General features: G+C 35.2%; 1 long non-coding RNA gene across 2 annotated transcripts; it reads right to left on the bottom strand.

Moving 5' to 3' along the window:
* Nucleotides 1-43,626: 43,626 nt before the first annotated feature.
* LOC136302087 (uncharacterized) lies at nucleotides 43,627-45,026 on the bottom strand. Of its 2 annotated transcripts, none has more exons than XR_010724001.1 (4): nucleotides 44,948-45,026; nucleotides 44,290-44,444; nucleotides 44,102-44,218; nucleotides 43,627-43,865 (listed from the first exon to the last, which is right to left on the bottom strand). It is a non-coding gene; the product is annotated as an uncharacterized lncRNA (long non-coding RNA). The 2 variants fall into 2 exon arrangements; XR_010724000.1 differs by having other exon boundaries at nucleotides 44,102-44,195.
* Between the last annotated feature and the right edge of the window lie 27,063 nt (nucleotides 45,027-72,089).

Below are 72,089 nucleotides of genomic sequence, written 5' to 3'. Positions count from 1 at the left end.
ATTATCTGTTTGAAATTGAAATATGCAATATAATATATATTCTTGCCTCTATTTGTCTCTCTGAAGTAATAAGACCATTAGACAAAACACTGTAATAGAAGAAGTGAGGTTTAGGTTCCTTAACTCAATTAGTTAAGCAGCTGGACAATAAGAGGGGGATGTAGTAGAGATAAAAAGTTCAGATAAAATTCCTGTTTGATAAGTATTGTCATAGATTTCTTCTTCTCAGCATTTTTTCTTCATTATACATTTGGATAGAAAGTTTCCATGACACTTTCCTTTATAAACAGTTCTTTACATTGGCAAGTGATTGGAAGAAAACTACTTGAAAAAAATGCTGTGTAGTTTTATTTTAATATAATGTTTAAATTTGACTTTTTAATTACTCTCCACTGTTTACATGAATATTGTCATTTAAAATACATGAGAACTCCAAAGCGGTATCTTGAAATCAAATACAATATATCTATATAATATTTTTTTCTAAAATATAGTGATTTATTTATTTTAAAAGTTAATACACAATTCACCTGTTTTCTAAATCTTCAGTATACATAGGCATTTATTTGTATGGTACAATCTTTCCAGTTATTCTTCTTATTAAATCAAATCAGACACTGGGAAAATTGAAAGTAGGGAATGGTCATTATTCAAACATATGATCCATTTTTCCTTTCTTTAAAATCTGAGTCTATTTGATCTCAGTAAAATCATTCTGAATTATTATGGAATGAGGTATCAGATTGATTTTGAAAATCAGGAAATTTTAAGATAAGGAACTTTAAGCAAGATGGTGCTTTTTATTTAATTCTTTGCAAAGTGTTTGAAGGCTCCTATAAATGCAAGAAGAAGGCTTCCTAAGTTTTAGCGCATCTTACTGATGCAGATACTGGAATCTGATTGTCTTCATCAATACCCACTCTCTTTTATATCTAGTTGAGAAAACTTAGTTGGTGATCTCTTAGGCAGAAGCAAATTACTGCTTTATGATATCCTTTGAGGCTTTGTGTGGCTGTTCGTTTATAACTATGTACTTTCTTAAGCGAAGATTTTGTAGGGTCTTAACTTACAGATTTCTATCCCACTTAAATTTTGTAGGCATAGAATAAAAAAAAGTAAAAACCTGATAAAAAACTATCTTTACATAATGCATAAAAAGAATTTATAAAATTAATATCATTGGACAAAAAAATAAGTATTAGTATTGCTTTACATTGATTTTCTTGTATGATAAATATCAAGGGAAAATTTTAATAAGATTATAGTTAATTGTAAGTTACTTCATCTTTTATTAATATATATGCTCTCTATAGATATACTTAGTACATGTATTTATAGATAGATAAATAGATAGATAGATAGATAGATAGATACACTTAATATCTTTAAATTATATAATGGTAAGTTACTTAATAGTAACTTAAAATATTTGAATATATTATAAGTGTGTAAGCCAGAAGTTTGAAAATGTTTTGAGAAGATATTTCCTTATCACTTCAGATAGAAATGAACTGCTAACACCCTAAAATAAACTTAAAAGCCAGTAAATAAAGATTAGAAATAAACACTGATTATTCATTACAAGACAAAATTTAAAACTAGAGAGTTTTACAATTCATGATTATGTCTTAACTTTTATGGATAATTCATTCTTATTATGAAAAATAATAGACCATAATATTTTTTATTATATTATCCTTTGAAAATATCTTAAGCTACCTAGTTCTCTTACAATGTTGAAGAGTGACATATGGTAAAACTTTAGAAAAAATATTTTAGATTCCAAAGAAGTTACTCTGCAGTTACTTCTACAGAACACTGCACAGACCAGAGATATAACAAATTTTATTTAAAAATTATATTCAACATTAACTATTTTACTGAAAGAAATGTAAATGCTCTTCTTTCAGAAAATAAGCTAACACAGGTACAGGCTTGAGGGCAAAATGATCATGTAGGGAAAGAATGGTCCGACATGTCCCTATCACTTGCTAATCTCTGCATCTTCATTGGAGGCATTTGGCACAAGACCATCCAGATCTGCTGAAAATCATGTCGGACTTCAGAGCAAAGAATATATTTCAGCTTTTAAAGCCTTTTTACAACGTCATTTTCACCCTTCTACCCTCAAATAAAATCTTTGTGTAATGGGATATATCAAAATAATTCCTCTCTTCTACCGTATTCAGTGCTAGCTGTCTTTTGCCTTTTAAAGCCAAAAAGATGTCATTGTCATCGTGAGTTAGATCCAGTCAGATGTTGTGAACTGTAGTGGTTTCTTGTGCATGAGCAAGCAATGTACATTAGAAAGATTTTCAAGCTTGTTGAATATCAGAATTGCAGACATTATTAGCTTTTATATACTTCTGCAAAAAATAGTGAAGTTGAGATACTCAGTTTAAGGAAAAACAGCTCTATATTGGTCTGAATATGTTCCTAACATGGTACCAAATTGAGATTTAGAGCCTCAAATCACAAGTTCTTTCTTATACATTTACTTCTTAGAGGAGGCTACAGATGAAGAATGTTTACACATTTAAAAAAATTATTTAAGAAATCATGGTGAAAAATTCCACTGATATTATTACATACAAGGGTGGCACTTCTGATTGTCATCCCTGACTATCAGTTTGCCATGGTTTGGGAAAGACTACATCCCTTTTTCTCTTTCTTTTCTTTCACTGCAAAGCAACTTGGTCTCTTTTTTTGATATTGCTTTGATGTAAACTTGCCAGTTCTTCTGGCTCAGCATTTCTGTTTTCTGAATAAAAATGTAAGAAAAGCTACAATACATTTACTTTTTTATGGTAAGCTGACCTACGAAAATTTTAAGTTGAATAAATGAAGCTAAATTAACTGGAAATTTGCTGATTTTTAACAAAGGTTTCATGGAAAGTGTGTCATCAGAAAGATTAAAGGAGATAAAGCACAGGAAACATAAATCATGTAGTAAAGATAGGAAAGGAAAATGAAAGCTAATGAAATTTTGAAATTACAAATTGAGGTTGACTTTTGATCTATGTTCAGTTTATTCTCTCAATGCAAATTTTTAATTCTGTTCAGGGGAAATAGGACTTAGGACTTTTCCATTTATAACTTTCAAGTAGAGCACTGATCACTCTCAGTTGCCTTTTAAAAATCCATTATTTTGATTGGCACATAAAGAATGGCGTTTAGCCAGAATGTCCCTTTCTGTGAATGTTTGGTATATTCTTCCTCCTGTCTTTGAAATCCTGTAGACTGAGATTAGTGTGATGACAAATCATCCATACAGTGACTCAGCAGTTCAAGGATTGTCTCTTCTTCTGTCAGAGTCTGTATATCAAAGATCAGGAGATAATTTCATGTACCAGCAGCACAGGGCATTCAGCCTCACTGATCACAAAATCCTTCCTTCCTTCCTTCCTTCCTTCCTTCCTTCCTTCCTTCCTTCCTTCCTTCCTTCCTTCCTTCCTTCCTTCCTTCCTTCCTTCCTTCCTTCCTTCCTTCCTTCCTTCCTTCCTTCCTTCCTTCCTTCCTTCCTTCCTTCCTTCCTTCCTTCCTTCCTTCCTTCCTTCCTTCCTTCCTTCCTTCCTTCCTTCCTTCCTTCCTTCCCTGGGGTGGAATATTAGCAAGCAGACAGGGTATTCAGCCCTTCTGCAGAGCAGAAACTTTAGTGATGTGTGGGCATCCATAGAAAATTATTTTAAAAATAAATCTGCTTCCAAAAAGAAGAAACGATAGTGCGATGTTATGTTGAAAAACTTTAAAAATTTAACTATGGATTCTTAGCTGGATAGCTACAAATCGTTCTCTGGGGTTCAAAGCCTTACTTTCTTTATGTCCTTGTTAAAAGGGAAAAGAGTCTCTATTAGGCACTGAAAAGGTACAGAAATGGATCATTATGATCCAGAATAAGAACTGTTTTTTTCCTGTCTCGGCTCTAAAACTATCATCAGAAAGCATGGACAGAAATCTAAAATACTATGCCTCGTCTCTTTATTAGAGTACTATTATTCATTCCAAAAAGTCATTCTTTCATTTTTTGCAAGCTGTTGTGTTTTTCATTAAATTTATGCATTGGGTCAAATTGTGGAAATCTCATAACTCTGTAGTTAGTCTTCCATTAAGAGAGATACTAAAAGTCACAAATAACTTTTTTTTTTTAATATTGTCAAAATTAGTATATGTAGAAGCAGGCTTTTTCAATTGACATTAATCAAATGAAAATTTTTCACGTGATGAACTTTCCTTAAGAAAAAATTGTTTTATGGAAGGCTTGCTAAAACTGAAAATAGCTTTCTGTTTGTGAGTTTTTAATTGTCAGTGGATACTTAAAATGAATAAAATAAACGTGACAGGAAATGAAAACTGTAAAAGGGTATGTGAATTAGTTTTAAGCTCTTACTTAGGAATTAGTTTCCTGACTTATTTTAGGGTGATAACTATTGCTCCTTCTGATATGAGTCAGAAATAGCCATCATTTTCTCCGCATCTGGTGGCTCTCAAACCTTTAAAAAAATGTATTCTAGCTTCTCCCTTTCTATCTGCACATGTAAAGATGAAATAGCTTTCATTAAAAGTTAGACGACTGTACATTCAGAAGTGTTCCACTGGAAATGTGGGCTTTCACTTCCACAGATATCTTTATTCCCTTTATAACATTTTAGCAAAAATGCACCATGCTTTTTTAGGTTGCCCATATTTTATTTTCTATCCAGCAAGAAAATGTGATCTTCTCATTAAGTTGTAATTAGCAAGAGATCATGTGCAAGAAGCATTATCTAAGTATCACCTTAAATGTTTAAGGAAAGCATAAATAAAGCTCCTTCTTATATTGCAACAGAACCATTTTTTTTCCCAAGATCTGATGAAGTACTGTTTAGCCTGACTGTTGATATTAACCTGAAGGCCAAACCCATCAGTGCTCAAAGCCATGAAAAACCTGCAGAAGCTGGTACCCTCCTTACAGACAGCAAAGTTCAGTTGCATCTCATCACATTCCAATTTGCGTGTGTTTTGAGGCACTTGCAAGGGCAAGTGGAAGACAGGGTGGCAGGCTACTTATGCAAATCTTGAGCCTGTTCTCTGGAACCAGACATATGAGAATAGCTGCAGTTTGAGTAAAGCTGTGGTCAAAGAGAGAGAGGGGAGATTTAATTCGACTGAGGTTTAAGTAAATATCAAAGATATAGTAGTATTAGGAGCATTTATCAAAGATGGCAGGCTGTGAGAGGTGCATTTAATATTGTCCGAAAATTAAAACTTGATTTATTGATTCAGTGTGTAGAAGAACTCAGGGATTTCCACAGTCTGGAACTCAAAAACAGTGCTTTGGGCATTTTCTCACCATGTGTGACTTATTGAAGCAACAGAAGGAAGGATTTGTGCCATTGCCTGGTGCTGTTTCTACTCTGCAAGAATCATAAAGAAGTAGGGATGTCTGGTCATGTACTGCCTCAGTACAGAGCAACATGTTCAACTCCCATGCCTACTGTTCAAGTTGTCAGTTCCCACAGCTTTTGATAAACCCCTGTGTCAAGGCCCAGAACATCTGGTATAATTTCAACAAATGGCAAAGTTAAAAATGGAATAGCAGGTTAGTCTTTTAAGTTCCTCCTTCTTAGATGTGTCTTTGTTTCTGCCACTCCATCACTTTCAGTTTTCTTGCCATCACGGCAAGATGACAGCTCTCTGTGATGGCATTGGCATGTTCATACTCTTTATGACAGTTGTTAACAAAATACAGCCTATCAGAAAAAGATAGCTTAATTTTGCAGATTTTTGGCTTTTTGTCCTTCTTTTCATTCCACTTACCTAATCTCACACAGAATTTCCTCTGAAGTTTTGAGCAGTCTTAAGGTCACTAGAAAGTCCATTAGCCCACCACAGCTGCCAGAAATAGATATTGGCTATGTTAATTACATTTCAGGCACACACAGAGCCATCCCAGCTCAATCAATTTATTAAGATATTGTGGCACGGTGGGCTCAGTTGCCATGCGGTGCTGTAAGAGAGTGGTTTGCAAACCCTGGAGGTGAGTCTGCAAGCAAGATGAGAGCAAGGGTCCCAGTGGCTTTGTTCAAGAAATGTCCCTTCAATCAGTGTCACAGAGAGCAGCAGCAGGTGAGTCAATATGCCAGGAGGCTGCCTGGAGAACTCTGTGACACTATGGCCCCATCTCTGTCTGGAAGTCTTTACAAATGCTTTACACAGCTTCCTTTATCTGTGCATGATGAACATTTGCAGTCTTCTGCACATAATTTAACAGAATTACTTTCCTGAGAGGAAAAGACTCTCACTAGGTATCAAATCCCATTTCATTAAATTAAACCCCGTCTAAAATGCCTTTCCTCCTCACTTGGCCATCCTAGATTTACCTTTTTATTTTACACTGAAGATCATTGGTAGAAACCAGGCTTACTAAGACTGTCAACGACATAAGAGTATGGTTTTGTTTATCCCAATAATTACTCTTAGTTTGGTCTGTTCAGGGAGGGGATTTGGAGCCATTGCAGCATGATGGATATAAACTATTTTAATTGTTTAATCTTAATCAAATTATAGTACTATTATCAAATATTAGAACGATATTATAGAGAGGCCCAATGTGAAAAGTAACATTGAATTTGAAGGTTTTTTATTCTGTTGTATTTGAGCCAGGATAAAGTAGATCAAATTTTTATAGTTATTCTGTAGCTGTTGCTTTTTTCTTGGTTTGGGGTTTTGGGGTTTTTTGGGGGGTGGTTTTTTTTTGGTTGGTTGGGTATTTTTTATTCTTGTTGGTTTCCCCTAAATGAATAAGATAAATTATGGTTATACTTGCAGATGGCCTCAAGAAGATTTGCTAAGCTATAACCTGTTATTTCAGAACTCACATCACTCTGGTGTTAGGGTTTTTTTCTCCTTTTTTTCAAATTAATTTAATAACCGTGAAGAAAAGCAAACTAATTGCAATTATTCCCCACAACATTACCTAAATTTAGAGAATGCAATTAACTATGGCATACACATCAACACACTTAATTCTGTAAAACACTTATCTTAGGCAGAAATTTGCCATTACTAATTATAAAAACGTAATCTGCAAGAAATAACTAATAAGAAAAAAATGAACAAGCAAATTGTATTAAAAAGTTGAAGGAATACTGCAGAACTGAATTAGAGGTAGGAAAAATGGGGATTATAACCTTAAGAAACATGCTCAGTGATGCATCTGTTTTATTTTATATGGCATGAGTTGGTCTGTAGTTGATTCAATCCAATCTGCTTATCAGAAAATATTAGAAATTTGCAATTCTGCCTCTGCTGCTGGAAATAAATTGTGTTTAAGATTTTCACATCATGGAATATATTCATCTAATGTTCAAATAAACTTTCAATCTCTCTTACCATATGTGTAATATGCTGCTGCTCAGAGCCAGGATCTCAACTCCTTTCCACATATTTGGTTTTTTGTTCATATAGACTAGAGCATACAGCTGCAGTGTAAGTAACACTAATTCCAAGCCTGTTGTTGCCATTTACCTGCAGTATAAGGCAGAGATGGCCACCTCTCCTCTCTCTATTGCTAGTTTCATTTAAAAGCTCCAGAAAATCACTAGACTTTCCCAATGAAGGTAGAGAGAACTATTTTTGCAAAGTGCATAACTCTTGCCATACATAACATTGACTTGCTGTGGCCGAGCCTCCAGACTGGATTTTCTTCTCCTTGTAGAGATTTCCTCTGCTCCCTTGCCTCTACACAAACTTCATCTTAACACTTTAACTTATGAACTCTGTGGAACAGAAGGGCATATAGTTTTATAATTTTTAAAATGGACAATTATCAGGCTCTAAGAAAAACTTGTTTGTTCCCATTCACATACATTTCATACCAAACTGCTGATGCATGGTTTTGTTGAAGTGGTTCCATTCTTTGACACTAATAAATTTGTTGCACTTTACATAATATGATATTCAGAAAATTTCAGAGGAAAAGGAGGTTCTTTCATTTTGAAAACACTGACACACTGTTGTGCTACCAGTATCAACATCTTTTTTTGCCTTTTTTATTTATTAATTTTTTTATTGTTATTTTTACACCCAAAATTTTATTCTCAAGCCTTTTGTAGAGCCCTGGATTCTCCACTTCCTGTATATACAAATCCTCTGTATCTTGTTGAGCTCCATCTACTTCCTTGATTTTTGCAATTTTCATCAGTGTGGAATATCCTGCAATACTTCCACTTACAAATGAATTTTAGAAATAAGTATCTAATTGTGATTGAAAATCTATGTAATTCCTCTAATAATTTAAATGTTTTTCTGGTTTTATTTTTCCCATATTTCTCTGACTTGTGAAACTTACTTTGCAGGTATAGAATTGGTGACCCTGGCATCAGATTTTTCTGACACTGGCAACTAGATATAATTGATATACATTAAAAAGAAAGGTGCTTTGCTAGTATCCACTGCCAACCTGCTGTGCTAGGATAAATATTGTATGAAAGTTTTATGCTCTATGTACAGGCAGTAAGTACAGCGCCTTATCAGAAATATAAAGAGAGGCATTATGATTGGGTCTTGATCCTGGTTCTTTCTATGTTTTGACTGATCAAAGGTTATGTTAGACAATAAACAGTACTAAAACAATAAAAGTACTTTTGGTAGTGTTAATTGCAGTATTTTAGGGTGCTGACATTTAATGTATTTATTATTAGTTTCATAGTTGTCATTTTGTGGAGGAGACAAATTGTTCTTTCTAGCAATCATGACCTTAAATTTAAGTGTCTTATATTTTACGTTTGCCCCCCAAAAAAATTGAACTTTTTCTGATATTTTGCTGCTATAAGTGTGGCGAGGCCAAGTGTAAAAAAAAAATCATTTTATATATTTATTTAAATATGATACCTTTAATCTCAAAAATTCTTTTGTGACATCAAACACTACCAGAAGAAATAGGAGTTGAGGGAGATGCTTCTAGTTGTTTAGATATCAGCTGCCCTTGAAAGCTTCCCCTTCCTCTTTTAAGTGAGGTACTAGATTTTGCTGCTATTTTGATCATAACAAGAGGCAGGTATGATATTAAATGCTGTTGTCTGGATATTTATATCTGCTTATAAATTTAGAACAGCTTTTATAACTGCAGGGTCAGGATGCCTGCTAAATTTTGTGATGCTGAGATGCATTGGTCTGTTCTGTTATGGAAGAACCGTGAAACATTGCTGCAAAGCATTTTTGCTGACAAAGCACAAGTTGCAGCACTCACACTGTAAAAGTGAATTCTTTCAGCCTGTGAATGTCAGTGGCTATTTTCAAGGACACAAATTATCTTCTGGGAAATCTGAGTAATTTATATGAAATATTAAATTGTGATGTGGGTCCAGTTAGGTGCTGCTTATTCAAGAAAAAATCTGAACAAATATTAGCATATCTGTGAGACTATCAGAATAGTAAGTTATATAGTTATCATACCTCATATAAGAAATTAGAAATAAGAAATATTGTAATATAGTTGGTGGCCAGGACTAAAATCAGACAACACTGTGAAAAGCACTGTAATCTAGTTTGAAACAGTGCCCTGATTTGGCACTTCAGCATTACCTTCCCAATATACTGGGAAAACTTACAGGTTGCTTACATGTCAATTGGGAGCTCCTAGCCTCAGTAAAGAGGCATTAATCCTTTCTTGCCTGTGCATCCCGTGTTTGCCTGCTTTCTGCATCTGAAAAGATACTCAGAGGGGTTTTTAATTTCCATTTTTAATCTCCATTTTTAATTTTTTCTCATTTTATCATTTTCTCATACCATCCTAATTTCTGGTACATTCATTGTCTTCATCTTAAGGTCTTGTGTCTTCTGTTGTTTTGTCATTTGCTTTTTTTTGGGGGGGTGAGGAGGCTGGTTTTGCATTATCTCTTTTTTTCCAAATAAATTTCACTGCAATTCATTTCTGCACAGTAGAAAAATTAGGCGGGTACTGTCAAGTTGCCATCGGTGACAGAATATCAATCTTGGACTTAACTTGATATGGAATTGTTTGCTGTGGGAATAGGAAACATCATTAGTTTTCTCCAGTAAAGTCTTTAAATGAAAAATTTATAAGTGAATACTACGTTTTTAAAAATCTGAATTTTCCTACAACAGATTTCAAGTTGAATGTATTCCAAGATCCCTGATCATTAGCTGAATGTCTGAGCCATGGATCTGTGGAACAGCCTTTATGTTTTTTATCTCATTATAGTTTTCCATTTAGGAGGTGTGGGTGTCCATTCACTGAATCTGTGTTATTACATAAAAGATTCTTTCCTTTTCCTGCTGTTTAACCTAATCATACCACTTCAAGATATCAGTCCACTCTCCTGAGGTTGCTTTGTAGGCTGTGTGTGTGCAGACTCAAGGTAAGATATATAATCTTCTCCTTGTGTTTGCTGGGCAAAAGAAAACAGTAATTGATGTAAACAGCCTATGTTTACCCTGAGCTCTCTGTTGCTTGCAGTTCTGAAAGAGAAGAGCACTGCATGGAGGTGAAGCACTGCAGTACAGAGGAATAGTCAATCTGCCCCTTTAAATAAACTTATTTCTGCCAATACATAAACTCAGAGATCTAGAAGGGGCCTTGAGGTCATCTACTGCACTCCCCTGCTCCACGGTTGCATCTCCTACTGCAAGGAGTTACTCCAAGGAGATGCCTCATTTATCTTGTTCCTAAATGCCTCCTGGGGACAGAGTGCACATAGACCTCTAACACTGCTCATAAACTTTACAGTTTTTCACTAATTTCTAACCTGAAGATCCCAAGTGGAAATTAACGTCCTTGCAAATTCTCCCATTCACCTGGATTACAGGTAACAGGTTGTCCTTACCAATTTATTCATTTATGAAAAATAAATATTTAAAATTGCATTAACTTTGAGTGTCTAGGGCAAAAAGTACAGAAAATTCCCAAAATGTAAAGCTGCTCACAAAAGTTTACTTTAAAAGGGAAACTTCTTTCACAATTTCTTTTCTATGGTATTTCTTCTGAGGAAGTGCTGCAAAGCAACCCAAAAGGGGAATGTGCAAGTAATTATTTTTGTAATTGTAATTGAGATACAAATTTTGGTGTCCCCTGTCCCAAAACAGTCCCATAAGCAGTTTGAGAGAGATTTCTCCACTACTTTCAACTGAAAATTGGCTTGACTTTTCTTGTGTTAATATGCTTGCTGCATATAGCATCAAGAAAGTTAGAAAGTTGTCTATGACATTGTACCTTGACCAAGAAATCAACAGCTAATGGAAAATTTATTAAATTCAACTAAACAGATGGCTTCCTGGAGCCAGTAATGACATAAATGTCTCGGTCGCGTTATGTCTTTAAATATTGCGTGTCCTAGAGTCTCTTAATTCCTTACAGTAATTAATGAGACCCTGATTATACATAATGGCTAGTAAAATGAATGTGGATAATATTACTTTAATCAAGTTTATATCTAGAGAGCCTCTATTTTCTTGCTATACTTAGTGTTTGGGTTTTTTCCTGTTGAACATTTGGACAGACTTTCAGAGGATATTGTAAAAGATTAGACTGTAAGACACTTACTTGTGAAGATGTGCCAAATACATTAACATTTTGGACAGCATTAAGTATATTAAATATCTCTACTCATTACAAATTACAGAACTGTGTATTTCCAAGAAAGAATAGCAAAGTAAAGAGGAAAAGACCCAACTTTCTGTTGAGCACCAGATGTAGTTAGCCAGAGGAGGAGCTGGTGTTCTTTTCAGTTGTTACAAAGACTGCAATGAAACAATTCCTTTTCATGGGGAACTGGTTAGGTCATGATACAATTCAAATGTGATTACACATTACATCCCAAACTTAAAAAGCACAAAATAATCTTGAATTATTTGACAGATTGAATAATGCAGGTTTTTGTGAGGTTTCTGAGTGCCTAAAGAAGGCAGTCTCACAGCTACATTTATAAGGGGGCTTTTTTTCCCCCAGGTAATTTGAATTGTAAATCAGAGCATGCTCAAGCTACAGACTATTTAATGAAAGCTCCAAATCCTAATCTTTTAGGATTAGCCCAGTTTTGAGTGTGTTGTACAATACATTCAGGGGTGGTTCTCAGCTCTTGCAACATCAGCCTCTAATATTTCAAGGAAATCTATACGCTTACAGAAGCAAAGCCAATTTGGGCATCTTCCAAGGTGGCAGAACCTTCATATGACAGTTAAACAATATTTCACAGAGCAGGAGCAGATTATTATCAGTTACCCAAGATTAGTAATGGAAAACTCTAATGGTAGAGTAACATCAGGCTGTTAAAATATACATGCAAGCATGTTACCTTCCCACAGAGTTTCTGTTCCATTCTCTTTGTTTCCTCATGTACTATCTTTTTATTTGCCTGATAGTCTGACTTTTATCACATTTTATTCAAGTAAAATTTTCATTGCCTTAAGTGACTTTGGAGGGCAAAGACAGCAGATTTTACATTCAAATGTTAGACCTCAGAATTGCAAAGTAATTGCAGGTGAGGCTGATTCTTATGTATCATTTCTGAATAAATCCTGTTCAAATTTTAGGAAATTGAGATATATTAATTTTCTAATATGAAATTAAATTTTTGCTTTTTCTGGTGAGGAAGGAGGGGGATTTTTTTCCCATGGTATGCATTTTAAATCTATTTAGGATTTATCACATTTCTGTTATTACACATGTAATTAAAAAAAAAAAAAAAGGAATTTCAGGCACAAAGTAATATTTTTATTTTTCACTAAGAAAGAAACAACTCACCACAGCCTTCATCAGTAATGATGCCATTGAAAAATGTCGTATAAACCTGGCAATAACCTGTTCTTACCACAGATCTACTTAATTGCTTCTGCATTTATAATAGACACAACAGATGATTAATGCTTGGTGTACTGAGGAGCAATCTTTGGGAATTACTTAAATAACTTTTGTATAATACCTTAGGCCATAATTATAAAGGTTTATGTAACTTGCAAATGATGCAAATCATGTTTTCTGCAAATATTTAACAAAACACCAGCAGAACAAACTGTGTTTCTGAACAACTATAAACTACTCTTCATTTATTTGGGGCATTCCATAACTTAAGCTAATTATGGTTGTTAGCTGTAGATAAACACATTACTAACATACCCTTTAGTGCCTTCAAAAGAAGAAATATGAAAGTTCTACAGTTATTAAATTCCTCATGAAAAATAGATTGAGAAAATATGTCTCTTTCAAAACTTGGAACAGAAGAGATGCCCCCAGCACCTGTAAATTGTCATTTCCAAATTTCTATTTTTAACAAGACAATTACTTGTTTATAACCATAGAAATTATTGTGAATCCATATTGACACCTTGCGGATAACTTGGTCAAATACAGTGAGCAAGTTCCATATTTATCCATCTTGGAATATATTAGTCTTATTAGCTCACTCATAATTAAGCACTGGGCATGATTTATATTTGAAGCTCTTTTAGTAGTTCTGTATTTTATGAAGTGGTTATATCTAATAATATAGTTTGTAGATGTTAAGCAAAAATCAAAAATAGATGGGAGTTAACATATCTAAAATATTGGTCTCACCAAAAATGTTTAGGATTTGGTTTTAATTAGTTAACTTTAGATGGGAAAAATGCTGCTAGAGCATTTTTTTCTTTCCTAACCATTGAAGTCTTAGGCTTAAATATAAGGATTTCAGACTTAAAGAGGGAAAATTTAGGTTAGATATATGGAAGAAATTACTTATTGTGAAGGAGGAAGAGGTTGTCCAAGGAAGCTGTGGATATCTTATCCCTGGTGGTGTTCAAGGCCAGATTAGACGTGCTATTGAACAGCCTGGTCTAGTGAAAGGTGAATGTAGATAAGGTAATATTACAATTTCTTTTCTTCATATCAGGTTGTGAAAGTCCTTTGCCAAGAAACTCTTTGATCTTTGGAACTGCAGAATCCATTGCAACGTGCAGAGATGTGCCATGTGTGTCTAAATCGCTCATAGATCATTTGCAGAGTTCGAGGATTTAGCTGTCAAAAGCTCATTTAAAGGAATAGGTTTTTATAGGTAATGACAAGAAAAAAACAACCATTTTTCTTCTGATAATGACAAGAAACATGAAGCTGTCCACTGAAGAGCAATAAAAGCCAAGACCAAGATCCCCCACTACATTTTTTCTCATTCTCCTTTTCTTTTTCTTTTTCTCTTTCTTTCTCTTTCTTTCTCTTTCTTTTTGCTTTCCTTTTTATTTACATTTTCTTTCATTTGCCCCCCTCCAGTTTTCTTTTCCTTTTTTTTTTTTTCTGTTTCTTTAAAGAATGTGTTTAGCTAACAAAGCTTTTCAAACTTCAAGTCTTTTGTAACATAGGGTATGAGCCATTCACTTAAGAGTTGGACTTCATTATCCTTCTGGGTCCCTTCCATATAATAATATTCTGTGATTCTCTGGTAATTTTACCCATATTAGTTAATCTAGCTGTAGAGAAAAGAATTCCTTATATAAACTATTTAAAATCATTATACTAGTATTAGGGTTATTTTTATTAAACAAAGAGTTAGAAACAATGAGTAGTCTGCCACTTATGGCCTCTCTGCAAAGTACAGGTTATTTGCATTCTTCAGAAATTTCTAAAAAACATTGCTACAGCCAGAAATACTCTAAAATTTTAATCTCAGGTATCAATGTTTCTTTGAGCAGAACTGTACTCTGGTTGTTGTTGATTAGGATCTGTTTCTCATTTGTTTGACAATGAAACTGGATAGTAGTATTGAAGCCTTGAGGGCGGACAGAGGGGCTGAGCTAATACTCACCGGAGTTCATATTTAGTCTAACCCCATACTGCATGGATTCTGTGCTGGTGCCCTAAGGAGGTCAGGGAGAGGGACAATGGTCTGTCGTGCAGAACTAAGAGCATCCTCTCAGTGAAACAAACTATATCTGAAGTGTCTCATTTATTTGTTTTGTTTGTGTTTTCTAACAAAATAAACATATTGATTTATTAAGTAGCTTATTCATTTATTCAAATGTTGGATAAGAACTTGATCTGAGTATCTGAATATATTTATGCTTTGTGAAATAGATTTCATATATATGTATGATGCACAAACTTATCAAACTATGGCTTTCAGTTTAGTCTGGAGTAAAACTTGGGCCATGGACCTTTTTTGGGGCAATATACAATCAGCTATATATCAGGTTAAACATTGAAACCGATATCTACATGTTAATGTAGGTTTTGATTTTTTTTAATGCACTTCAACAAATTAAAATACATGTTATCTTTGGTCTACCAAGTGTTAAGTAGAAGACATGGATCAGCATTTTCTTAAGCAACTGAAATATTTGTCTGAATTCCTTCGATAGATCAGAAGAAACTCTGCTGCTATGAAGCTATGAAAATTGCATATATAGGATGCCCTGTTAAAAAACAACCAGAAATTACCTACAAAAATAAATTAAAATATTTGTAAATGTTTTCCAGCAAGGATTTGTGAATTAGGATTCTACACAATAGGTATGATTAATATTTGTTAAACCAAATAAACCAATACAATTTTTCTCTTTACCATTACATAAGTAACCAAGAGCAAAGCATCTGCCTCTCTAGGGATGCCTTGTGTTGAAGACTAGAAAAATCTGTGCAGCAGATAGAGTGAGAAAGAGAAGGCAGGTGGGTGATCACTGTATATAAATTCTTGTTCTACTCTCCATTCAAACCCCTCTCAAACAATTCATTTAAGAAATCTAGCCCATTCTCTCTATAGCTGAACTGGTTAATTTCAGCGAGTCAGGCTGGATGAGCTTGCTACGCAGAATACGAGCTACCTATTGGATTACTGAACCATGACCAATATCAGTAAATAACAGTAAATAACAGTAAATAACTCCTCTTAAGTCATTAAAGACTTCAGATAATGGCCTGGAAAATTTAATGGCTTAAAACGTTAACAGCAACCACAAAAAAAAAAAAAAAAATTCCCCAAAACCACAAAGCAAAAAAAAAACCCCAAACATTCTATATTAATGTATTAATGTGATAGTAATTTAATTTTTAACTGGCAAATTTGTTCACATTTTCCTTGGATCTGTTGAGGGTTTAGAGTTTCTGAAACACTTCAGTATGCTTCTTGCTTTGACTTTCAAGTGTCAATGCTATGCACAAATACCATCTCTCATGTTGTCAGAGTACTTTGTTATCCATCTACTTGGCTATTAATGACCACATGCTGTTGGATAAGATACTCCTTGAAACATACCTGTGTCAGTCGGACTCCACTCCAGTCTGTTCAGGATAATTTTTTAATGGAGCCAAACCCTTTGGCTGTCCTTGTGGATATTTGGAAAGGTGGCACAGAATGAGCAATGCTACTTGTGTGCATTTCCAGGATCAGTGGAAGGTGGTTCATGACAACGTCTAGACCTAGATGCTATTTTAAGTATTGGTAAGAAGGAATTTTGGGAGTGCTAGACAGGATGGAAAGGAAAATGAAAGGTGTGAAATAGAAGGATTGGATACTGAAACCAACATGGGTTTGGTAAATATTTTGGAAGATTTGAGTACAGTATAGAAATGAAGCTATGTTAATGAGACATCAGAACATACATGAATATATCATTGAATATGGTACCTGAGGATAAGAAAAATTCCATGGAACATGGGGTGGACACTATCTTAGTCTGGCTGTATTGGAGTTAACTTACTTCACAGCAGTCCATAGGGTGCTGAGTTTCATGTCTGTGTCTAAAACAGCCCTGATAAGACAGCAGTGTTATGGCTACTGTCAAACAATTCTTGCACGGTGTCAAGATTTTCTCTTTTTCACATTCTGCCATACTCCCCTCCTCCCATAGGAGTAGGCTGGTACAAGAGGCTTGAAGATAGCATAACTAGGATTGTTGACCCAAATGGACCACAGGGATAATCATAATATCCCCCACAGGTGTATTATGGATATTTGATACCATATTACATTATGCTCAGCAAAAAATCTCAGAAAGAGGAGGATGAGAAAAAAATGCAAAACAACAGAGAGAAGTCCAAGGACAAGAGAAGGAGGAGGAAGATGGCAAAGTAGTTGATCACAGTAGTATAAGGGAGACCCACATTGGAGCAGACTTTAACTGAAGGATTATAGCCCATGGAGAACTCTTACTCAAGGAGAGGAAAAGTGTCAGAATGAAGAAGCAACAATGAGAAGCTGTTATGTACTGACCATGAGCCCCAACTTCACCATGCATGCCTCTTGGATCAGTGGGACAGGGCGTTGTTGGGGGTTAGGTTTGTTCCTTCTTTCTCTAAAGAATTTTTTCCCCATAAGTTACCAAGGAGACCAAGTGTTGGATACTTGAGAGTACTTAACCAAAACAAAGAGGTGGACAAAGGTGGAAGGGGGAGATAACGCAGGTAAAAGACAGAGCTTGAGGCAGCTTCGGGCTTTTCTTTTTCCTGCTTTTGGGGAGGGAGAGAACAGCTGTTGCTGGCTGGAAGAGTTTCACTGTGGTCAAAGGGATCCAGTCCTGGGAAATCTACTATCACCGGTTCAGCCTGATTCCTGAGTTTTCTCTGCTACCTGCGGGAGCTGGGCCAGGCCCTGCCTCGCCTTCGGCTTCTTCGGCGCTGCTCGTCTTGCTACAGCGTGACCCTGCACTCCCTGCGCTGCCGAGACATCCTGCCCCTTCCTGCCGGGACACCCTGCCATCCCAGCTACCAGCCCGGGACTTTTCCACTGTTTCAGCTTGGTGCTCTGAGGATCCTGCAGGGACACCAAAACCAAATTGCCCTGGGTTTTGTGAAACAAAGCCCTCAAGGTTCTTGGTACTGTTTTCGTTTGTTATTAATGCTGTAGTTGTTTGGTGGGTTTTGGTTTTGGTTTTTTTTGGGTTTGTTTGCTTTGTATTACATACTAGTAAAGAACTGCTATTCCTATTTCCCAAATCTTTGCCAAAGAGCCTCTGATTGTAATTTTACCTGGCAGATACCTGTCTTCCCAAACCAAGACAGACATCTGTATGCAGACATCTGGATGTGTGACATAAAAATGGCCCCCTGATCGATGGGGGTACTTGACCACTTGTGCAGGTTGTCTATGAAACATGCATAATAATTCAGAAAAAAAGGTATATCTGGATGGTGAGTGGAATCAGTATGAGTAGGTCTGACAAATCAATTGCCTTGGACCACAGCCACAATCTACCAATTCAATCACTCTGTGCTTACTGTGATGGAGGCAGAGGCCATGTCGCTGGAAACAAACCTCTTAATCCATGCCAGTGCTCAAAACATCATTCTGCATAAATCCTGTGGCAACATGACACCCCAGAAAGAACTGAGTTATTATGGGACTTATCTCTGGAATGACCCCTGAGATACTTGGGCCAGGAAATACAGCATTGAGTGTATCATCCCATCCCCCACCAGCCCCAGAAAGATTGAACACTGTATGGAACTGTTAAGTACCAGGCAAGGAGTGATGGAAATTGGGGAATAGAAACTCTAGGATGCATATTTAGCAGAGCCTCTTGCCTAGTCAGAATAAGAGGATCAGAGAAACCTAGCCCTGGCCAAACAAAGCCTCTATTCTCTTACTCATATGACTTTCATCATTAACAGGTCATAAATACATACTTATATTGTTGGAAATTGGTAGTGAAGATCATCTTTAATATCGTGGTTATATTTTGATGAGAGGGTTTTCAAGTGCTGTGGCAATGTTAATACTGTGGTCAAACTTGTCCCTGCCCTGTATCATGTCTTACTATAGTTCATCTTCAATAAGTGACTCTGCTACACTGCTAGGGGACACAGACATTAAAGTCATTAAAGACTTAAAACCCTATTTTCCTGAATTCCCTTGTTCATCTTAATTCCCAACTGGTTTTGGATTTTACTTGCCTTGTTTCTCTTTTCTGTATAAAGAACAAAATTAGAATGAATAGCAGAATGCTCTTTTAGTGTCAAATTTATAAAAAAATATTCCACTAAGTGATCATTTAGGCCAGTTCTGCCTTATATGTAGAATATAAATGAAGAGTACCTCTAAAAGGAAATATAAAAGAAACTATTTTTCTCCTAAAAATCATCTACAAAGCAAGAATGGGGGCACTATACTTTAACTGTCTAATGAGCTTTTAATGAGAATTCAAAAATACTACTACCAATTTTGAATATAGAATTTTATTATACATCTACATTAAACAGCTTTGTCTCTTCTGAAATTGTATCTGACACACATATATATATTTCTATATTATTGAATTCTAAAACATAATAATGGTTCCGTGGGTAGAAAATATTTATAGAAAAATGTAAATTCACTTTTTGTTCGTTATACCATAGCAGAATATTCTTGCAAGATGTATGCATATATGTATACTATATATATGTACACACATATATCTTAATGATAGGACATTACTTTTTTTTTTTTTTTTTACTGGGTTACTTATTACTAAGCAAAAACTTATACAGTGGAAATAATTTTTGCAAGTTACATATGTTCCTTGATTCTTGTAACTGTTTCTGCAAATATTTTTGTGGCTCCATCAGGACTGGAGTTCATATAGTTTTGCCTAGTATTATTCAAAAATTGGTCTTATAGAAATCAATGATCATAAAAAGGTATATGGCTACATTATGGTTAAGTATGTTTCCTTAGATTAGTCTTTTATGGGTTTTGTACATAGATATTTTAAAGTCTAGCTGAGGTAGTGACAAGCCTTAATGGTTGTTATATCAGGTCCAATTTACATAAAGCAAAAGCAACCCAGGCACAGATCAGCCTCACCCCTGATCAGCCTTACTCAGTGCTTATAAGCACTTACCTTAGCAAAAAGGCAGTGATCAAAATGCAGATCGCTCTATAAACTTTTTGATGTATATATTTAATTAGATAATTGATCTGAGTAATTGTTATGAAAATGTCTTGTTTGCTTGTTTATTTCAAATTGTTTCAACTGCTTTGTGAGGGACTTCCACTTGCTGGATGTTAATTGGGAACACCATACTGCTGGCACAAACAGGTCCAGGAGAATCCTAAAACACCTGGATGATAACTTAATAGTATAGGTACTAGGGGTATTAGGAAAGATGATCTTGATTTGTTGCTTGTTGAAAGAGGATGTCTCAGGAGTGAAGTGGTGGCTGGAGGCCACAGGGACCACAGAACTGAGTTTAAATCAAGTCTGACTAGACAAAAAGTGCAAGCAAACCTTCAGCCCTGGGAGTGAGAAGAGCAGACTCCAAGCTGCTCAGGGATCTAGGTATGTAGGGTCTCCTCGGTAAATGTTCCTGAAGGTGCTGGGGTGCATCAGTGCTGTTCACTTTTTGAGCCCCACATCCTGAGATAACAGGGACAGACAATTCCAAAATGTAAGAAGTCAAGCAGATGAGGCACAGGGGCAGCCATGGGGCTGTCCTTTGCAGGGACTTCAATGATCCTTCAGTGCCCATTCCAACTCAGGATATCTGTTCTGGATTTACAGACAATGAGGTTTATAGTCAAAGTCTTGTCAGCTTAAGGTAACTTGTGTATTTTGATGTCTTTGTTCATATATTCATGGTAGATTTCCAAATAAAAATGGGAATATTAAGACATAAATAACACTAAAATATAATTTGGGCAGGTAAGACTGGTCAGTTCTAAAGCTTTTCAATTCCAACAGAATTCTTCTTGCTTTTTCAGGTGATTCAGCAAATCTATTTGTCTTAGAGGCTCCATAAGAATGTATTATGTCATTTATAACAGACACTGCCTGTGATTTCTGAGGAGAAATTAACTTATTTAACTATTTCTCTGAGTTTCTAGTATGTACTGACTAAATTGCAAGGATAAAACAGCATATTATAAGAAATATATCAGAAAATCAATCTGGCTTTATGTAAGCCAGAAAATAGTCTCATACATTTCCATGCCTTATGGGGAGTTTTTAGTTAATCGATTTTTGATATATTGTCAAATCTCAAACAAGCACACGTAAACGTAATATTTTCTAATTTTAAAATGAATTATAATGAAGTTTATCTCTAATCATAAATTCAAAATTCTTCTTCATACAACTGAAGATAGATTTTGATCAAGGAAAGTGTCATAATCCTGGAACTGTCAGTACAATATCTCTACATCAACTTATATGCAAGTTGCACTGACCTCTGCTCCCAGAACATGCAATGATTTGGGAAGAAGAATTTTATCAGTAATTTTTAAGATCTGATTCTTAGTAACTGTGCAGTTTTCAATTCAAGATCTTCCATTCCAGAAATGTTACTCTTAAACAGTAAATGTAACCAAGCTCTTGCAAACCTCAGTTCTGGCTTAATGGCTGATACATATTATTTATCTTACATTGGTCAAATCTTTCTGAAACCATGGGATTCACATGAATGCGAATTCTATGAGCCATCTCATATAACTAATGCAAAGATTAATTAAAGTAGAAGGGGCAAAAGCGAACTGATTTACATAGTTCCAAATGTAGCAAGTGTAAAATATTCTTCAAAGTAAATAATCACTGACTTGATGAGCTGAGAGACAGAACTGTATTTGCCATGAATTGCCTTTATCTTCAAGACTAAATATAAGAATGGCACATTTGCATAAAAATCTAAAATGTGGATCTCAACATTGACTGCTAATTGAATATTCCTGATTAAAATTTTAATCCTTGAAAGCAATTGGGTTTTTTTTCTGAAGACATTTTTGATTGATTCCCTCAGTGAAGATGCTGGGAACTCTTTGGAAATAATTTTAACAGCATTAAACTGGTGCCTCTTCACACATCAGCCCCCTGGGAATGGCTAATTATGAGCACTATCTACAGTGAGGACTTCAGACTGGTTCTACATTTTTGTGAGACTAATTCTTCCCAACACTAAAAACACAGCTGGCAATTGAACAAAATATGCTAATGTGGAAGGCCAGAACAAGTCAAAAATCGTGAACTTTCTGAAAGAAACACTATTAATTGAAGAAACAAGTTATTTCTATTTTAGTTGCTGCAGAAAATTAGGCTCCTGCTTTCCTCTCACTTTAAAGTGCAAACGAACATATGCTGTAGATCATTATTTGAGATAAAGCTGAGGGAAAATTTTAGCCACATTCTATCATGAAACTCCAAAAGAAATTACTATAAACTAGTAAGGGACTTGAAGAGTGCCACAGATTCCTGGGGGGTGGAGGTGGGCGATATTATGTTTTTGGCAACTGGTATTGATCAAATTTTCAATCTTCTTTTTTGACTGTTTGTTTGAGGTGCAGTTTTTTTCTGTTTTCTTGTTTGATTTAATGAGAAAATGGATTGGTTAAAAAAGGAACTACTGGCTCACTAGAAGAACAACATTCACTTTACTCTGTACCTTACTCTATTTGTCTTTTGTGCTTGTGCAATTCTGATAGTAGGGATTTGTTGGATTTTAAACCCAACTGATCGGGGTAAAATGAAGAATCTTAGAGTCTTGTGAGGATGGTCTTGGCACATTACCTCCAGCACTACCAAGAAGGGTTTTCTTCCAAGCATTCCATTTTTATGACTTTTAGTTTATTTTTTTATTTTTAGTGGCCAGCCTGTCTTTGAACTAATATCTCACTCTTTTTTGTTTCTTTTTTTTTTCCTTTTTTTTTTATTTGAGAATTCTGTATGAGAATTGCAGGAAAAATGGTTTTGTTCAGTGGAATTTTTTTATCACAGCAGTAAACCCCTTTCTTTCTTATCGGGGGGGGGGGGGGTTTACTACCTCTTAAGCTAGTAGTACCTTTCTGAAGGGTCACTGCCATTTAAACTGTAATCTCAGAAATCTAATTTAAAGTGATGATAGTGGCACTCAGATTATTTGAAGAAAATCAGAAAATTTGCCTTTTTTTTTCTCTACAACAATATATTTAACCTCCTGTGCTCATTTATATCCTCCAGATCAAGTGCAGCAAATGAAAGGATATTTCTTTTTATTGGCTTCAATACTCTTTGGATGTATTTAGAAGTGGCTTTACAGTAATGATTTTGGCATCTCATCTCTTTATTATTTAAAAACCTACGTGCTTCTGTGATTTCTCAGTGCCCCTGGAGTAACTTATTTTCTTCTTTTTCTTGCAAGCAAAAGATTCAATGTGAATATGTGCCTTCTTACTACTACCTATTTTTAAATATTTTTAAGAATTTTAATGTAAGATATTTTGTGTTTTGAACTTGTTCCAAAGTATTCAGAGACAGAACAGATTGTCATACTGAGTGTGTTTCTTTTTCCTCCCTTAATTTTCTCTATGCAGTACAGAACACAGTAAACGTTACTTTGAGTTTAACAATAGTTATACAGGACACCATATAGTGCCACCAAGAGAAGGTCAAACCATGCCAAACAAGCCTGATCTTGTACTGAGGTTACTCTAATAAAAAGTTTGAAGTGTTCCAAAACCTAGGAAATTGTGAACAATACAGCATTTTGCATCTCAAGGTAGGAATACTGCCTCAATTAAAGGTGATACAGTAACAAAAGGTATATAACACAAAGAAATGGTTTCATGAAAATACAAGGGTATCTATTTTAGTCTTACTTGCTGATCTTTCTTTAGAAATCAGTTTCTTCAATGAATGTACATAAAGGGAATAGATAGTTTTAGTTCCTGATACCTTGCTTCCCAATTCCTGATTTTCAGTGATTTTCTAATTTTACTTTTTTTATAGCACATATTCTGAAAAATATAACAGTTTTTCCTCTCTCAAGTTTGTGATGATAATTGCATTGTTAATGTTTTAAATTTATCATTACAGAATAAAACTTTCTTTGCAACACAGAGGGAGTGGTTATAAAAAGCTCATCTCTTTCTTCTGTTTCTTGTTTATTCCCTTGAGACCTCTATGCTAACAGGAGTTGAAATGGAGTATCCAATCGGTTGTTTAGGCTCTCAGTCTTCAGGGAGTCTGTCAGTAAAAGGAAGGTCAGGAAGCTATTTGTTCTGTTCCACTTTCTACCACCAGCTCTCTTAAAACACTGGAAATTCTGACTTGGGTGGTCAGATGTTACTGATTATTGTGTGAGACAGCAACAGCTGCTGATATTACTACTTGCAATGATAAATAATGTGAACCGAATAAGTATGCTGTTGCCATAGAAATTCCAGAGTTCTTTAATAATTAATGTATTGTTAAAAGAGAAAAGTATTTAAGGCTTATGTTTATTGTGAGGAATTTATTTCAAGACAGTTCTTAAAGCTTTTATAACAACTCAGTCAAAAATAAATATAATATCAAAATTTATCCACTTCCAAGAGTAGATCTTACCAAAAATATGTCCCACTAAAACAAATTCTAATTAGAAAACATTTTTGCCTTGATTTACAGTAAGAACAGAGATTAAGCTCTTTTCTATCTGTACCAAGTAAGAGGAAAGTTCTACTTTGAAATAGCAAGGTATATGGTAGTAGTCAATAGAACACAGAATGGAAAGGGGTTTTTTTAACATTTCTCCATAAAACGTGGTTATAACTTGCTATTTGAGCTATCACTCTCTAGATATTTTATGCACTGTGTGTCTTCTTACCTGAGCATCCACTGGAGGCAACTGCAGTATTCTTCTTAAGACGTTTAATATTTTTGTCAGAGTTTTGCTACTCAGAAGATCTATATATATTAAAAAATATGTCAGATGCAGACTGTTATGAATCAGCTCACAGTATAATATGTAGAAGAGAGGAGCCTTGTGCTGTTACATGACATTCAGTAAATGTGCATGATTTGTAGTGTGGATGAGGAGAACATCCCCAACTGTTCTTTTAAATTTGAAAAGTATCTTAAAGGCAAGTGCTTTGGCTGTTTGGAATGAAGGCTGTTCAGTCATAACACCACAGCAGAGAAACAAGATTGCACATTGCACCAGGGTATAAAATGGCTTTTGTTCTGCAGGCAACAGAGAACAAGGCAAACAGCTATTTTGGATTATCCAGGACATGTGACTGCAACTGGATTAAAATCCTGCCTTTTTAGCTTTAGCTGTCCACATCCTTTTCTATAACAGGCTGTATATTCCAAGACTGAGCAACAAATCTGATGTGTACTTTTCAGCCTTCAGTGCACTGCAGCAGTTTTCGTTCAGGCAACTCCCGGAGCATGGCCTCCCTACGTGGCCACCTTCAGTGCCTTGGGCAAACCCATGCTGCCTTCAGCCAGCTGCCAGATTCACACAGCATATTCTGCCACATTCACCTCCAAAGTTCCTAAAACACAAGTGGGTGTAGATTGGACAAACATTTTGTGAAAGTGGCACTAGAGGTCTGCTCAGATCATATCACCTTCCCTAATGGTCTGTTCCAGGTGGCCTGCAGAGATTCAACAAGAGTAAATTGAGGTCTTTCATCTGTTGTGAGGTAACACTCTCTGGAACAGAGGCAAGAGACATGGAGTCATTTTCTGTTTGACTTGTTTATTTTTCACTTAAAAGACTACTAATACTTTGAAAACAGCAATGATGTTGAGAGCAGAATTTACAGAAGTTTTTGGAGATTCAGAATGCTTACTCTTGATACAACCTTTGCTTATCCTTCAAGATTGCAGGTGGCAATTCCTGGTATGTTTGATTTAACCTCAGACTCCCTCCCCTTCTCCCCAAGAAATCCCTTGAATTCATCCTTCTTTTTCATGAAATATTGAGAATATCTCAACAGTTGTTTCAAGTGTTTTGCTGTATGGTGCTCAGGACTACTTTTTTTTGAGAATGGAGATTGAAAGAGGTACAGTTTTCAGATCATTGCAATACCACCAGATTGGGTTATTATATTTTGATCAAAAGGAGAAAACAGTGTTTGATGATTCTGAATCATTTTGTTGTCCATTGTAGGGATAGTATGACAAAGATCTGATCAATGTTTTTAGAAGTTCTGTCTATAAAATTCCACAGCATCCACTGCAAACATTTTTTAATGAAGCATTTCTGCTACTTTGCCATGCATTGAAATTGTTATTCTCATTAAGCTTTATGAATGGCACTCTGGAAACAAGAGACATTAATCAAAGTGTTTGTTATAATATCAGATCATCTATTCACTAATTATTTACAACATGCCTAAGGCTGATCTCTGAACTTTCTGCATGGGAAAAGCCTGTTCATCTGCTCTAGCTTAACTACGGAGAATTGCTTGTACCTCAGTGGTGAAGCAGCAAGTAAAGGAAAAAGTAGGGAAGAAAAAAATGGTGGAGGACTAGATTTGACAATGATTAGTAGTATAAAACATAGAGAAACAAGATTTTTTTTTTCTCTTTTAATAACTTCACTTTGTTTTAATTTACAGAGAGGATAGTTCCCAATGGAACAGCTGTACTTATATACTGATACTAACTAAAAATAAATTGAATCCTTAAATGACATGGTTATTTTTATACCATGACTACACTTTTTTTTCATAAAGATTCTGCAGGAGTTGTTCTTGCTCATTACTAGCTTCTGATCTCAAAAGCTGGTTATCAACACCAAAAAAAAATTCTTCTTCTATTACTGAATTCACATAGATAAAGCAGTCAATTCTGCGAGCCACAGATAATGGCCTGAATCTCTTGACTTCTCTGTCTTGCAGATTTAGAAACACTGCTTTAAAAAAATATGAAATGATGCCATATAAAAACTATTAAATAGAGATTTAAAATTCTACCCAACCTATGTCAGATATGCCACCATATTTTCAGTGTGTGGTTTTACTCTCCTAGCAGCATGCATCCTACAAGTGGCCACGTAGGAACTGCTGATAAAGAGCTGCCTCCTGTTTTGAGCTGAGCAGGATTATTCCCATTTCAGTGTGAAGCCTGCTATTTCTATATTCTATAGGCACTGCTGCTGACAGGTCTGTGATGAAGGGCTCACTGTCTATGTTTCAAAATCCTTTCCTGAAATTAAACTATTAATCCACAGGGAAACTTCTGAGCAATATTGTGTTCCTTCTTTATCGTCATATTATGCTACAATACAGAAGGGAAACTCCCATAAAAGTAAATTCTTTGCTTTGCTCAAAACCTGTAAATTTCACTGGGGAACAGCTGTTTAGTGGAAATATTTGCTTCAAATAGTCATTCTGCAGATTTTTTTTTTTTGCATTCAAGTTGGACTTGTTGAAATAAAAAAAATAGTAAGATATTTTCACTTCCTGATGAGTATGGAGTGAAGCTGTAGCTTACTGTAATTATTCCTTCTACAATAACCTTAACGATCACCTAGTCCAACCATCCTGCCATAGGTAGGGACAGTTTCCACTAGACCAGGTTGCTCAAAGGTACATAATCTTGCCTTGAACACTTCCAAGGGCAGGGTATCCACAACTTCTTTATTCAACCTGTCTCAGTGCTTCAAAAAATATACTCCTTGTATCTCGTCTGAATCTATGCTCTTTCTCTTTAAAGCCATTCTCCCTTGTCCAATCACTCCCTGCCCTTGTAAAAAGTCCCTCTTCTCTCTTGAGGCCCCCTTTAGGTACTGGAAAGTGTTTTAAGGTCTCCTCAAAGTCTTCTCCAGTCTGGACAACCGTGACTCTCTCAGCATCTCCTCATAGGAGATCTGCTTCAGCTTCCTTATCCTTTTCCTGGACCTTCTCTGGACCCGCTCCAGCAGCTGTCCTTTTGAACTGAATGTACCAAGCTTTCCTGCAATAACAATTAGGGAAGACGTTTATTTATTTCAATTGATCTGTTACCTTTGGGTTAATTTAAACAAAATTTGTAAAAGGAAATACATGAAAATGCATTAAACAGCTTAAACAAACTAGAAAAACTGTGTTGTGAGGATTAGATTTGTTATTCCCACAGATCCACCTTGACTGTTTTAGAGAAATATATTGAAATCTTTTCACAGAATCTCAACTAAGACTAGAAAGAGGATGGGCATATTTGAGTTGGTTACTGATACTCAGTGAAACAGCAGAAAAAAGTGGTTAGCCTAACTTTGGTATTGGAAAGATATGCATATGGTAGGAGACAGGGATGGTGGTTGAAACCCAAAGAAAATTTAATTTTCAATACAATTCCAACATGTGCTGTTTCTATTTAGCTCTTCCACAGATAAAAATGTTATAAAAGTAATAAATTGTATGGCTCTATCTTCTAAAACAAGTTTAAGCTGGAGACATACATTTGACAATTCAATATTTGTGGGCTGAGTAATAAGAATAGGTAGTGATTAGTTTCTGAAATATATATTCAGAACTTTCTAAAACCACTCTAATGATGGAAGAAGTGATAAATACACTGCTGATTTGGCACAATTCCCAAACAGTTTAAAATATACATTTTAGATTTGAGATGACTGAATTATCTTAAACTTCTCCTGTCCTGGCACATGGGAGATGGTTTTATCTTCTAGAATATTGTTCTTTGGTGGAAGTTCATTCCAATCACATAAAGATGGCCACTAGATCATATCACCTCTTAAATTATCACAGAGAACATTTTTGTCCCAAAATACCAGTTTATCATAATTTTTGCTCCTTTATTAGGAGATTCTGCTCCATATGGCAAATCTTATGGGCATTTTAATATCAAATGAACAGAAGATACTCTGTTTATGAAGATAAATTTTAAAAATCAGTATCATTTGCTTTGCATAGAGATTTTCAGGCAACAGAAGTAATTATGAAATGCATAGAAAACATTGAATGGCTGGTAAAACACACATTTAAAACAGTCAGGATGCAGTACACAGAGAAATCTACTTAGTCCTTATGTTTAAAAAGAGCAGTGTGAATAATAAATATCAAGTTTATCTAACTCCAGAAGACTGAGGAAAAGAGAAGCAATCTCTTGCTGCTCACTTGATGAGATGTTAGTGAAAGATAAACACTGTCTTGCATCCATGAAATGGAATGCTCCTGAAATTTTTTTTAGATTGAGAAAACAACACTTCATTTTGAAGAATTTTGACATCTGACTGCATAACAGGGAAATAGTTCTCAAAAGGTAATCTCTTGCTGTTCTGAGTTTTTGATTTGTGAAAAACTGAGAATTAAAATGGTCAGAAGTCACAGCAGCTCTGTACAGGTATCTTCTTTCTTCAAAGTCTCCAGTCTCTGAATAAGAGATAGTGAGCTGCCAAATAATGTTTCCCCTTGGGAGAAACCCTAAACCAGAACATAACACTCAGTGTCAATCTTTTATTAAGTAACTTTTTCAATGCTTGCCAAACAAAGCTCTTACTCCCAAATATGTATTCAAAGATACTCTAGAGAAAGATGAAAATATTACATTCTCCATACTTCTTTTTCCCCCTACACAAAATCCTTTTTTTAGCATGAAAGGACCAAATTACAGGCTGAGCTCAGCTTTCCATCTTCCACTTGCTCAGGTGTACAGAGCTGGCCCCTGCGAGTTGCACTGGCTCAATGGTGGGGTAGGAGCAAAACCAGATTTAACAGAAAGCTCGGCAGGCTGGCACACACATTCCTCATTCCCTTTGCTAAGGAAAAAAGGTGTTAAAGACAGAAGTTAGCCAAAGCTGGTAGGTCACAATATGTCTGACGTTATCACTTCTCAGGCTGGCCTCTAAAAAGAAAGGATGACAAATTTGGCGGGGGGGGGGGGGGGGGGGGGTGTTAGTTTTTGGGGTTTGTTTTTTGTATTTTGTTGTTGGGGTTTTTTGTGGGTTTTTGTTTGGTGTTTTTTTTTTTTTTATGAGAGATAAGAGAGTTTGTGACTAGATTGTTTGAATCAAAAGCAGGGTGCAGAATGCTGTGGCTGTCCAGTTTAGGAGAAACTTTACTTTTTTCATCATTCGCACTCCTGGTCCTGCGAGACAAGAGGGCATAATTAGGACACCCTTGTTCTATGATCAGACGTGCAGTCTAGTCACAAATCTAAGACAACTTTGGAGGAGAACACTGGAGCTCATGATACAGCAGGATGGCCATTAGCAGAAAACCATAGCTTACATCATGGAAATTCACTTGGTTGGTGCCCAGGAATAGCTGGTTAGTGCCATTAGAAATAAATACCACTTTGGCTGTTTCCTGATTAAGGCAAGCATAACTTTCACTTGAGGATGATGCATAAAAGTAGCCTTACAACAATCCTACCCACAACAATCAAAATGCTCTGCCCTGTTTTTATGTTAGAGGATTTCTGTTCTTGCAATTTTTTCAGCATACCAGCATAACACTGGTACTGCAGTGTTAAATCATCTTCATGGCCACTCTCACACTGTTATTTGGGATTTCCATTTATCCTGTCAAGGATTATGTTAGGCTTCCCCACCTAATCATCATTAGGTTGGCACATTAATTTCTTCTGAGACTGCTAGTAATCTCTAGAGGTTTTGCTTTCTTGTAGGTGGTTCCCTCCCTTAAACCATTCTGTACTCAGGGCTGGAATTTTTCTTGTCTGTCTATATCACTTTGCATTTCATGAAATAAAAATATTTTTCTACGGATGGGCTTTTTTACCAAGTTCACTCCATCATGTTGCATTCCTCATTTATCATACCATCAATGTTTGTGTCATATGTAAATTAACTCAACAATATTTAATTCTAAATTATTTTGTTTTCCCTTACTGTTTGCACAGAATTTCCCTTAGATTTTTTTTTTTTTTAATTTGAGTTTAGATTTTGGCTATATGTGAACAAAAAAAAAAAAAAAAAAAAAAAAAAAAAAAAAAAAAACAGAAAAAAAGAATTGTAAGTATTTAGATTTATCCTGTGTGAGCAATGTGACCATTCCTGTATAGTAGCTGTTGTATTATAAGGTGGTAGTAGGCAAGAGTTTTTTTTCTGTGAATGATACATGCTGAAAGTCTGTTTTCTTTAATAGAAGACTGCAGTTCATGGAATGGTTTACTACCTGTAGAAACACTTATTCAATAATTGTGTTTTATTCAGTAGTGGTATCTGTGGTGTCCAGTATATCATCTTTTATGTTTTTCTAAACCACATTTACTACTGTGAAAATATTTTTTTTGTGTCTGCCAAAGCATATTTAACATTGTAGTTAAGTAATTTTTAAAAAGAGAGAGGAGATTTTCAAAATGGAATTTTGGGTTATTTTTTCAAAGTTTTTAAATGAACGCATTGAGTGTTTGATTTCTGGTTATAAAGAGCCGAATCTGAACTTCTAAACACAATGAATTTATTCATAAGATGTAGTAAAAGACAACTTCAGCATCTGTTCCATAGCTGATGTGTGTCACATATTAGAAAAAAAAAAATCATACGACCAGTGATCTTCTATAGTTTAATAGGTGAACACAGATTATGCTTGATTACTTATAATATTCAATGAAGATACAAGCTTTGTGTTCCCAACTGGACCAAAAAGCAAGGACTAAATACCAGCGATTTCTTTTAAAAACAGAACTCTGTTTTTAGGGAAGAACTTCCATCATCACTGAAAGCTCATATTTTGCTTATCAATTTCTGCCAACTCTTCTTCTATAAAGAGAAAGCTCCACTTATTTTCTTCAAGTCCCTTTGAATATTCACTTGTGAAAATTCTTTTTGTTGTCTTTGGTTCACAGAAGAGTCCTTTCTTCTTCTTTTTTTTTTTTTCTTTTTCTTGTCCTTTTTTAAAAATTATTTTAAAAATTTCTTTCCCCTGGAGATTGGCACTCCCATAGTTTATTTCTTATCATCCAAGACTCGAGTTGGCCAAACTTTGTTATTTAACAGCTCTGCAGCTTTTCTAGTGCACATAGAGATCTTGTCAAAGAAGCTGTGGTTTTGCTCATCACATTTTTTTGGAAAGTATCTTGTCTGGCTTTGAAGCCTGCCTCTCCCTGGGTGCTTTTTGAAAAACTTCATTTTCAAGCAAGTCAACACCAAAAGAAAAGTTTGGAACACTTTTTTTTTTTTTAACTTCTTTTTTTTTTTTTTTTTTTAATCTATTTTCATTTTTGTGCCTCCAGAAATCAGTAAGGGCTTAACTGAGCCTTTAAGGTACTGGGCCATGCTGGGAATGGTGTGGATTCACGTTCCTCCAGCAGGCACTCTGGGAGGCATTCTGCCTCTGGTAAGCACAATACTCTGTACAACTACGGAGCACTGCCTGCTGCTCCCTTCCCTAATTGCTGCTTCCTCCCACAGCCAGCAGCTTCTGATGATTGCTGAGTGAAGACTGTGACCCCATTTCATCCGCACCCCTTTTAGAGCTGCTGCTGTTAGTAGCACTAAACAGAAGCTTTTTATAGTTTATTTTTATTGTGCATATGGTACATGTCAGAGATTTACAGTGTTGTGCTTCCCTAAAAGGCAGTTCCTAAGAGCTTAGCTGATTCATTAGGGCATATATGTATTATTAGAGATTTAACTCTACTACTAAAATAATTAGAGCTTACAAAACTGGAATGCAAAAGAGCCAAAAGATTTATTATTTTCCTTTTCCCTGTTCATTGCCTCGTAAAATTTTAACTATATGGAAAAAATCTGTGGTTTGAAACCTTTTAGGTTCCTACTTTCTGGGTAGGCTGATGAAATTTTCTAGGTGATGATGCAAAATTTTTTTTTGTTTGTTCATTTTTTTTGGTTGGTTCTTTTTGTTCAACAATGATGAATAGTGGTGTCTGTTTTAGATAGTTCAGCCACCAGCTGTTAAAAGGGGAAAAAAGTAAGACTCAAACTGGAAGACTGTGTTTCTCTTTAAAGGCATTAGAATTTAATCATCTTTCAATTCAGAAAATACATAATTCCTCTTCTTCTTAGGGAAAAAAAGCTCTATGAAAATTGATCAGAAAACAGCCTAAAATATATAAAACTTGCCAGATTTGGGGGTTTTGTTTTCCTGTGGTGTTTTTTTGCTTGGTTTGTTAGGGTTTTTTAAGGAGACTTGGGAATGTTCATTAACTTTCCTAGCTTATAATGTTTATTCATATTCTTTATCTCTTCACACAAAGGTCTACGGCATAGTTTCATTATAACCAGAAAGAAAGGACTGAGGTACAAGAAAACTTAGCAGAGGCAAAATGTGCTTTAAGGACCTATTTTGTTACAAAGAAGGAAGGTCTTAACACATAGCAGTACTGTGAATATTTCAAAGGGCATAAGAATTTTATGATCAACTTCGGCATGAAAAAGAGCTAGATAAAAGTATAGGTTTTACTACAGAAAATACTGAAAGAAATCAATATAATATCATGGCCCTACCAGAAAATCAAAAAATAATGAAATCACTTTCACTGTGAGGAACTCTCTGACAAAGGTACTTGTTTCCCCTGGGAGATTATTTTTATGTTAAAAATAAATAAATAAAATAAAATTTAAAAAGGTGGAATATCTCTATATCAAGGAGCTTCTGTGGAGGGTGGTGGAGGAGGCTGGTGATCCAGTGTTCGTGGAAATGGTGCCAAGGCTCAGTGTTTTGCCCTTCCACAGGCTCCTTCTCAAGGGTTGATAGTTGCTGCAAGTCCATGGTGTGCCTTACACCGAGTTTGTGCAAGCAAGCACTTTGTGAATTGCAATGACCCAGGATGTGAAGTGCCCTTATGGAGTTTTGTAGTGAAAGCAGTTCTCTGTCCAAGCTTGTAAGTGGCTGAAAACTGACTTTGAACTCTGAAGGGATGTTTGCTTGTATAGGAATGATATCCTCAGAGAAACTGTTCTCTTTGAGTGTAAATGATTGTTTTAATAATAGATTCGAGTTCTGCTCAGAAAATATATTTTAGAACAAGTTAACTAACTTTGAAGTCACAAATAGATACATTTTTGGATCCAGGTGTTCAATATGGAATGTGTATTTAGCATGATGAATGTACAGACAATTGAAAAGAAAAATAATTCCTACCTTAAATCTTAGGTTTATGAGCAAAGCTGGCCAAACAGTTTTTCAGCATAATACATCACTTTTAATTTAGTGAATCATTCTTCAATAATTCATTATACTTCAGTTAACACTAGAGATGATAACTTTCTTCTCCCATGTGACTACTTTACTGCAATGATCATGTTTTCTAGAAACAGACTGATTTCAAGGAGAATCTATAGACCCTTTCGGGGGAACAAAAGTGAAGGGGAAAGGGGAAAGGATGAACTGAACAGCAGATCATATAAGTGGCTCAGAATGAAGAAATTTGAAGTTCAATTTTCTTGTTCCATCTCTGTCACAAGTTGTTTCTTGAATGAATAAATATTTATTTATGAATAAATAATAGAAAGAGGGAGAGAAGAAAGAACCAGACCTTGTCTATTACCACAGGAGGATACCAGAGTGTGTGTCCAGATTGAAGCTCTTTCTTTACCATAGAAAAACAGGGGGTATTGGCGACAAGGGAGTGAAACTCTCTCAGCAAAATTACCCAGTCTTATGCTCTCATTGAAACTGAAAAACCTTTGTAGTTCCTTATCTTCTTGATTTCTAACATATCTATTGGTATAATTTTCTAATATCACAGGATATTTCTTGTGGGTTTTTAACATCCAGTCACTGCAATGTCAAACAATTTATCAAGTACATTTGAGGTTCTCAAAGGCATCATTGGAATTTCTTTGTTAAAAAGAATTAAAAAACAAAACAAAACAAAACAAACCCAAAATAATTGGTCATTCAACACATATAGAGCTAATGAAAATAACAAAAAAATTATTCTTTCCAAATACATACATGTCATGAAAATGTTTTTCTATTTGGAGATAAAATGTAAAGACTGGAGAGAAATATGAATAGAAATAATTCTAGATTTTGAGTTATTTGCTGCGTTAAAAAACCTTCTAATATTTTTTTTCCTGGCTGTTACTTGCTTAAAATACATGAAAAAAACACTCTGATCGGCTTCATTCTCAGCAATAACAGTATCTTTAGAGTGGTGAATGAAGATATTAAAAAGGTAGAAGTTATGGAAACATATTATTCTTTTATGTACCAATTATTAAAAAGAAAAACTCACCTGCATATATAGGAATATATGCGTTATTGCATACACATATGTGTGTGTGTTTTCCTATATGGAGACTACATAAAAATAAAAAGATATTGAGGGGCTAACTGAATGAAATAGACCTTTTGTATGGGGATGCAAAACAATGGGCATAACAGAGTGCAGTACTGTCCTGAATGTTTCTATCACAATTTTAAATACATGTAACTGTAGTGTGTGATTAAAACTCATATAAAACTATGGAGAAATTAAACAGGTGTGAATTTGTGATTTAAATGAATCTCAAGAGTATAAGGCCATGTCTGTGGTGGGTGCCTGGTTCAAATTAAGATTTGTCATACATAGGTAAGGTGGATTTAGGTGCATACATCATTATTCATCAACATCTCAGTCTTTAGCATCCTATGTCTGCACAGTGGAAACCTCTATGTGGAAATCAACTAAAAAAAAGCTATTTTAGGGTTTGGGTTTTTTTAATAGTGCTGGAAGGAAATGATAAGGAGTTTATGCTGCTATTAAACTGCTTTAAGTTTTATTTTGGAATAAATTCCAGAGCTGAGACCTGTCCCCTGGTTTCCTCTGGGATAATACAGTAATTTTCTCCACAGCTTAAATTAATGTGACTTTGGAATAGAACCTCCAGTAAATCATCAGAGTAATATTATCTTCAACTGAGGTGAGCCAAATTACCTCAAGCAAGAATCTTCTGCAGCGTGGATGAAGTTACAATTTAAACGCAATATCCTACCAGTGTTCCCAAACGAAGTGGATAGAAATTATAGAAATAACAGCTGACATTTAGATCCTTATTTAGGAATGCACTGGAGGCAGGTTGTTCTAATTCCAGTTGTTGTAATTGCTGTAATTGACAGTCTTGTGGTTTGTGGGTAATGTTTTGTCCTGTGAGAAGTAATGTTTAGTTGTGGTTAAAATAACAAGAAGATAAACAACAATATGTCTGTCTAAGTTCATGGAAACCCACACCACCTCCTAGAGCTAGATTAACTATATTAAGGGGGCTTGTATAGCCACTGGATACCACAGATCCAAATTGTGTATGGAAGTCATGGAAGTAGCTGCTACCTGTGAAGAACGGGATGCGCTTTACAAACACCAAGAAGAGAGGATGGTGAAACTTAAATTAAAAAACCAAACCAAACCAAACCAAAAAAAAAAAACAAAAACCAAAACAACCACCAACAAAAAGTCAAGTAAAACCAATATTCAACAAGCTCTTTCAAACTTACTTAGCAGTATTGAATGTTTTATTTTCATAGCCATCTGTTTTCTGCAAAGGCCGACTCTGCCCTTAATGGTTCATACAGAAGATAAAAGAGTTAACTGTTATCACCCCTCGTACATGAAAAGTGCGTCTTTTAAATGACAAGGCATTCTTCCTTGAGAGCTCCATATTTATATGTTGAGATTAAACTAAAGTAGCATCACCATCTGTTACTGTGCCATGTTGTGATTCCACAGCACCTGGGGAGTGTCAGATAGGAAAACAGGAAGAGAAAGAGAACCAATGCAGTCAATATAGCAAAAGTACAAGTTCAATAAAGCCAAAGAGTGTTGTAATTTAAAGACAGTCTTTAAAACTAACCTTAGAGCATCATGCTTACTCTGCTCCAAACCTTTAATCCCAACCTTTGTAATAGCTGCTTGTCTGCATTAACATAAACATGTCCCTGTCTTGTTCCATGTTCTTAAAACCAATTTTTGTAAAAGGCCAAGTTCATGACAGGTGTCTAAGAAAACCATGCCTATAAAATTTTCATTCTACTTATTTTAATTGCCTCACCCAAAACTGTAATACTTGTTACTTCAGAATGAAGCTGAATTATGTAGAATACTTTATGGGATTCTAAGGTTTTGCATTAGATCACATAATTAGAAAGAAAGCATGCAAACACCATCAAAGTCTAATGCAAAATAGATGCTGAGGATAAAAAGAAATCTAGCAAAATTACCTGGTTTAATACCATTATGTATGTTGTGACCATAAGGGATAAAGAGCATAATATATTTGTCTTTTATTTCAGAATATATTTTATTTTTTTAAAAAAATGTAATTTTACGTACATGCATTGCATTCTTTCTGTTTGCACTGATGGAGGTATAAGTCTTCTAGAAATCCTTAAGATAGAGCAGAGTGGCTGAAAATCTGCTGAGTGACAAAGTACCTTGGGGTGCTTGTCAAGAGTGGTTGAACAGGAGCCAGCATGTGCCCGGGGGGGCAAGAAGGCCAGTGGCATCCTGGGCTGGATCAGCAATAGTGTGGGCAGCAGTATCAGGGTAGTGATTGTCCCCCTGTACTCAGCACTGGTGAGTCTGCACCTCTAATCCTGTGTTCGGTTCTGGACTTCTCACTCTAAGACACTGAGGTGCTGGAGTGAGTCCAGAGAAGGGCAATGGAGCTGGGGAAGGGCCTGAAGCACTAGTCTTATGAGAAGTGTTTGAGAGAGCTGGGGTTGTTTAGCAGCCCAGGGGAGGTCTTATCACTCTCTACCGGTGACAGGACAAGAGGACATGGCCTCAAACTGCACTAAGAGATGTTCAGATTGGAAGAATTTCTTCACTGAAAGGGTGGTTCTGCACTGGAATGGACTGTCCAGGGAAGTGGTGAAGTCACCATCCCTGGGGATGTTCAAGAAATGCCTGGACATGGCACATAGTGCTGTGGTTTAGTTGGTATGGCGACATTTGGGCAAAGGTTGGGTTTGGTGATCTTGGAAATTTTTTTCAAACTTAATGATTCTGTGATTCTGTAATACTTAATACAGATTGGAATGCTGCCTGACTTCAGGTAATATCCTCTGTGTAGAATCCTCAAGTGGTCCATAAAAACTTGTACAGCGCTGAAAATGGTTACAGTTAATCCTGAGTTATAATGTTCCCCATGCCACTCTTTAATGCATTTTATCCAGGGACAGTATACCACAATGAAATGAATGACAGATATGACAGGAAGACATGTGAGTGAGAAGAATCAGTCTCAGTTTGGAAAACAAATCTCAAAATTAGTTTGTGCTTAAAATAGTATGGTGACATGATTTTGCTATTTTTTCATCTCTGTGCTTTAAGCAGGAAGTGAAATTTTAAAAAGCATCCAGTGATTGATAAAGGAAATGGTAGTGAAAGTTAGAGGCACATGAAAGGTATCAGGAAGCAAACATGAAGGAAATGATTACAGCAAGTGTTTGCTAATAGCTTTGATGTTAATAGTATTTGAAAAGAGGATTGCCAGTGTTCAAATTCTTGTGTTCGCCCTGATTATACTTTTCTAGCGGCCAAAAGGAGCTACATAACAAGTTTAACAAGCTCTGTGAAGCTTACCTTGAAACAAACTACATCTAAATTACCATCAGCTTAGGAACCTGGAACAGAAACTGGAACTTCTGAAGAGATTTAGATAACAAACCTGGAAGCATTTTCAGCTTTAGGAGTCTCAATTGGCACCTGGGCAGGCAGACACAGGAGGAGAAAACACAAGCAGAAGTTGAAACAGAATTGCCTACCAGGAAAAGCTGTTTCCACAGGTCACACTTCGCTAAAGGTGAGGGCCTGACAGGGACTCCCTGTCCTCAGATATTAAAACAAAATAGAAAAATTGTAGTTTGAAGCATGCTTTACAGTGAGTATTCTTCTGCTCATTTTAGATGGAATCTAGCAGGTTGCATGTCTGAATCAGCAGAATTTTTGTCACAAGCGTCACCCTGAAATGAAGAACATTTTCCTTTGGACTTCTACTACAGCAGATTCATCTGATAAGAAGCTTCAGAAGACTCAGTGCAGGCTGCCCTGACACAAGGCCCGGCAGAAAGAATTACATCTTCTTCGACCACATCTTCTAACTTTAACTCTTCCGATGAATATCTGTAGACATCCATGAACTCTCCTACCAATCAGTCAGAAACTGGAGGAACATTAGCTTTTTTCCTTCTTTTCTCCCTTTTTTTTTTTTTTTTTTTTTTTTTTTTTAAATAAATATATTTAACAAGATATCTTTTTTTAAAAAAAGTCCCAACCAGTAGCCTGGAGTTTGAAAGCAACCTTAAAATAAAAAAAATCAAATTAGCATGCAAATTGCAAGGAAGAAATGTGGTTGCTCTTCTACCTTTTATTATGTTATTTAAAAGAGATATGATGAAATATCTGCGTTTTAAATGAAAATGTATTATTATTTTTTAGGACAAATACTTAGGTTACAATGAACTATCTTGTAGGAGATAAACCATTCCATAGCTTTTCCAACCTGCCAGGAAAACTCAGCAGCCTGCTGCTCTAATTCCCCTGAAGTGTCCCAGAATTAAAATTTTTTGCCTTAGTTTTGCCAACAGAACACGTGCCAAATCACGATCAAAGAATTAAGAGGTTTTTCTGTTGTGCTCCAGGTACACTTGAGTAAATGCATGGGGATGTTACTTCAAGTTCTGATTCTGAACTTCCAGCAAATGCTTTGCCAAAAACTGAGAGTCACTGCAATACTTCATAACTGCATTGGAGAGAATTGTGAATGCATAAAAAAGGAAATAGTAAATGTGTACTTGTTTGGCCAATATGTCAGGTAGACAGAGCAAACAACTATCAGAGTTTTGCTGATGGATCATTTATTCTCTGTGTTCTTTGACGTCAGAGGTTTAAAAATGAAACAGAAGGCATGGCTTCATGATGTTTCCTAATGAACATAATACATCTCTCTCAATTGTAATGTCAGAAATTTAAGCAAGCTGGCAGCCAGCAAAAAGAAGTGATGGGTTTTCCCTCCTGTCCATCACCAAAAAAAAGAAACAAAAATCTCTATCTTCTGAAATCTTACCGCTCTACTGCATTAGTTAGTGTCGCCTCAGGTCTGATAAAAAAAATCCTTAACACAAAGAACATAATGAAGTAGTCCACATACACACACAAAAGGTAAATCTAAGGATAATGGCTTTTAAAATATTAAAATATTTGTTTACAGATATTGTCTCAGGAACTATAAATCTGTCTCTGTAAGGAGCTGACTGTAGTCAGGAATAAAAAACCAGGTCAGAAATTATTTAGTTGAGGTCCGGGTTCCAGAAGTTGAGTCTGTACATTATGGAGGAATAAAGAGGTGCAGTGAGCCTTTAAAGGTTTTGCAGCAGGAGCTGAAGGAATACTCTAAAGTTTTTAACATTAATGTGTCTGACACTTTAATTCTTTTAATTTTCCATATGATGTTAATATATTGTTCTTCAAATATAAACCTTATTTTTTCCTCTATTCACATATTTTTGTTTTTAACATCAGGTTACCAATTTAAGGTGGGTAGAATTTTGGAAGTGTTTTGTTAAAGCATGAGGCCCAGGTGGCACCACTAGCTTGATGTTAGGAGTAGATAATTAAAGTAGAACTTTGGTCTGCAGAGTCTTGTAGAATAGCTAAAATATTCCTCGTATAATTCAGCCATTATAATACACACAAGTGTCTTTATCTCAAGCATACCTTCAAGTAGCTTGACTGTAGTCCAACCTGCTAGTGGTTCAGTAGCGAATCCAAGAAAACATTTACAAAAATATGCTTTTTTGTATCATCTCCTTCATAAATAAAATAAAAGCAAAGGCAATGTTTGGCAATACAGGCTTTACTTTATCCAGAGTATTCTAGTTGAACGAACACCACAATTACTTATTTCTGCTATGCAGCCTCTTGGTTTAATTGTATATTAAGCTATGTCAGTTGATTCAAGTGCTTGACCACTTCTGCTATTTCTGAACAAAAATCAGATTTTCCTGTAAGAAACTCAGCCTCAGGGAGAAGAAATTATCTGACCAAATCCTGCTCCACATTTAAACTGTAACCAGAGAAGAAGATTGCTTTTTTAGACTGACTTTTGCAGTTTTATTTCTTTTCTGTTTGCAACAATGAATATATATTTTATTTATTGTGTCCTATCTGTCATTGCTTCTCTCTCCATGTCCCAAAATAAGAACTACAATACATCACTTATCTCCAGACCCCCTTGCCATAGGGCTTACACTCAGATTAGCTGGTTCTGATCTTTCAACAATGTAAGGAAGTCTTGGCAAAGCAGGTGAGGCTTTCACTGCAGGAAAAAATTTTCTTTTTCATTTTTGTTCCCTAATTGATGATTTTTTCCCAAGCATCATAAGCCTAATCCTCTCTTCTGCCTCATGCATTTTGCATTGATATAATACATTCTCTTGATGGTGCAAGTCAGAAAGAATTCCAATTGGAAAGTAATTTTTTTCATATTTACATTTTTATCATTTGATCATTTGCTTTCTTCTTCCATGAAAAGCTGCTACTTCAGTGCCATACATCTGACAATCTGTTTGATTGTTCAGCTGAACATGCAGAGGCAACACAAGTAGGGCAGTGGGAGTTGACAGGCTTCCCCTCATGCCCAGAACAACATATGGGACGTATGGATCGTCAAGAGAGTTGAGAAGCTCTCATTATTTTCTGTTATCTGTCAGTTTTCACATTATAGGAACAGCATATATCTAAAACCTGTTTTGGGGGCTTTTTTAGTTGTGGGATTAAATTCAGGTTGTAGCTCCCATATTTGTAGCCACTCAGCAGAAGTGTTTGTGTGAAGAGCCCTTTGTAGATTCATCCTGGTTTCACTAGACTGCTGCTGGAAGCTATCAAAGAGCCATAAAATCCCCAGCACTGGCTTTGCCTTTCCTGTGGGCATTGACCAACATGACAGTTCTTTCACTTCACAGCTGTAGCTACAGCTTTTCCCTTTCAGCTCCCCATACCACCTAGCACAGGAATGGCAGAGCCTGTCTGCTCTGTCCTGCAAAGCCTCACTCATTTCTTGCTTTGTGCCCAGGAGAGGATCCAACACTGGTACAGCCTCTGATTAGACACAGGGCTCTGGAGAATGGCACAGCAGAAGTGCCCAAGCCAAAAAAACATTGATTTCTAACATGTGGATCTAAAATCTAATCAAATTTCAGTAATATCAGCCTGTGACCTTTTCTCTTATTAGTGAATTTATGCACAGCTTAGTCTCTCACTCCCTTAGCGCTTTGTGTGTGCTGGTGTTGCCTTCAGCATAATTATTGGAAAATTTTGAGTGCTAATTGAGCATGATTGAATTTTGATATAAATCACGTGTACTGTATGTGAGAAGAAAAGCATCTTTGTGTTTTTCTCAGAGTGGTAAGGGATTGGGGAAGCAAGATCTACCGCAAGACATAGAATTCTGATTTTTCACGATCTAGTTATTTTTAATATAGTTCCATTACCAGGAGTCTGGTGACATATTTCCATGTAGAACAGTACATGTTTCACTTAAAATCCATATAAATAAGACCCCTTGCAGGACTGAAGTGAAGCTCTGATAACACAGTCATTGATAAACCCCTCTATTTTCGGGTGTTTAACACAGCAGTGAAATTTTGCTTCTGGCAGGAGCTTGACTAATATCAAAACACCAAAAATACATTTTATAAAATTACTTTTTACACTTTCTGAAAAAAATCTTGGTTTTCTTTTCAGAAATAATGCAAAGGTGATATCCTAGAATGCTTTGCTGAGTATTTTGATGCTCAATCTGTAATAAAAGCTGTCGCTTTCTTTCATTCTATTTTTTTAAAAAAATCTTTTCTCTTAAAATTGGTTGTTTTTACACCTCTTGGTGAAGATGCTTTAGTTTCACCACTGCATGTACTGGTTAAGTAAATTAATGTGATTTAAAATAAAAAGTAGTAAGCTTTGTCTCAAACATTCTCAAACAAACAAGAGTTAGAAATAATAGTTTAATTCCCACAAAGTAAAATACTGAAAATCACTTTTGAAAGTATTTGTAAATAATCTATTTGTCTAAAAGATTTAAAGAAAAATTTACAAACACAAATTGATTCAAAAGATGACTTTTTGCCTCATTTCTTTGAATTTTAGCTCATAAACTAAGCCCATGCTAGGTGCTCAAATAGTTAAGTTAATTTTTCCATGTGAATATTCTATTCTGTTTTCATTCTGATTTCAGATGTTTTGAAATTTGATAATCTCTTTTCCCTTGCAATAAACTTACTTTTAATTTGGAATAAGGATGAATGTAGATGATAAATTGTGAAATGCCTAGGCTTGATCAAGTTTTCTTAGTATGATCAAGTCTGAAGTCTAGATGAAAATCTAAACTTACATCTGTCTTTTCTAACATATAAGCTTAATAACTAAATTGATAGATTAAAAGATACAGCAATAAATATTATTTGTGACTCAAGATTCCATTTTATCCTTGCACTCTTAAATTTCTTATCTAAGAATTTAGGAGTTTTAGCAAAAAATAATTGCTAAATACTTTATTTTTAAAGACTATTTCTCCAGGCAGACTGCATGTTCATTAAAAAAAAAAAAAACAAACAAAAGTACTGTGCAATTCTAGTATTTAAAATTTCAAAGACAAGGTCAGCTGAAGCTCAGTCCCTCAAAAATATGTTTACCATTCTTTTTAAGGACAACATGTGAATTTTTGTAAGCAAAACAGATGCTCCCTTCCTAAGCAAGTTGCAGAAGAGACCATGATTACAAGAGAAGTACTCTAAACCTGCTCCTTGGAAATTTAGAGTAGATAAGAACTGCATATATACCTAAAAGTACATATATACTTCTAAAAAGAAAATATTTTAAGAGCCTGTAATATGAATTTTTAAATCTTATACCAATTGTAATTAGCAGACTGAAAATTACATGGATAATTTTTTTATAAGGTCAAATTAATTCTAAAGCTTTGTTTGGATTATGAGGAAAAATTTAATAACATCAGCAAACATGAAGAAATGTGAAGGGAGAATCTTTTCTATTTATTCATTTTTTATTAGTTACCAGTAAAAACCAGAAATACCCAGCTCAGGATAGCCTCTTACCTAAGAGGCTGATTGATAGACATCCACTGATGATGAAGAATTTGTCAATATAACATCCCACAATAATGCTTTCTTTTAACGCTTTTTTAATCTATTGGCACTCTGCTAAGACTAAGATTTCTGCAGCTTTGTTTGTACTCCTTCATTTGCCATGCATAATTCTTACCAGGAGGACATTCAGTGTTTCTGACTTCAAAAGATGAAGAAAGTACTGAAGACTAACTAAAATAAAACACAGAGATATTTCATGACATATATCTAAAGCTCTTCAACCAGTTGTAAAGAAATTCTTCAAAAGAATCAGAATACTTTGAATACATAGAAAAACTGTCTATAAAAGGTTGGATTTTAGATTTAACCTGTGCAGGCCTTTGTATTTCTCACATTATACAGCTTGGTATACTCCGCATGCTAGCAGTGGCACAGACAATAAACTTGCCTGCTTCAGAAGAACTTACAAGCATTTTTGCCATCCGGTGAGGGATTCTGATTTTTTCAACATGTGTATCTCATTTTTAAATAGATCATTACTTGGTAGTGCACTGGTGTAGCCTGGAAAAAAGATGTAATTTCTCCTTAAGGCAAATTTGTGATGACAGCTCGTAAATTCTAGGAATGGAGTACCTCTCCAGTGACCATCACTTACAGTCGACAATGTGCAGGGGATGAGTATCCAGTGGGATGAACATTTCCATGATTTCAGATGGTGGAGAGGCTGAAGTCTGTCTGTGTCAAACACATTAGAACTCCGCATTGTTTTACATCTTGCAGGGTTTCAAGGGAAGAGTCGTATACCATTCTCTAATGCATAGATGAAAAGAAGAGAAAGGAAAGTAACTATTCCTAAATGTAACTATAGAGAGAGTGGGATGAAACAGCATAAAATCATTTTTGAAGCCCTCTGGGAAAATCCAAACTTGTAGGACACAATACAAAATATCACTGAGATACAATTTATCCAAAAGCTTTGAGGTTTTAGCAATATAGTATTATTAGTACCAATAATAATAACATGCATAGTAGTAATATTCAATAGATGTTACAAAAATAATATTTTAAATTCACCATACATTATTTGAGAGCTTAAAATATGTGACTTTAGGCACAGCCCTTTTCTATAATGCTTTAAGCATCTAAACAGTGCTGCAGCTGTCTGCTGGATCAGATTGATATTAAGCATATCTGGTAAAAAAACTTTCTTAGTGGGGTACAACTGAACAGAGAATCACAAAATAGTTTCAGTTAGGGGCACCTTCAAAGGCCTTCCACTAAACCAGGCTGATCAAAGACACATCCAGACAAACCTTGAACAATTTCAGGGATGAGTCAACCACAGATTCTCTGGGTAACCTGTTCCACTGCTTACATTGCTACCTAAACCTTTAAGTGTAAAACCACTGCTCATTCACCTGTGGCTACAGGTGCTGATAAAACGCCTCTGTCCATCTGTATAGCAGGTGCCTTTAATAGATTGAAGTGCTCTCTCTGGAACCTTCTCTTCTCCAGACAGAACAACCCCAACTCACTCAACCTTTCATCACAGGAACAGTGTTCAAACACTCTGCTCTTTCTTGTGACTCTTCTCTGTAGCTGCCCTAACAGGTCCTTATTAGGAGCCTTTGCTTAGTTTGCTTATAGGAAAAAGCCAATGTTCTTATGTCATTGCAAAATAAATAAATAAATAAATAAATAAATAAATAAATAAATAATGCAAAATGTTCAAATATTCAATTATTTCTAGTAGTTATTCTAGTAGTTATTTAGCAGTACAGCCCACAAAGTTCTTGCTGGACAGAAAATAATTAACAGCAGATATCACCTGGGGAGGTTCCAAAGAACCTTATCTTTACCATACATTTTAGTACTTTTCATTTTCAGATAAATGTCAATTTATTTTCCTTAGCTTTACAGTGAACTTCTTATATTTTAACAAAATATTGTAGCATCAAAATAACTCCAGAAATACTGTATCAAAGACTTTGCTGTTAATTATTCCAGTGCTATAAAGGTACCATCAACTAATGTGAAAAAGGTCTTGTTGCCCAATCTGATTTAAGAAAATGAAAAATTTCCCTAATTAGCAAAAAACCTAAAGATAAAACAACCTCCCAAAAACTGCTGTTGTCTATCTCCAAAGAAAATTATTCTTTCCTTTTTAATTTCCATTACAGTAGAAATGTTGTTTCTAGTCAAGAATGCCTAAGAAGGCAAATTTCTCTTTACCTTCTCCAAATAAAAAAAAAGATTAAATAAATGGATATATTAAAATATGCCAAAATAAAACCATATGAAAACCACAGTATTTCAATTTTTAAAGTTTGCCTTTATGAATTTATAAAGTATCTGTAAATATATATATTTGTACATTTATTTTTGTCATGAACTCAGCAACCTTTAGAAGAAAGATTTTTTTTGGCTAAAAAAAAGCAGAAATTATATGTTCTGAAATATTAAATATTTAGTTTATGTGCTATTATCATTAGGTCATTTCTAGTTTCCCGTTTAAGTAGGGAAAAAAACACCACCAGAAAAATATTGTATGCTTTCATGAAACAATATTATTCGAGCTGCATTTTGATATCATGTTAGTTAAAAGTTGCAGTGTTTCTCCTTTAGGAAGTCTCCTTTTGAAAATTTAAAAAATTGTCAAGGAAAATTGAACAGACTTGAAGAGAAAAAAACTGTAGTTGTACTCAGATCTTGTAAGATACCGGACAGTTATAAAGAAAAAAAAAAAAAAAAAAAAAAAAAAAAAAAAAAAAAAAAAAAAAAAAGAAGAAGACAGAAACATTATTTCTCACCAGTTCACCTTTATCATTGTCCTGGAAAAACCCAGATCCAGGGAGATTCTAGATCCTGACCTGTCTCAGCAGCTACACAGGGCTGAACAAGAATGGAAATGGAACCTTGCTGGGTTTCTTTTCCAGAATACTTTGGGGTCCAAAGATATTGTATCCATTGACACATTAAGATAGAATTCATATTTATTTCCTGTGTTTTCTTTTAAAACAGAAATTTGTGCAAGAGAATTGAGGGAAAAGTACTAAAAGGAAGCACCTCACGTTTTCCTAGGCACTGCCCAAGTGGCTGAAATTAACCCCCATGTTACTGGTTACCCACTGAGAGCTGGGTAACTGTGGAATCAGTCAAGGATTGTTGGTGATTACAGCCAAGGATCATTGGTAATCACACACTAAGAACAGGATGTGACTGGAGAAGCAGGCCCTATAGAGGTAGGGTATAATTTTTTCTAGTTTCTGGGGATAAGCACAGCTCAATACTGTGCAAGTGCTCACTTACTCTGAGTTTAGGCCCCAGTACCCTGGACACCCCAGCCCCAGCCAGACTGTTGTTGGAGCCAGGACTGGTGATCTCTTTTTCTTTTCTTTATTCTTTCCTTTTTCTCTCCCTTTCTTGAATTAATCTCTCTCTTTCTCTATTCCTATTTACACAACCCCTTTATCCAAAATCTGCTGCCACATGCTTATATCAGGAGGTCAGGGACTAACATACCAATTCCTTGTCAAGAGTGTAATTTTTCAATAATGCATTGTAAGATTTTGTGGGGGAGAAAAAAAAGCCTCTCACTTTTGCCATTCCTTTCAACCATGTGCATCTTGGGTGTTCCCTGCCCCGAAAGGGTAGGACACCACAATTTGTGTCATAGAGGATGTCGCTGCTTTTGGCAGAGCTTGAATATACCCAAGGGACTCAGCAACACATATACAGGGTATATAGTATGTAGTTAGGTACGTTCTGTGTTTCTCCCCTCGGTATGTAAACCTCAAACTCTGTAGCATAGATATGGAAATTGAAAGGATAGTAAGATTTCTTAATTTCAGATTGCACAATTCTGTCTTGCTATGGTGGTTTATTGGCAGTGTCCTTCTGAGAAAAAAAAAATTATTCAGGAGATATCACATCCAAAACACTTCAATTTTTCACAAGAATTTTAGTTACTCTGGAACACTTTGATGTCTTAATTTCTGTGACAAGTTGTGCTGTGCTTTCCCAGCAGAAGGAGCAGAAGGTCTGGAGCAAAAAGGCTGTTTCCTTTCGATTACTCCAGGTGCTATATTGAAATATCTTTAATGTGAAGCACACATTGAAAAGCAGTCATTTGAGCTAGCTTTTTGGAAAATAAACCTTTTAAACATCATCTTTTTACACAGGTTAACATTAAATAAATTATAAACTCCTTTATAAAGGAAGGTTGCATAAATTGAATTCCTTGAAAATAAATTTCAAAAAAAAAGAGTAGATTAATGGGTTAAATCTCTGCATATTACCGTTCCAAAGTCAAACTCCTGTTTCCACACTGGCAAAATCACTACTCTTACTATGCTTCTCTAAAAGCTGTTGGATTTTTCTCAGTGTGGAGGAAAGTTGAAGGGCTAGGTGATGATTCGGATGGGTGACAGATGATTCATTTGTTTTACTCCAAGGCCATCCCCAGTTAGCACAGAAGATTATATATTGCATTTGATGTTGTAGAGTGAATTACAGACCTGCCAATAAGCTATTAAGAGTTTTCTGAGCTGTTTGGAGAAGTTAGGGTATTTTCTGTCTCTTGTGCTGAGTTTTAAATGAGCCACTCTCTCCTGTCCATGTCCCTCCCATATCTATTCCCTGGTGTCAGTGAGCCTTAAATCACTAACTGTAAGATCTTATATCCCATTGCCTGTCCTCATTTTCTCATTTCAGGATTTTTTTTTTTTTTCACTAAGTGCAAATATCTTTAGGGCATGTTATTTCCTTTCTTTGCCTTCCCCAAGTGTTTTAGCATTATTTCAGACAAAGATTTTTTCACACCCTCCTCCTCTAGTTCTGCTTGCTTAAATCATGAAGCTGTACATTTGTTGTTTTGTTGTTTGTTGTTTTTTTTTTTCTCACAGAGAATGTGCTTACTCTTTCTCTGCCATCAGAAACTGCCCCAATCAAACATATATTTGCATTTTTCTAAATAATTCTTGGATAGTTCATTTTCTTCCAGCACTTTAGATGGTTATTTTTTTTTCTCTCATTAGGGATCCTGAAGAAACCTTTCTCTTTGCTTTGTGATGTTTGGAAAACCAAAGAATTCTTTTTTCCCTGTTTCAAGGACATGCAGTCAATCAGTCTTGGCACAAATTCATATTAGATTGTGTGTCTGAAAATATTGCACAAGATCTAATTTTTTATTCTGTTTTCCTTTTTTATTTTTCACTTTCTTCTCTCAGGAGACTCCTGAATTTCCAGAGAGTAACATAAGGAGATATATTCCTACATTTTATGCTTATCTAGCAGACTACTTCACAAAAGAAATTTCTTGAAATTTTTACAGTCCAGGAAGGGCCTCATGTAATGGTTAAAGTCTTGGAGGAGTCTGCAAAATCCTCTTCTGACTTTTCCCATTCTGAACTCTGTGTCAAAAAATATATAATTATAAACAGCAATGCATGGACAGTGATATCTTCATATTCCAAAAATTTCCTTGGGTATCTGATATCATTACAGAGATTAAATGATAATTCTGAGGTTTTGTGTAAATGGAAATGTCCTGCTCATTGGTCTATAGTGCTTATAAAAACAAAAAAATCAGGTATAAGGACGTTTTTGAGCCTGAATTTTTTGAAATAGCCAGGTATATGACATGACTTAGAAACTCCCAAGACTAAGACAGTATTGTTCAGATGCTTTTAATAATGCCAAAGTGATTATTTTTCTCTGTATTCTGACCATCACAAAATACATTAGCAGAAATTCAAGTGCTTTACAGTCTTTACCAATTACTGATGGTTTACCAACAGCAAGCAGTGATTTTTTTCCTAACCAAGTTAAACAGTTGTTTAAGGAACAATCCAGACCTTTTAATTCCCTAAATATTGCCTATGAGTTGGTTAGAAATGTTGCTGAACAGCTTCACAAACTCTGTGTAACAAAGTGTCACTGAAAGAAGCTCTCTGCCATGCTGAGTGTAATACTATCTCCTTTCAACCACATATCTCACAGGTAAGAAGGGTTTCTTCAAATATATTGATGAGGTCAGAAGAGATTCATGAGGGAGAAAAGCTCCCTGGAAAAGGCCATAATAGGACAGGAAAGCACAAATGACATGCCACTGTAGTCAGCACTGAATAGAGGATTATGACAGAACTGACTACTTTAAAATATTGGTCTTGTCAGCTCTTCCTGCAGATATGAAAATGAAAGTCCAAAAGAAGTGAAATAAGGAAACTTTTTAGGTAATATTCAAGTTCTTTTATTTCTCTTAAATGGCTTAGGGTTGATTTTTTTTCTTTTTTTCCAAAGCTTGCATATTTTTTAAAAAGTACTGAAATAAATCCAGTAACTTTTTTTATCAGGAGAGGTAAATGGGAAAATCATCAGAAAGAAAAGAAAAATAGAGTACATAAGAAAGCAAACCATGATTTTAAAAAAATGGATGGTTTCTTTTCCAACTCTTTGAAATTGAAATAATAATACCTGTTATGCTTCAACATTTCATTTTAAAGACGTAGAGGTTTTCCAGCATCATGTGTAAGTTGAGGATCTGTCTCAAAAGCAAAGGGAATTAGGAATAATGTTGCATGTGCAGCTTATTTTTATGTTATCATATTACACCTTTTCAGGTTATCTGTGACTATTATCTTCCAAAAGAAGACTCATAAAAGTAGGTAGAATCAAGCTTATTTTTTTTTAATCTATGATGACTTTGTCACTTTCGTAGTACTTAATTCATGATGTCATATGCTAGTTGAGTGATACCATTACAGTGGTTAAATCACAATTCTGAGTTTTTGTGGAAATGGAAATTTCCTGCTCATTTAATTTCTTTGGTTTGTAGACAAAAGTCAGAGTATTTTTCAATACTGGTTCTAAGACAAGACATGATACATCAGCAGTGGGCATTATAAAGTTTTTGGAAAGCATCCAAAATAAACTGCCTTGTGACACCAACCTCACATTTCAATTCAAATTAAAATATAATTTAAAAGGAGCCCAAATTTAAAAAGCTCACTTAATTCCTTCAATTTGCAGAACTATTCCTTTCCATTAGGCAGCTAATTTCTACCTGTCAAATATGGAAAAAAAGTGGTCCCTCTCTGGGGAAAACTTCTTACTTGTAGTAATTAGCTATGAAGAACTGGGGAAGGTGCCCATACTTTGATAGTAGCCCATGCCTGACCCTCAAAGTGCATCAGCCCATGGGTAAATGCAATTGAGGTGTCAGTTTCAATAGTTTCACGCTACAGAAGGCTAAAATGAGGTCATATATTTCATAGTTAAATAACAAAATTACTTTAATTTTTGTTAGAGAATAATGGAAAGTTACCTTTGTGAAACCTATAAAAAAATCTACAAATCCCTTTTGTTGATCTATTATTCTAATAAGCTTTTAGAGACAGTATAAAGAGGTCTTGATTACTCTTAAAAGATAAGAGCCAAGAGAATCTTCTGGCAAATAATATCAAGGAAATAATTAACAACACGAAGCTAACAGAATTCTGCAGACAAAATAAAATTGCTTCTGCAATTCCCTTTGGATTTCACCTCCATTTATGTGCTTACTTCCTACCTAAGAGCAGGTAGCAAAATAGGTGGGAAAATAAAACACAAGCACAGTTTGCTGGGGGAAATGAAACACCATACTTGTCATTTAAGACTACTTCTCTGTGCTTGCTTAGACACAGTGCAATTTTTAAGAAAAGAGGGAAAAAATATCTTTGTCAAAGTTCATATGCTTTTCATTGCCTGTTTTTACATAAAGATAGCTCATTTCTGGATGAGATGAAGTTTGAGCTGACCGTCCTTCAGTTTAGAGCAAACAGTATTTTATGCTTTTATAACGATATATATTTTATTGTAAGGGCTAAGGGGGAAAATAATTACAATGATTTAGTACATTATTTCAATTTAAATCAAGATAAGTGTGATGTCTGTAATTTTAAAAAGTCCAAAGTTATAAACTGATTTGGATGTGTATCAGTGACTTAGGGGAAGGGAAGAAAGCATTGGGAGTGGTGGAAAGACTTGCTTTATTTTATTATCTTGTCCCTGAAGTATCTTCATTTTCCTACAATGTGAGCATTAAGCTGGCTGTAGGTTCCCATAGGGTTGAGCACAAGTTTTGCAAAGTTTAAATAGGAAAAGCTCAGTAAATCTTGGTTAAGAAAACAAAAGCACCTTCTAACTCTTTCCATATAATAGGAGGAAGGGTAATTTTTTTATTCCTGCAGAGTTCCTTTTATTAAATTGCATAATTATCTTGAAAGTAAATTGCTAACAGATGAACGCACACACCAAGAATTCACAGAATACCTCCAAGAATGGCATATTTGGAAAACAACAACCTTTTATTTTACATTTTCTGCAATGCCTACGAGTAATTTTGTTAACATTTTAAAATTCATTTCATCAGTAGGGGGTTATGATCCCACAACATCAAATTAGCATAAGCACAACCCTGTTGTATATAGTCGAGGACAGAAAGGCCTTGTTAGGAATTTATGTCAGCAAGAAATAATTGTTTTGTCCTAGAGGGGAACAAATTCTCAAAGGTGCACCCCAGTTTAGCAGAAAAAGTGGGGCTGCTTATGCCACTTTTACCTGAATTCTTAACTTTCAGATATTGATAGAGGTGGTTTCAAAAAGTGTAAAACAAATTGTATTGCTATTGTGAATGCTGAAAGAATACAATTAAGTCCTGATACATTTCATACCCCATGCAACTAAATTTTACCTATAGGGAATATTCTTTATTCTAAGCAATGTCTCAACTCTTTTTTTCTTTTTTTTTCTTTTTTTTTTTTTTTTTTTTTTGAGGATGATCTTTTCGTACTGTGAATATGTATGTGTCTGCATCATGTAACTGCGCTGAAAACATCTTTGTCACCATTTTCTTCTACCAACAGGCTTCCAGTAGGCAGTGGAAAAAGAAATACATATTAAAAATGTCTCAGATTTCTAGACTGAAAAATATGTCTTTAAAAAGAATTAAAATCATAATTTCTAGTCATGGAGTCTGGTCTTGTAGGGAGTTGGAACAGGATTCCCAGATTCTTGTCTTAAGTCTGAAAAGAAAGTGTCACGGGAAGGTAATATCCACTAGAACAGCAAGGAGAAGTACTTTCTAGGCATGGCTGAAAATATCTTACATAAAATAAGAATACAGCTGTATAGACATCTTTGTTTCAAGAGGAGACTTCGATCTACAAAAAGAATTTTAGAGATATTCCTCCAAAAAAAATCCAGTATTCTCACATCAGATTGAGTATCAGTTTCAGCTTATTTTCTTGGTGTTTGAATTTTAACAGCATCAGTTGTGTGAATATATTTGATTATTTATATTATATTGAATATTTCTACAATACAAAGTGTTTGTCTTATTTAAATTGGGAAAATACAGAATTTTCCTTTTATGTGAGAAAAAATGTTAGTTCTTCATTTTCCTTGAAATAAAAACAAATTCCAACACAGTAGAACATGGAGAAAAAAACTGAAACACATCTTGCACCTTTCTTACAGATGATAGATATTAGAAATTTGTAAATATGTTTTCATAAAGACGGACTGAAAGCTGAGCATATCAATGTGCAAAGTGAAAAGATCTGGAAAGCAAAATACAAAAACTAATCTCTATATTTACTTTTTCTCATTTTAGAGGTTTCAGTTTAAAGAAAGAATAGAAAATGCAACTGATTTCCTACAAATTTAAAACAGAGACTAGAAAATTTATAAACATCAAACTTGTGGAACCAGTGACCCACTGTATGTCATCTGAATAAAGGAACTTTGCCTTAAGTAGTGGGACGAGAAATAAAAATTGAAAAGTTATAATGAAAAACTCATTTTCCAAATCATCAGTAAACAACTACATTCAGAATTTTTTTTCTTTTGGGGTGGCATGGTTTTTTGTTTCATTTTTTTAAATTTTGTTTGGGGTTTTTTAGGGGAGTGGAAGTTGTGGTGTTTGGGCGGTTTGTTTGTTTGGTTGGTTTTGGGGTTTGGTTGATTGGTTTGGTTTGGATTTGGGGTTTCTTCCCTTAGACTTTAAGAATAATCTGTGAAAGTGATACTACTCATAGCCTATTTTCTTGTGTCCTAATAATGATCAGTGTTGGAAAGCCTGCACAATAGTAACTGATCACTAATCAATATTCTTACTTTTTTCCATTATTTTCAAAATCTGTCAGCACCAAATAGAAGTAAACACAGAGGAAACTCTATCATATGTTGCTCGTTCCTACCTGTCCCATTGTAAAAAGTCATATATGCTCTGGTTAGGATTATGGCAAGGAACATGGCTTGACCTGCTTCATGGATATGGGTAGAAGCCCTGACTTTCTCCCCAAACTTCTTTATTACTTCGGGGATTCTCTAGATAATACCTACCAAAAGAAGCAGTTTAGTGGCCAGTTTTAGTGGACAATGAGAGAAAAATATGAACTAAATTGAGAATACTTTACATTATTCAACTGAAAAAAAAAAGTGGGAAAAAGTTTTAGGTCTCTGTTTCTTGCCTTGGCCCTTTTCCATTGATTAGTAAACCACACCCAGTGATATTTTTTGATGCTTTTATTCTTGATTGTAGCCATAATTGCGTATATTTTCTAATCCATTACATTTTTACCTGATATCTCCAAATAAAAATACCAACAATAGACATTCATATCTTCTTTAAAGCTATGTGTATAAAACATATTTTTCCAACAACTTTGCTGCTGCTCAGTCAAATAGTAATTATGTTATAAAGATTGGACTTCCATTTTGGGTTCTTCTGACTTATATGAAGAAAGGATGGACTTATTTGTAGTTTTTTAAATGCAAAAAATGGCTTTCCTTTATGTTGATTCCTTCACAGAAATTGGTGTAGAATATTAATTCATTTAATCTTTCAGGCAGCTAAAACTCCTAGTGAATGATGTATCGTACTTGTCACTAAAGTTTTCCTCTCCAAAAATTTTGGAAAATGTTATTAATTTAATCATGAAGTAGGAAATAATCAAATTGTCTGATGAAAATTAATGGCCCTTGCAATTTAAAGCAAAGGTGAGTAAAGGCAAATGATGAGCCAAGGAAATGAACCAACAGCTTCAAATCTCTAACATATTTTCAGAGCCAAGTTCTTATTAATATTCTGAATAAAGTAAATAGTTTTATTAAAAGGTGGCTAGCGAAAGATATTTGTGAAGACAATCTATGATTTTTATACTATACAAAATAAAAAGCAATTGGTTTTAGTCTCGATTTTGTTAGTGATCTCCTGAACAGATTTTGGGAAAGTCACCTCATGTGTACATTAGGTTTTCTCCTTTTTAAAGGATTTAACATCCAGTGATATTCGTTTAGTTATTTAATTATTTCAAAATTTCCAAAATGTTCTTTGGTGCAAACGACAAAAAAACCCCAATATATCATGCAAGTTTGACTTAGAGCAGTAAGAAGGAGGATTTTTTTGAGATGAGTTAAATATTTGTGGCTAGTTAAAGGGCAGAAAAAGCTATTTTATATTAGAAATGTCAAATAGATGTAAACATTACCTGAATACAGAGAACTGACATTAAGAAACTAACCTGAGATTGTTCCCAAAATAAGTTCAATTTCAATTAAATGTCCCTAGACATTTAGCATGCTTGTGATATTTGAGTCAGAAGATATCAAAAAACTGCAAATTTGTCATGTTCCAGAATCATCTCAAGCTACAAAATTAACAGAATTTAAATGACAAATTAACAGAAATTAAATGAAGCTAGATGCCTCTTTTGATTTCAGTTGTGGCATTACTGGAGGAATGGCTACAGCAATATTTAGAGCACTTTAGAGAACCCTGATAATGATACAAATTTTAAATAGGTGACAGTTGTTCCAAAGCATCAGGATGCGCAATATGTTTTATGTTGGTAAGTATTTATGGCAAATTTTCCCTTTAGATCAATGCGATTTTTTGATTGCTAAGCCTTAATTAAAAAGCATGATGAATGAATTACAAAAGTTTGTAAAAGTAGGTCTAAATATGATATTTGAAATCTCAGTTTCAGAACTGTTGTTAGACCACCAGTATGCCACTGGGCTCCCATGAGTATCATTAAGGTCTGGAGATAGCACACTTATAGTCAGGCATGCAATGAACTTTAATAAATCCTAACAATCATTTTTTTTAAAATCAGAATAAAGTCATCTCTGTCTAATAAAAATCTTCTTGCTATTAGTAGCCTTTTGATATGCAGCTTTTTTCTGGGTTAATTTACCTAGGATTTCTGGAAAATTATGTTTGGCAAATGAACTTTTAATATACATAGACTGACTTGTTTGTAAAGGTTTTAGGCATTGAGATACAATGGCATTATGATTGCTTCTAAAAGTCAGTGTCTCTTAGCATACATTAGTCATAAATTGATTGTGTGCATTTATGCCAAACAGACTTCTCAGTCCTTGAATGGTTTGAGTATTTTGCCAAAATACAAAAAATTCTTATTAGTCCTGCAGATGAGATTTGAGTGAATTCCTGGTTTTGCCAACAGGAGGAAACCTGAGAGAAGCTAATCTGCTGAAAAGTAGTGTGTGGTCTAGCAAAGTGAAAACCAAACCAGTGTCTTGCACAGTGGGATGTAAGATGATTTATTTATACATTTTCAGATATAAATAGTGTGAATGATGAGTTTGCAAGGTTTTTTTTTTTATATGGCTTAGAGGTAGTAAAATTCTAAGACAAAAAGAAAAGTTATATCAAATTTACAATTTAAATTATTAAAAAATTAAAAGTATTCTAAAACTTTAAAACCTTGTATCACTTTTTAGTTTTTAAAAGAGTTAGAGAAAAATGTAAATATCATGGTAAACAACTTCAGAGAGTATTTTTAATGGGCATACTTTAAATAGTATCTCTAAACTAACCACAATAAATAGAGAATGAACGTGACAAATAATTAGTTTATAGTGGTCAATAAATTTTACCCACATAAATCTTTGTTGTCCTTGGTTTTGAGAGAACCAGCAAAATGCCAGAAGTCTTCAGTTTTTATAAACTTGTCAGGAATATAAAACAGTGATTCCAATACTTTTGCAATAACTGAGAGTAACACTAGTATTTTTAACACTGAAAAGCCTGCTAATTAAGGAATAATCTGGAAGAAGAAAACTTACTGTTGAATGTGATGCTGAGGAAGACTTATTTCACTGCAGTAGCGTGCCATGTTCTGGATCAAAGTTTCAAGTACAGTTTTGCATTTTAATGTTTATGCATGTATTCTTCTAAGCTAACAAGTAAACATTCAAAATGAATAGCTTTATTTATCTTCTAGCAAATCTGTGACGGTCTTAGAACTATTTCTTGGTAAAAAAGTGCCATGCTGTTCAAACTCAGCTGTCATTTCAGTAAACCATGCTGATGTCATGATACTATTCATTTTTCTTAATCATCTTAAATTAAAAAATAAAATGCATTTATTTAAATGATGCAGCTTTGAAAATGTTTCATGTTTCAATACAATGATAAAATATTTTAATACCACCAGCATAATCATCATCAACATAATGGATTACAGGGGTTCATAGAGTGGTTTAAATTGGCAGGAAAGTTAAAGACCATCTAGCCCAAACGCTTCCCATGGACAAGTTCTACTAGACCAGGTTGCTCAAAGCTTTATCCAACCGGGTTCTGAATACTTCCAGAGATGGGGAATCCATGACTTCTCTAGGCAACATGTTGCAGTGCTCTACCACCCTCACAGTAAAGAATTCCTTTATATATCAGTAAAGATATATCTGATCTAAATCTACCCTCTCTCAGTTTAAAACTGCTGTTCCTTGACATGTTACTTCAGGTCTTTTAAAAAGCTTCTCTCCATCTTCCTTTCTTACCCATTTATGTACTGGCAGGCTTCAGAAAGTTCTGCTTTCTCTTCTCCAGGCTGAAAACCCCCAGCAGTCTCAGCCTTTCTTTATAAGATAGTTGTTTCAGCCCTTTGGTTGTCTTTGAGGCTGGGCTCTGAACTCTCTCCAACAGAACTATGTCTTTCCTGTGCTAAGAACCCCAGAATTGGATGCAATACTCAAAGTGAAGTCTCACAAGAGCAGACGGAGGGACAGAATCACCTTACCTGACCTGTTGGCCATGTTCCTTTTGATGCAGCCCCGGACACAACTGGTTTCCAAGCAGTATCCCTATGTTCCTCTTGGGATACGTGCCCTCGGTTCCACTGCCTGTAAATTTCCTTCTTGCACTTTATTTTGGCCTGGAAGTCCTTACTTACACATGCAGGTCTTAGAAAAAAATTGCTCGTGGAAACAAGTCCTTAAAGCACTGCCAGCTCTGTCCTGATCCTTTATCCTTGAGTTTCCCAGGGAGTCTCATCCACTAATTCTTTAAGGAACAGAAAGTTCACTGCTAAAATTCAGGGGTTTGACTTAACTCATTGCCTGGCCTATGTCCTGTGGGAGCACAAATTCTACTAGGTCATGAGAGCTGCAGCCCAGGCAACCATCAATCCTGACCCCTCTAATTATTTCACCTGTGTTGATAAGCAACAGGTCCAATAATGTTTCTCCCCTGGTCAGGCTTTCGGTCTCTCAGATTAAGTCATTATCCCAGACAGAGTCCAGGAGACTCCACAGACTATTTGCAGATTTCTCTGCTTTCTAGAAGGGGTTAGGGTGGATGAAGTCCCCCAGCAGTATCAGAGCTTGCAAGCACAGTGATATCAACTCCTCCTCTTTGCAATCCACACTACATGTACAACTCTAGTTGGTCTATCAACCATGTGATAGTTTTAGAGGAACAACTTATAATTCCTTTGAGACATTTCATGGTTGCTTCTCTGTTAGTTCCCAATATGTCAGCAACTCCTGGTTTTTCTGGTACTCAAAGTTCCATCTCTTTCTCCATTAAATCTAAGTTATAGTTCTCCTTGTAAGTCTGTCCAGTTTGGTGTAAAAGACCTCTTGCTCCAATTCACCATGTGAATTCCATCAGCTCCCAACAAATCTGACTTCTCAAATGTCAATCCATGATCATTGAAGTCAAAACCATTGAGTATGGCACCAGTCACGCAGCCAAGCATTCACTAGTTTAATTATTCTCCGTCTTCTTGAACCCTCTTCCTCTGATTGCGAAGCTAGAGAGCACCTGTGCTCCAGCCATAACGAGCTGAGTTATCACTCAGTCTAGCACAATGCATAATGTCATGAATAAATCTGCTGTTGAAATTCTCAAATATTGTGTTTCCTGTTGAGCTCCTCTTGTTGTTTGATGTAAGTAATCCTTGATGGCTTCAGTGTATTCATTCTGTTCTCATGAAATGTTCCTTGTAGAATACAATATAGCTCTTCCCTCATTACTAAGAATTAGGAAAAGGCCTTTCGTAAGTAAACTCTGAATAACAATATTTTATTGAAAAACTTTCATAAGGAATACTCACTTATTACGCAGATTCAAAGGAGGTTCATGAAACCTGCAATAAATACTCCAGCTGACTACTGCAAGTCTGGAATATGAGTTGCAATAATTTTTACTGATCTAGCAAGTTGATCATGGGAGTTAGTCCTGTGCAAAGTCATACTTCTTCTTTTAATACTCTCCCAGCATTTAATTTCGTCTTGTGCTTTCTGGAAACAAATGGGCCTTGATGGTTTTAGGACTGAACATGTCTATATGATGCTGGAACAAAGAAGCTCCAGGTTGAGACCCTGAAGAGCTGATTCACCCATCACTTTCAACTAGCTAAGAGAAAGCTGCTGACAAAAAAAAATTATATATTTCAGTGAGGAAGAATTCACAAAACTGTCTATGAAATATGTTTTCTATTTTTTGGAAAGATAGAGTACTTGTCTCCTGGATGATAACATACATTTTTTACCAGGCTAGACACTCAAGATTTTTTTTGTGCATAAGATGAATTTTAATAGCTCCCACAGGGAGACATTGAGGAAATTGTCACACCATGTTTGATCACTATCTCCATCTAGGTTTGACACTCTCAGAGGAAGGAGACATACCTGCTGCTTTAAAGAAAGATAAATTCTTCCTATTCTATTTCACATGATCATGTGTAATTATTATCAGACCTGTTTGCATAGGAGCTATTCTCTATGGCAACAAGGAGAATTTACATCTTAAACTGTAAGGTTAGCTTTTGTTTTATTTGGGATATATTTTCCTAATGCAGAAGCTAATAATCATAAAACTGCTAATTCTGTTTAAAAAAATCAAATCCTTTTTTTTCCTTCAATGTCCATTTACGGTTGTGAATCTTAGGATTTAACAGCAGACTGCATAGGAGAATACATGCATATCTAGGTCAACAAACAGAAGTAATTTTTTATTGATGATAACAAAAGAAAAAAGAGCAGTTTATTTTGCTTTATTCTTCTTTCAAGTTCTCTGGCTTTAAATTGCAGGAAAGGGGTGTTCCTTTTTGTTTTTCTGTAATACAAGAGATTTACACTGTCTCATAAAATTTGTGCTGCAAAGCGTAACAGCCCTAACAGAACTGAGAGTGCTAGGAAGGTCATTAAATGAGTCTTTTTTTTTTTTTTCTAGTTAGACAGGAACCAAATAATTTGACTTTAAAAGATGGAGGAACATATTAAAAAGAGCAAGATATTCCTACTCATGCTTCAGATGCAGCTGGGAATGGAGACAGATTTTGCAGATTTCACAGAATATTTTGAGTTGGAAGGGACCCTCAAGGATCATCGAGTCCAAGCCTTAAGTGAATGGCCCATACAGTTCTCATTTAAAAAAAAAAAAAAAAAAAAAAAAAAAAAAAAGTGTTTAAAGAGCAGGAAGATGACAGTCTCTTCAATTTAATTAAAACTCTTAAAGGTAAACTCTACGTTGCTTTCAGAAGTCTGGCAAGGAGGAAAGCTTTACATTTTCAGTCCTTAAATAAAGTGACTTTAGTATAATTATTAATTGTAACTGTGGAAATTAAAAATTGTAAATAATTTAGACATCAAAACTGGGGAAAAAAAAAATTGGCGATCTCTCTACAGGGTTCTGCATAGTGGTGAAAGAGCTCTGAGACCATCTGTCCTCTAGAACTGTCAAAAGAGAAGAGCAACTTGTTTGCAAAGCATAAGCAAAGACTGACTTTATCAAGGAGGTTTTTCTAAACAACATGAAACACTGTGCCCCAGTTGCCTTAATTATGCTGCTGCACCTAAACACTAACTTCCCTGTGTGTTGCAGGGCTCCTGTGGAGTTCTTCTGTAACTCCTTTCCTTAGAAGTTCAGCAGCTCTAAAAGATCCTGGCATTATCTCTGCTATGCCGCTAATGGCTGCCCTGGCTCCCACCGGCTCCAGTGGCAGGTTGGGTAACTGGTGTTGCAGCCTCATCGCAGCTGGTGTCTGCAACTGCAGCCTTGATGAGGTGAGCCTGACTGCTCTGCACGACCAAGGGTCACTCAACACCCTCGGCACACCAGTGAGGTGAAAGATTAAACATGGGGGTTTTTCTGTAAGGTGCTAAAATTCTCTGAAGGTGGAATTTCCTCTCAGGAGGCATTTTATCTCTATGGAGCCTGTGTGCTCGTCTGAATCTCTTTTTCTCCCTCATTTTCATGTGTTGCAATTATGAAGAATTCAATAAAGAAGTAAGTGAGCAGGGAAGATATATATCATGTGGGTAGGACAGAGAAATCATGATGTAGACAATTGAAGCATCACTGAGCTTTGAAGGTACATTTATTTGCCTGCTAGGTAGATAAGATACACATCCGAGAGAACTCAAGAACAAAGAAATTCTTGTTTCTTCAGCTTCTGTTAACATGCTTTAGAAATTCAAACCAAGAAGATTTGTTGTTGTTGTTGTTTGAATTTTTAACACAGTTGAGCCATTTCAGAGTTTTTTTCCGGAGAGTGAGATAATTGTTCCACTGGGATTAGAGGAATTTTAAGAACTGTTTAGCAACAGCCACCTAATGGCTTATGGTCAGGCTGTCTTCAACCACCACCACTTATTTTGAAAGTGTTTCTGTTGTGTGCCAAAAATTGAACACCCAGCATGAAGCATAAGTGAGATTTGAGGGAAGTGAAATTCTGCACCAGACTCCAGGCAGACTGCCCTCCAGGCTCTAGAGAATTGTCGAAGGGCTTGGCACTTTTCTCTCAATCTGCACACATCATCAGAAAGGGAAGGGAAAAAAAAGAAACTGACAGACTTTGCTCCTTTGGCAAAGTCCAAACTGTCTGCATACACTTTTTTCATATGTCACTGAAAAACAAATTATTACAAAATACAAAATAGTCAGCATGAATTTTTCACTTTTTGTATGTCTTTTGAGAGTGTTTTCTCTATTACCTTTAATTGTCACAAGAAATCTCATGTAAATGCTAACTACCTGCAAAGAAAAAGTAAAATTGACCACTGAAAAGTAGAGTAAACTGAGAGGATCACATATTTCATATGTTAGTAAACAAAGCAACAATTCTCTGTGCTGTAAGCTTGTTGTCTGATGTGCCATCACTTAGGAGGTTCAAAAATCTGACAGGTTATGTTTATACAAGTTGCATTAAAGCAATTAAAATATGCAAGGATTTCTAGCACTTGGGCTTCCTGAAAAATGGTCTTATAACAATAACTGGTCAGTTGTCTCCTTTTCTGCCAAGTATTCACCTTCAGTGAAAGCTTTGCATTGCATTTTAATTTGTCTTAAATTTATTCATAACTAGATTAGCAGTTTCTAACAATCATTTGTTTTGCCTTTTTGCTTTCAGCCATCTCTTCTTTTTCATACCACCTGCTGTATTTGCCTTCTGTTCAGAGTATGCTTTTGACAGTTACTAATAATGCAGATTAAATTTACTTACTATGACAGGCAAAACACTGTGTAAAACCAAAACAATAGAATCCCATATTCTTTTTCTCAGTTTAAGGAGTAGCTAAAAAGGCCAAAAAAAATTTTTAAGAACAAAAATTAATTAACAAAATGGGTGTCTTATAGGACTGAAATATTGACAGTATGGAAAACTGACTGTGGTGATATAATATTGCAAGGTTTTAACAGGCATATATATACATCTCAAGAACAAAATATATCTACAGGTCAGTTTTGATTTTTTGGGGTTCATTAGCATTTGCTACTAGTAGATATAGAAATATTTTATGGAATGAAAATTAGCTTAACTCAGACATCTTCTTCACCTATTTTTTTACTATTTATTTCTCATCTCTAAAATTTCTGTCATTTCTTCTCCTTCATGATTTAAAAAAGCTAGAAGAAAATTATTTACAGATATCACCTTTTAGATATGGTGATCAAGCCCAGACAGAAGCTGTGTTTATTATGCATCTAAGATGTGTGGTTAGGTAATGGCAGAAGCAGTGAGTGTATTAAATGACTGCCCTTTGCACCAGTGGATTATTGACCTACAGCATCCTCCACATGGCAGCCTGGCAAAACTCCTGAACTGTAGCAGTCTATGCCTTTTCCATGTGTGTAACTTGGAAGATGCATGAATTACAGTGATTACACAGAAAAAGCTGTAGTGCTTCATGCTGCATTATAATAGGATTGTTCCATAATTGGCATTGTTAATGGAAAAAGATTGGGTTGTTGGGGGTTTTTTTGTTGTTGTTTGAATCTAGGTCAAGATAGAATAAGCATGTTAGATATAATTTAGCCCCCAAATGCAAAAATAAGGACCCTTTTAAATGGAAATAAGAATCATTTAGAACATTAGAGAAGAAAAGATGACCTTCAAAAAGAGGAATTTCTGTAAAGACATAAAAGGTATCTCATACAATATGTATATAATAGTGATTCATAGGTAGTCAAATACGCAGAATTCCCAATTAGCTGGAAATTCACTGACTGATGTATTTTTAAAAAAGCAAAAAAAATTGTGTGAATATAAAATTAAAGCTGTTTAGAAATGTTATTACTCTTTCCAGCTGGGGCCTCTTCCAAAGACTTTCATTAGACCTACAGACTGCAATGCATAATGTTCTGCTATAACAAGGGGAAGAGGATTTTTTTCACGATGTCTACATTAGACACCTAATTTGGGAGACAGTTAATTGCCTAGGGTCATTATATATCCAAAGAATAAAAGTAAGCATCTCCAAAGGGCACTTCAGAGCATCTCAATTAGGAGGAATCTACCTCCATTTATTATACAGAGAACCTAGACTTTAGTTTTATGGATCAGTGTTCTTAACCTGTGCTGGGACTGTGAATCTTACATTGAGTAACCAGAGTTTTTAAGGAGGCAGATTTCCAGGAAACTGGTTATTTGTCACCTGCTGCAAAGAAATAAGCAGGTTTCTCTCCTGCTCTCATTAACAGAGACCTCAGCCAACACCAAGTAACACATTTAATGCATCTTGGTGAAGGAACAATAAAATCATCCAGACTTGAATGGTGGCAAGATGGAGGTTTGCTACTTTTAACTGAGGACAATAGTGCAAAATCCATGGAGGCACAGCCACTAGAGAACATGGAATACTAGTAGGGGAAAGGTAGCTGCAATAAGAGGGACTACAGCAAAGTCTAGGGTGAAGGAAGTGAAGAAGCAGCAATGACTAAGTGTTTTGGTTACTGCCATAGAACTTTCAGAGCTTGTGAAGGAGAAATACTAGGAGCATCTGCTGCAGTAGGCTACAGTAAGTGAGTGGGTTTTGGATCTCAGAAGCTGCCACACAACAGACAAAAAAAGAAAAGTGCTGGGAAAGAGCAATCACAGCAGAGCTCTGCAATAGCAACCTCCACTCCTCATTAAAGCAACTTGTATGATGCAGTAGTGGGTGTAACAAAGTTACAAAATTCTGACTTAAAAGAAACGGCAAAATGATCATGGCTGCATCTGCTAGTAATACGGTAAAACTCAGTAACTGTGCTCTGGAACATTTTAGATTAGAAACTCATAATTATGTACCTTGTAAGGTACTGTGATTGTCTGAAGTAGCTACACGTACTCACTCAGAAGCATTTACAATAGGAAGGTAGAAAAGGAAACCATCAGCAATAAATTAATACATATGAGAAAATATTTCTGGAAATACTGAACCTCATATAAAAAAAATAAAGAGACATCAGGAATTATAAAAGAAGTGCTGCATCTGACATATTTAGTGTTGACATATCTAAAAATGTCAGAAATGCTTTCTGATAACATAGGTAGGAGATGCAGAACAGAAATTGGGAAATAAAAGCACAAAGGAGAAAAACAAATGTTCCTCCTGAAGCAAACAGATCTGTGAATCTAGGCCTAAGCAATAAAGAAAACATAGATTACTCTATATTTAGATAATTAAAAACGTATTTGAACTTCATACCAGGTGACAAAACTTCCTGTCACAGTACCTTGGTCAGTGTGGACAGGTCATCCTGGTGCATAGTGTTTTGCTATGGCACCAATGCAGGTAAAAGATTGCAAGGAAACTAAGTCCCTCATGTCAAATGAACTGATATAAATGCATATGCAACCCACATCAGGATATATTCTCATAATCTGTACTCTATATGCCGTCAAAAGAATTTTGCCTTCTCAGATCATAAGATGATTAACTACTGAGAGGTGATACTAAAGCAGAACTGTGCCTTAAAACTTGACTGTCTACACTGAGAATCACAACAGAAATTGGGCACAGGACAAAACAGGAAGTCCAAGACTTCTGAATTTACCACCTGAGATGTTCATCAAGTTCAGATGAATCATGAAGATACATATTAATAAGAAATTGATCTATTATGTCAAAGCGCATTACATCTACTGTCACTGAGTTTTGTTCACTTGTAAAACTACACTAGTCACTTTATCAAGCTTTGGTCACAGCTACTGGGTATAGAGCTTTCCTAAAATTTACTGCTTCAGAGCTGCACAGACTGCACAGACCTTTTCGTGTCTGTGATTTTATATCAAACTTACTCACTGACCCAGACATTTCAGAGACTCTCATTTTCTCCTAACTAGTCTCAGTATTACCAACAGTTTTTGTGATAACGATTTGGTACTATGTGACATTTCCAAAAAATTCAGTTTAACATGCAATAGATGAGGACCTGTGCTCCATGGGGTCATGTTTTGTCACTCAAAGTCTTCAAGTCTTTAAAAATTTTGCATTCGAAAGCAGCGTTATAAAACTCATTGTTTTAATTTAAAACTGATTCATGATCAGGAAATTAAATACAGTCTAAAAAGCCAAGACATCAGTTTGGACTTCTGGATCTCTGAAGTCAGAGAAAAAACATGACAATTAGACAAAGAATAGACAAGATAGAGATGTTAGTAGAGCATCATAATTATTAATATTTTTGAAAGGAAGTCCAAACATGAAAGAAATCAGAGAAGAAATGTGCAAAACAGCTAGCTTTTATCTTTTATTTGCTATGAGAAACAGCCCCCAGAAAGAACTTGGAAAGATTCAGGCACAATAATAGTATGCTATTAATAAAAAATACAACATCAAGATGAAGGAAAAATCAAGGGACAAAGAAAGGTACATGAAAAAAGAAGAAACAAAGGAGACAGAGAATGAAGCAAAGAAAAATAATTCATTGCAAAATTTCATTCCTATGCCTTTATTCCCCCCATCCATCTTTCTTTGTTCTTTCTTTGTGATATTTTGAGATATGAAGATTGAGTTCCTCCTTCTGAACATTGACTAGCATGCTGTGATTGACATGTCATCTGACAAGTGGTTCGCAAAAAATTGAGCTATATATCATGTATAAATTGTTCTGCAGTTGTCTTCATAAAATTGCTATGTTGCAGTTAAAAATCTTTGAGAAGCTACTCGCAATGGTTACATCAGTCCACAGATAAGAACTGAAATGTTTTTATTTCAGACTGGTTGATTCATCTTTCATAATTCTATGAACAAATCATTTGCAGTTGGGTTGTAATAGACTCTGGTGTCATTTTTATTTTCCTTAATACCTTTCTTAGTCCCAGGGAAACATATTAGATAACATCAATTCCAAACAGAGCCAGTTTTATCTCCAGTATTAACTGCACTGAGTTCACAGTAGTGTTCCATTTTTAAGAAAACAACCAATCAATAACAAAAATAAAAAAAAAAATAAAAAAAAACACAAGAAGGCAAAGCCCCCACTCAATAACACTGAAGTTAAGAGTGTAGCCTTTAAAAACACATATCAGATTCATCATCCTCAAGAACCAACCTTCTTACACACTTCTGTTTTATTGTTAAGTAAGTCATGAAGTCACAGAACCACAGAACTGTTTAGGTTAGAAAAGACCCCTAAGATTATTGACTCCATCCATTAAAGCAGCACTGCAAAGACCACCACTAAAGACATGGAACTTATGTCCCCAAATGCCTACACATCTACACATCTTTTAAATACCTCCAGGGATGGTGATACAATCATTGCTCTGAGCACCAGCTCCAGTGCTTGAATACAGGGAAGAAATATTTTTTTAATATCCAACCTAAATCTCCCCATTTCAACTTCAGGCCATTTGTTTTCATCACATTTAACCTTGCAAAAGAGAAAAGAAAAGCCTATTTTACATTATATTGACACCTCAAGATCCCAAATGCAGAAATTCGCATTTTCACTTACCATAGTCTTGATTTTCCTGTACAAGTTTAGCACCACATATATTCACTCACCACTTTCAAATAGATAAAGAAAGGAAATATGAAGCTGGAACTACAATTGTGTCCAGAATTTCCCCCTAAATAAAAAGACACTGAAAATCTATGACAGCTTTCAATTTTAATGGATGTACAGATGGCAAAAGGGTGCTCTAAAGCTGCTCAGAGATCATGTGGTCTCTGAAATGCTTGGGAAAAAAACCCTTTAACTCAAAATAGGAAAGATCAGTGACACTGACACAATGAGTTTGAAGTCATATGAAGCTATAGCCTAAAAATTTAACCCTTCCTGAATTAGATAGTCAGAACAGAGGATTTTTTCCTGCTTAATTTTCTCAAGTATCTTAACCTTTTTTTGCCTATTGGAATCATGCCTGTTGGAGAGGATGTGTGATAACACAAGGAAAGTTTCTTACTTGTGCTGGTATATTAAACTTGGGGTGAAGAAGGCTAAAAAAAAGATCTGGAATATAGAGGAAATGTTAGTTAGCGTACAATGACTCATTTTATACTCAAAATAAGCTAGAGTCACATAATGGTTATTTTGCTTTCTCTCTAGGTAAATATACTATAAATTCATTTCTGACAATGAAAATTTAAACATCTTGAAAAATTATATTCTTTGAAGAAAAGAGTTTTACTTATCTTTCTCTTTTTCCCCTGCTTTGTTTTTGAGGTCAGAATTCCTTACCTGGAAGTGCCCAACAGGGAATGAAGATAGAACTCATAGAAGTCTAACTGTCTGAATGTCATCAGGATAAAAGGAAGCAAAAGGTGTCATTATTCCCTAATTATAGTTTTATGTATACAGGCATCAGATGTCTTATGTTAAATGGAATTGTGTGGCACATGAAAATTTTTATTAAGCAAATATTTGAACTGCAGTCACATGGTTGCAAATATTATGTGAATACAGACAGATGCAATAATTTTAAAGTATTCTAATTGTTTCCCACAATACTTGGGATTTTCTTTAAAATTTTTCTAACAGATATTTAATTTATATTAATTGTGGGTTGGGCAGTTTTGATTGATTTTTGATGTTGTCTTTAAATGTGTTTCTTTTTATACTAGTGTCCATACAGCAGTTTATGGTTCTTGAAACATTATTAGGGAGATTCCAAGATTGAATTTTGGAAGATTCTAAATGTCCCTGAAAATTGCCACCTAAAGCCATAAAATCATAGGATATGCTGAATTGGAAAGGACCCATCAGGATCATCAAGTCCAACTTCTGGCTCTGCTGAGGACACCTCAAGAATCACAATGTGTGCCTGACAGTGGTCTCCAAACACTGCTTGAACTCTGACAAGCTTAGTGCTCTGAAGTCAGATGTGAACTTTGCAACCAGTTGCATTTTCTGTAAGTTTGAGCCTTAACTTTACATATGAACCCTACCACACTTTGGGTTATTCATAATGTGCATTCAGATTTGCTATTCCCATAGTTTCTTCTCTGGTGTACTCTTGGAAAAGAGCAGGTGATCGTATTGAAGTGCTGCAATCTAACTCTTGCAGTCAGAGTGCCCCATTGTGGATAACAATAACAGTTTGTAAGGGGGTTCTTTTTGCTCTTCAGAACCCTTTTGATTAGGCTGAAATTGCTAGTGCATAATTTAGTTCTGGTGAATGGTGAAGAGAGTATCTCTTCAAAATGAAAGAAAAAGAGAAAAACACTGATTTTCAGAGAAGTGTATTTAGGGATTTAAGCATGCCTACTTAGATTCAGATTTTGAAGAACTTTGATCATTTTCTTCTTTCGTTGAGCACACTCAGCTTCTAGTAAAATTCAGCTGAGTCTTCAGATTGTAGCAGATAAAGGTGATTTTTGACAGGTTCTCCTTTAAGAAGATCTAGCAAATATAAACAGTATAGGGTCATAAACAAAGTAACCATTCTTTTGATTCCACAGCTCTCTAAAATGATTAATGCTGAAAAATATTTTCAGATTACCAAGATTAAATAAAAATGTGTTTTATTACGAGCTTACCATGAAGAATGATGCATAGGACCTAAAAGTTTTAATTATTAAATTTTATGCAAAGTTACGTTCCTGTAAAAATTTATGCACTATTTTGCAGATCCTTTCTGAGGCAGAGACAACATAAAAAACCACTGCAAAACTCCACACTCCATATTTCTAGGTATTTTCTGAAAGTACAGCAGTTGAGTACTTTACATAGGAAAGAGTCAATGAAAAGGGATGTTATTTCCTTCTAGGGCTCTCTGAGAAATGTCTGTAAAATTGTGGCTCAGCATAAACACAGAAAGAGGACATAAAACCTGTACCTTAAAATTTTAATGAATGAGTGATTCATTTGATTACTGATGATGGATTGACATTGATTTCCTGTTCTAATTTGTATGACACCACCCCAGAGTTTAAAAGGGGAACAGCCTTTTGTTCCAAGGATCAAAATTCACTCCTTGTGCTGCTGCTTTTAAAGAGCAATTGAAGCTGTCAGCTGCAATTGGCAAAAGAGAAAACAAATAATGAGTCCTTGAATTGGGTATGATTCACTGCTATGGGAGACTTGAAATGATACAGGGTATATATCCCAGTAGTAAAGCCTTAAACAGGGCTTCACAATGTTGTCTGTTTTCCTAAAAGTCAGTTTTCACAGTACAGTTTTGAAGTGTTGCAATGCAAAACGACAATTCTTTACAAAGAGTGGCTTTGCAAACATCTCATTGCACCTGCATTAGTCAGATATGAGACAAGAATTGTAGAGTCATAGAATGGCTTGAGTTGGACGGAACCTTAAAGACCACCTAGATCCAACCCCTCAGCCATGGGCAGGGACACCTTTCACTAGACCCGTTGCTTGGTGAGCTACAGCACGATGACAGGATGCGATGATGTGAGATCAGAGGGCAAATGTCAGGATGCATTTACAGTCCTCACATCTGGGAATGCTGAACCTCAGGGAACACATCTGCTTTCCCACAAAGTCCAAGTCTAAACCCAGGGATTGGGATTCATATTATGGTGCATGCTCCTATATACAATGTTGCCTTATGAGGCTCTTGACTGCTGTATGCAACACTTCAGTTTACATGGATTTTCTGAAATATGGGAAATAAGTAAAACCTCAATTTTACATAAACATGAAGGCCACCTAAAGAACATTTCAGTTGAAGCAGAAGAATAAGAGAACCCTTGGAAGAAGTAGTCTTAAAGTTTTTGTGTGAAGGTGGCAGGCATCCTTTCACATAAAATAAATGTCTTTCTTAAGAACAGTTTTGATTGCTCTGTGGCACAAAAATCTGCTGATTAAAAAAAAAATAATGAAAAAGTAGAAATAGTGAAAAAGCAGCTTATCTATCATTATTTGCATAGTGAAAGCAAGGTGCAATCTTTGTGATTTGCAGCACAAAACTTTTCTAACTATTGTCCTATTTGTCTTTTTGAAAAGGGCAAAACTATTAGACTAGAGGATTTAGAGCAGAGGTCTTAAAAATGTGTCAAAAAACTTATGTAGCAAAAAAGTTAAGAACATCTTTTAAAGTTATTAAAAACTTCATTTGAATAGCTAGAAGCTTCTTTCCAAGCTTGTTAAAAGACATTCAGAATTTGTGCCTTTGTTCCCACCAAGCCTTGAAGGCTTAGAATTTAATTTAAAATACTAAAGTTTTATTTTCTTAAGCTCAGAGGCTCCTTAAAGCCTAAGTAATTCATAGGACAATCAAATTCCCTTGTATATGACGTGACATAATTACTTTTAAGAAAATTTAAAATGATGCCATGAACTGTACTAAGTCTTCTGGCCTTCATAAACTCTTGCAGTAATTATCTGTCCCAGAAAAAGGCTCTTGGAGACATGAATTGGTTATAAATCACTAAAAGCGTTCTTCTTGTACTTTTTAATTAGCTGATTTTCAGTACTTACTAAAAGATAACTTTTCTTTTTGGCTCCTGTCTGTCTGAAATATGTCTGATTAGACAAAGACTTCTTGACACCTAAGAAGAGTTGTTTTTAGCAAATTTTATGTAAAATAATTGCTCTTTGACATCACAGATTACTACCTAGTGTCAATTGTGCCAGAAAAAATACCCAGAAAACCAAAACCAAACCTTAAAATGTTTCATTACCTTCACTACAGATTTTATACACAACCTGTTTTGATTCTGGATTGCATTGTAGGTTCAAGAGGTTTAAAAATCCTTTGTTAACATGTCAGTGTATATAAACTTGAGTTTATTAAAAATCTTCCTACTTAATACTGACATTACCAACTAACATTAACTTTGCTGTTAAAAAGGTGTTTATCTGAAATCCAGAGTAAATGTGACACTAATAAAACCTGCACTGTAATATACTGAATCTTTTAAGTCTGTTGTTTGTAAAGCAAAACTATCATTAGGATACAGCGAGGAAGTGTGCTTCATGCTGAAGATCTTTTATGATGATACATCAAAGAAACTGCCTGATAAATCTGATTCTTAGACGATAGCTGCAGAAATCTTGCCAAAGTCTTGCATAATTTGGTATACCTTGACTAGATAACGATGCGATATGAAATTTAAAACTACTCAATAGGTGATGTAATTGGGTCCTTTTTGCTTATTGAATAAAAAATTATTTTATAGTAGGAAATAGCTACTTTTCATTAATTTAACCAGCTCAGTTTTATATAGGAAGAATGTTTTGAGAGGTAATGTTTTCCTCAGTTCTGTTGGTCCAATAGTTACGGTACCCCCCAGACAGGGTTAAGAAAGCCTTCTGAATATATTACTGGAGCCAAGGACATCTGAGATTAAGAATACCACAAATAAAGAGGTTTTGGTAAAAAGTTTGGAGCCAGTGTTGTATGATATATTTCATATTAATAGTGAATCCATGCTAATGTAGCAGTCACTGGGGAGTGCTTAACAATAGCAGTTGGAAATGTAAAACAA

Source organism: Chamaea fasciata, unplaced genomic scaffold (assembly GCF_029207755.1).
Source record: "Chamaea fasciata isolate MVZ Bird 193981 ecotype frontalis unplaced genomic scaffold, bChaFas1.0.hap1 SCAF_1, whole genome shotgun sequence".
In the NCBI taxonomy this organism is placed as follows: Eukaryota; Metazoa; Chordata; class Aves; order Passeriformes; family Sylviidae; genus Chamaea; species Chamaea fasciata.
Note: the sequence above shows the minus strand (reverse complement) of the source record. Positions and strands in the feature narration are given on the sequence as shown.